The sequence below is a fragment of the Amblyomma maculatum genome, chromosome 11, assembly GCF_055883805.1.
Source record: "Amblyomma maculatum isolate TAMU_Amacu chromosome 11, ASM5588380v1, whole genome shotgun sequence".
Taxonomy (NCBI): Eukaryota; Metazoa; Arthropoda; class Arachnida; order Ixodida; family Ixodidae; genus Amblyomma; species Amblyomma maculatum.
Window position 1 is genome coordinate 156,566,361 of NC_139354.1, and position 71,486 is coordinate 156,637,846.

The 71,486-nt window shown below is 46.1% G+C and overlaps 2 protein-coding genes and 2 long non-coding RNA genes across 5 annotated transcripts; 1 reads left to right on the top strand and 3 right to left on the bottom strand.

Annotated features, from left to right (window-relative positions):
• Positions 1 to 15,830: 15,830 nt before the first annotated feature.
• Positions 15,831 to 40,882, bottom strand: LOC146175239 (uncharacterized). Its single transcript, XR_014701908.1, has 3 exons — positions 40,655 to 40,882; positions 16,040 to 16,255; positions 15,831 to 15,946 (listed from the first exon to the last, which is right to left on the bottom strand). It is a non-coding gene; the product is annotated as an uncharacterized LOC146175239 (long non-coding RNA).
• Positions 27,928 to 29,070, bottom strand: LOC146175240 (uncharacterized). Of its 2 annotated transcripts, XR_014702170.1 has the most exons (3): positions 28,894 to 29,070; positions 28,638 to 28,810; positions 27,928 to 28,539 (listed from the first exon to the last, which is right to left on the bottom strand). It is a non-coding gene; the product is annotated as an uncharacterized LOC146175240 (long non-coding RNA). The 2 variants fall into 2 exon arrangements; XR_014702169.1 differs by lacking the exon at positions 28,638 to 28,810 and having other exon boundaries at positions 27,930 to 28,539.
• LOC146175241 (uncharacterized) lies at positions 31,245 to 36,556 on the top strand. The gene is made up of 4 exons (XM_084584682.1): positions 31,245 to 31,621; positions 33,793 to 34,483; positions 35,250 to 35,452; positions 36,056 to 36,556. The coding sequence occupies exons 1-4, from the start codon at positions 31,425 to 31,427 to the stop codon at positions 36,543 to 36,545; spliced, it is 1,581 nt and encodes a 526-aa protein (XP_084440808.1). The 5' UTR covers positions 31,245 to 31,424; the 3' UTR covers positions 36,546 to 36,556.
• Positions 37,045 to 40,132, bottom strand: LOC146175242 (uncharacterized). The gene is made up of 2 exons (XM_084584681.1): positions 39,897 to 40,132; positions 37,045 to 38,733 (listed from the first exon to the last, which is right to left on the bottom strand). Exons 1-2 carry the CDS (start codon positions 39,960 to 39,962, stop codon positions 37,045 to 37,047), a joined length of 1,755 nt encoding a protein of 584 aa, XP_084440807.1. The 5' UTR covers positions 39,963 to 40,132.
• Positions 40,883 to 71,486: the final 30,604 nt, after the last annotated feature.

Sequence of the window (71,486 nt, forward strand, 5' to 3'; positions counted from 1 at the left end):
CATGTTATCTTGCCCTTCATACGCGACTTTGTGAAGCGCAAACCGCCGTGCTGAGCTAAACTGCCCGAAACGCCTCGAAATTTGACACGAATGAAACATTCCTCATCTTGCGGTTGCCGCCACGCAAAACCGCCTCACGCCATGTCACGTCACCGCGGCCTTCTCATGCCCGTTAGCTTGCCCTTCACGCGCGACTTTGTGAAGCGCAGTCCCGACCTCACTCAACTAAACTGCCTGAAATATTGCGCAGTTTGACAAGAAAGTCAAGCATGCAACATTTCTCACCTTAACGTCGCCCTTTTAAACGCGACAGTAAGGAAAACTAGCCGTTCGACACAACGCGTCAGGCCTGGCCGCACCGGCCGGCTAATTGGCCATGTTGGCGCAACGGCGTGCCTTGGTGCTTTCACATGTCACTTTGTCCAGCGTGCTGAGATAAACGGTTCGAAATGCAGCTGTTTCGCAGAAACACAACACATTAAACTTCGCCGCGGTTGGAAACTGCTGGAGCGTCACGAACTGCGCCCGAACTTCTCTATGCCTGAACAGCCGGCGCGCCTGTTCACGATCTGCGAAACTTAATTGGCACCGGCCGACGTGGTCATGGTAAACTGCTTCAAATGCAGTGTAGTTCAGCAAAAAACGTTGCTCACCTTGACGTCGTTCCACACCGCAGTAGTTCCGCGTAGCAGCCCACGAGAGGTAAAAATATATGGTCCGTGCCGCAGATGCGCAGCGAGGCACGAACAGACAACCGCTCGCTCCCTTCGACAACTTTCTGTCGTCTACTCCGGCGGACTACCGCTGCAGCGAGTGCCGTCGCGCGCGCGTCCGCGCATCTCCGCGCTGTTGGCGCCATCTATCAATCGGCGGCAGCGCAACAAGTCGCGCGTCATTTCCTGGAGCCAGCTGCCATGGTACCTGCGCCCAGGCAGGTATCATGGCAGCTGACAATCGACCCAAAACCGCTTTTGTGACACCTGACGGCCTGTATGAATTTAACGTTAAGCCGTTTGAATTGTGGAACGCGTCGGCCACCATCGAGTGCATGATCGACACAATTTTGTGCAGACTCAAGTGGCATGACGGTCTTTTTACCTGGACGATGTTGATGTGTTTTCAAAAGGTTTTACGTCACATTTGGAACGTCTCGAGCGTGTGCTTAAGTGCTTGACTGACGCCGGCCTGCAACCAGTTTTCTATATAGGGACACGTTGTTTCGAAAGACGGTGCTCGTCCCGATCCTGCGAAACGCCGTGCATTAGCTGCGTTTCCACGACCAACTTTTCTAAAGGAGCTGCGTAGTTTTATCGGCCTGTGTTGACTGAGCTCCTTGCCGGTGACGCCATTCTTTCGTCTTAGACGTCCGACTGTGATGAGGTCTTTTCGACGCTTCGGCGCCTTCTAGTATCGCCTCCGAGTTTCCGCCATTTTGACCCTGGGGCGCCTTTTGAACTTAACACGGATGTCAGCGATGTAGGTATCGGCGCTGTTCTTGCACAACGAAAGCCCGGCTGCCCAGAGTACATTGTTGCTTATGCCAGCCGCACCCTAACAAAGGCTGAAAAACAGTTATTCCCTAACCGAAAAGGAGTGCTTGGCTATCATTTGGGTCATTGGCAATTTCCGCCCATATCTCTACGGTCATCCCTTCTCTGTTGTCACGGACCATCACGCACTCTGCTGGTTGTCCACCCGTAAAGATCCATCCGGCCGCCTTGCTTGTTGGGTGCTCGGCTTACAAAAGTATGCCATTCAGGCCACCTACCGGCCTAGCCGTAAGCATTCTGATGCTGACACCGTGTCTAGGTCACCTCTTCAATCAGGCTCTGACTCGACAGCCATTAACTTAGGTCACTCATCGTCATTAGAAATTGCCAACATGCCAAATGAACAAAAGCAAGACCCCTTGAATCGCTTCTCCTCTCACGCTTCTATAAGCATCTTCTCCGCGCCCAGCTTCTCGAACGCTTCGCCGCCAAGCTCGTCATTTTGCCATCCGTGGCAGCATGCTTTATCGCCGAAATTACTTTTCTGGCGGACGCAAGTGGCTCCTTGTCATCCTTCTGCACCTCCGTTCGGGAATATGCGCCTCTTATCACGCCGATCCTCAGTGTGCCCACACCCGAGTGTTGAAAATTTACACTCGTCTTCACCTCCGCTAATACTGGCGGGGTATATACCGCTTCGTGCGTCATTACGTCCGCGCATGCGCGGAATGTCAACGTTCAAAAAACCCTCCAAGCCACTCCACCGCTTCGATCCAGCCCTTCCTGCCCCAGCCGGTCATTCGACCGTGTGGGTATTGATATTTACTGGCCACTGCCAGTCAGCCTAGCTGGTAGCCGTTGGGTCATCGTGGCTGTCGACCACCTTACCCGCTACACAGAAACTTCTTCGTAACCTTCTGTGTCGACGCCAGACGTTGCGTCTTTCGTCCTGCACCATCTCGATCTGCGCCACGGTTCACCCAAAGAATTTCTCAGTGACCGTGGCCATATTTTTCTTTCCGAGATCATTAAAGCCCTTCTTCAGCAGTGCCGCATTGTCCACCGTTCTACCTAGGCCCACCATCTGCGACAAATGGCATGAAAGAACGTTTTAACCGTACCTTGAGTGACATGCTGGCCATGTATGTCGCGTCCGACCGCTCAAACTGGGAGCAGCTTCTCCCCCTCGTCACGTACGCTTATAATCAGTTCAGTTCAGTCGTTCAGTCGTGTCTGACTCTTCGTGACCCTATGAACCATGTCACGCCGCGCTTTCCGGTCTCTCACTATCTTCCTAACATCACATAATTTCATCGGCAGTGCCTCGAGGATGCCATCTAACCATCGCGTTCGCTGCCTACCCCTCCTCCGGCGACCCTCAACCTTTCCCAACATCAAATCTTTCTCCAGCGACTCCTCTCTTCTCATCAGATGACCAAAGTGGCTGAGCTTTAACTTTAGAATTTGACCCTCCAAAGAGCAGTCAGGGTTTATGGTCGACAATATCGACTGATTTGATCTTCTGGCAGTCCAAGGAACTCTCAAGAGTCTTCGCCAGCACCACAATTCAAACGCGTCAATTCTTCGGTGGTCAGCCTTTTTCACAGTCCAACTCTCGCATCAATACATCACAACTGGAAAGACCATAGCACGAATTATATGGATCTTGGTTGGCAGACTAATGTCTCCGCTCTTTACTAGGCGGTCAAGGCTAACCATTGCTCTCTTTCACAGAAGAAGGCGTCTCCTAATTTCATGGCTGCAGTCTCTTTCCGAGGTAATCTTGGAGCCCAAGAAGAGGAAATCTGTCACAGCTTCCATTCCTTGTCCATTGATGCTCCAGGACTTGATAGGGCAAAACGCCATGATCTTTGTCTTTTTAATGTACAGTTTAAGCCCAAACTTCTCACTCTCTTCTTGTACGCACATCAGAAGTCTCTTGAGTTCCACTTCACTTTCTGCCATTAAAGTGGCATCACCCGCATATCTAAGGTTGTTGATACGTTTTCCAGCAATCTTCACTCCAGCTGAAGACTCGTCCAGACCGGCCTTCCTCATGATGCACTCTGCATATAGGTTAAATAGGCAGGGCGACAGTATGCAGCCTTGCCTCACTCCTTTCTCAATCGGAAACCAATCAGTCAGACTATGCCCTGTGGCCTCTTGCCCTTCATACAGGGTCCTGAGGAGACAGATGAGGTGAATTGGAACTCCCATCTCTTGGAGAGCTTGCCAGAATCTGCTGTGATCTACGCAGTTAAACGCTTTCGCTTAATCAATAAAGCAAAGTAGATGGGTTTCTGGAACACTCTTGCTTTTTGCATGATCCAGCGCAGGTTGGCAATTTGGTCTCTATTTCCTCTGCCCTTGCAAAACCCAGCTTGCACGTCCGGAAGCTCCCGATCCACATACTGATGCAGCCTACCTTGGAGGATTTTCAACACCACCTTGCTAGCATGCGAAATAAGCGCGATCGTGCGGTACTTGGAGCAATCTTTGGCACTGCCTTTCTTTGGAATGGGGATGTAAAGTGACCTCCTCCAATCCTGTGGCCACTGCAGGGTTGTCCAAATCTTCTGACATAATGTATGCAGAATGTTAACAGCGTCATAGTTGAGGTTTTGAAGCAACTCAGCTGGAATGCCATGAATTCCGCTAGCTTTGTTCTTAGCAAGGCTGGCTAAGGCCCATTCATCTTCACTCTTCAGGATGCCCGGCTCGAGATCAGTAATCACAACCGTCTTATGTTGGGTTTGCACATTCGGATCCTTCTTGTACAGTTCTTCTGTGTATTCCTGCCACCACTTCTTTATCTGTGAGGCTTCAGTGAGGTCCTTGCCTCGTTTGTCCTTTATCACGCTCAGCTTAGCACAGAAGCTTCCTTTGATATCTTTGATTGCCTTATACAGAGCTCTTGTGTTCCTTAATTGGCTGTTGTCCTCAAGTGCTTAGCAATGTATGTTCAGGAAGGCATTCTTATCTCTCCTTGCTATTTTCTGAAAATCCGCATTGAGATCCTTGTATCTTTCTCTTTCCCCCATAACTTTTGCCATCCTCATTTCCTCAGCTATTTGCAAAGCCTCTTCAGATAACCAGTTTGCTTTCTTGCATTTCTTTTGCTTTGGAACTACCTTAGTAGCAACTTCTTGTATTATATCACAAACATCAGTCCACATCTCTTCGGGCTCTCTGTCTTCTAGATCTAATTCTTGAAATCGATTCCTCACTTCCACAGCATATTCTAATGGAATTTGATCCAGATCATACCTGAAAGGCCTTCTAGTTTTCTGCGTTTTCCTCAATCGAAGCTTAATTTTGGCAACAAGAAGCTAATGATCGGTGCCACAATCGGCCCCTCCATCTCCAGCGCTTCTCCATCTCTGCCGGCAAAGAATATAATCGATCTGATTCCTGTACAGACCGTCCGGTGGAGTCCATGTGTACAGGCGCCTCTTGTGCAGTTGAAAATGAGTATTCGCTATGGTCAGGTTGTTTTCTTGACAAAACTCTACTAGCCTCTGCCCAGCTTGATTTGGCTCGCTAAGACCGAACTTGCCTATACTTCCGGATATTTCTTCACTCCCGACCTTATCATTCCAGTCTCCTATGAGAAAAACGACGTCTGATGATGGGGTGCGGTCTAAAAGGCATTGTAGGTCCGCATAAAATCTCTCAACGTCAGCTTCTTCAGCAGTAGTGATCGGTGCATAGACTTGGATAACTGTTATGTTGAACATGACAGTTATCCAAGTTTATGCACCGACCACTACTGCTGAAGAAGCTGACGTTGAAAAATTTTATGAGGGTGACCTTGGATCCAAGTTCAATCATTCGGTCGTATTTGGGGTTGTACCCTAGCACTGCTTTGCCCATTCTTTTGTTTACTATGAGAGCGACCCCATTCCTTCTCTTGGATTCGTGCCCACAATAAAAGACATAATGGTCGCCGGAGTTAAATTTTCCCATTCCGGTCCACTTGAGCTCACTGATACCCAAGATATCAATGTTCAATCTGTCCATTTCTCGCTTGACGACATCCAGTTTACCTTGCGTCATAAACGCTTACAATACTGCCATACAAAACACGACCGGCTTCTCCCCTTTTTTCTTTCCCTACGGCGGTGAACAAATCTTAACTATGGCCACGGTTCTCCCTTACCAACCTGACACCTTCGAATGGACCACAGTCTCTCAAGAGGCAGCATTGCAGAAGAATGTCGCCGGTTGTCCCGGTCATTTACAACACAGAACCAGGGTCACCAGCAGTTCCTTCGTGCACCGACTTTCCAGCTCTTTCATACCCCACAGATTCCCTCGTGTGGCTTTCGGTTCCTGCCAGCATTCTGGCCTACCAATCTTGCTTCGGAATACCACGCTCCATATCGGCTTATTTGGCAGACCTTTCCGGTAAACTACGTTATGGAACCGCTTGCACCGACACCGGGACACCGGATATGCGTCGCCGCGGGCGCGAAACAGTGCAAGTTGACCGCCTCAAGCCCTGTTATGACCCGGCTGTTGTGTCGACGCATGAGTCGGCAGGATGCCTCCTTTTTTTCTCCCGGGTATAAGTGTAGTGTCGCACCAATGCTCGGTGGCTGTGGTAAAGAAGACGAGGGTATGTGGACGTCAGACAAAGAAGACGATGCAAGAGAATGGTTTGCTAGTTGAAAGCTTGACCGGAACACCGACCTGAGATTGAACGTACCCTTGCAATATGTTTTATCGGTGTTGTAGAAGTTCCCGGATAATAAGAAAAGACGTTTCAGCCTTGATGATTTACGTCGATCTGCTAAGTAAGGTAACTGTAGAAAATTGTTAAGTAAGGTAACTTTCTAAGTAAGGTAACTTTCAACAACCTGGTTGTTGAAAGTCAGCGCTCGTGTCGTCTTCTAATCTTGTGCTCCCGTCCACGTTCCGCGCTGTTACCTCAAGATGCATAACCGACATGACCAAGCTGCTATTCTAGCTCACGTAGTAGGCTTTCACTTTAGCAGCTTGCGGTCCAAGTTTTATTTGCGACGTAAGAACGATAGTTTCTTTTCGGCAGTTGAAAAAATCTGGTCAATGGGCATATACAACTTAAGTCACTTGCTATTGTTGTTCCTAATTCTTTGGCTGCAGAAATTGTTTTTAATTCGGGAAAGTCCAGCATGGTACCTATAATCAAGTGCATGCTTAGTCTTGTTAGTAATTCCTCATTTATTTTCATTTTAGACTGGTCCCATCAGTTTTTATTTTTTTTTATTTTATTGGTACCCTCAAGGTAAAACATTACAGAGGGGAGTGGGGATTACAACAAAACATTTGGCACATATAAAAACGTACTAGCATGTAATGAAATAGTGAGAAAAACAAACAAACAAACAAATAAGCAGATCATGGTCATACATAACCATCAGTACATTATAGCTATACGTAAAACACTTTTGTGCTAGGCATCATTGCGCAACATTGGACACAGATAACTGGAACAATGGTAACCGCTCAATTGTGGCCACTGACGAATGAAGGTGGTTCCAGTCAACAGATGTGCGAGGTATAAACGTATCAGAAAATGCTTTGGTGTTACATGAAAGTAGGCCGACTTTATGTGCATGATCAAGGCGTGAAGATATGTATGTGGGTGGTACGAGCAATTCATGTAGTATGTCGTGATAAAATATTTTGTGAAAGAGGTACAGTCGCGCAAGTCTTTAACCTTAATCAGCGCGTCACGTAAGAAGTCTTGATCTGCCTTGTTTTTGTTGCGCGATAAAGTAATCACCGGCGAAACGATGTACAGTAATATTGTTATCAATGTCAGCACCTATATCGTTAATATATATTAAAAATAAAACAGACCACAAGACAACTTGCCGGAAGTTACGCTTAAGCATTCTGACTAATGATCATTAATATTTGCATACTGGACTCTCATAAGTATGCAGCTATCCAGCCTATCATGTTAGAATAGATTCCTATTAGTTTTAGTTTTACTATAAGGTCCGGCTGAGACACTGCCGAAGGCCTTGGACAAGTCGAGACAAATTGCGTCAATCTGCCCTGGCAAATTCGTCCGTTATTTCTAAAAGTTGTGTTATCGTGGAAGCATTTTCTTAGAAACGTGCTTGTTAGGATAAAGGGCATTTATTTTATCCATATACGCGCAAATTGATTTAGAAATAACATGTTCTAGAAGCTTGCAAATGACGCATGGTAATGAGACTGGCCTATAATTTTTTGTTTAGTCAACTTCCCGATCTGTCTATCGGCACTACGTTAGCTAATCACGAATCACGTGGGATCTGTTGTTGTTGAAGCGAAGTGGTAAAAAATCAGCAGATAGTGAGCAATCCATTCCACGTACCTCCTTAAAAATGTCTCTGTTATCTCGTCTCGACCAACCGATTTCTTTTCGTTAACTCTCAGCATTTTTTCTATCACCTGGTTTATGGTACAAATGGGATTGATGGTAAAGTGCCCTTTCCGAAAACCTGCTTGATTTTCTGCTTGATTGAAGTCTAAGATATTCCTGATTCTGTTATCGATTACCTTAGTAAAGAGGTTATATGTAACCGGTAGTAAGTAGATTGGGCTGTAGGATAGATGGATGGAATGGATGGAATATAGGAGCGTCCCCTTTGAAACGGGGCGGTAGCAGTACCGATCAGGCTCATTTTTCTCCCTATATCTTAATTATTGATTTAGATTGGTTAACTAAATCATCATTCTATCTATTACATTTTTTTTTCTACATTAATAACATTATGTCACTTATCTGCCTTTAAGCCACTAATCTTCCAGTCGTTTTTTGCTAGTTTCCACCGCCTTTTTGTTCACCCGGCCACTGGTATCTCTAAACCCCAGAGCTTTACGAACAGTGACTGCGCCTGCATCAACTTCCGGATGGATACCATTACATTCGAGTATTATATGGTCAATAGTTTCACTGGAGTTACCACATACAGCACATGCGTCATCTTAATTGTTAAATTTCGTTTTATAGCTGCGTGTTCTAAGGAACCCTGATCTAGCCTAAAACAATAGGGCACTGATTCTGGAGTTATCAAAGAAAGCTTCCTTCCTGGTCTGCCTTTTCCACTTTCGGTATAATTCACACTCTGTATCTTTTCCATCGAATTTATCCAATTTTTACCTTCTGTGTTTTTCACCTGTTGCTTAATGCTCTTTATTTCTCCGTCCTTATGACTAGCATACTTACTAGTTAGTTTCCTAGTTCTTTTCCTGAATTGTGAGTCAACGCTTTTTAAGTACAGTTATTTAAATACTTTAGCTGCCCATCTGTTACTGTCCAATTCCCTCAGGCGTTTGTCATACAATATTTTAATCTGAACTTCCCGTACTTCGAAAGATGCCAAGCCCATATCTCCATGTACAGCCCCATTTGTGGTTTTGCCGTGCGCACCGAGTGCTAATCGTTGAACGGCTCTCTGATTTATTTCTAATGTCGACTGTGCCTCTTAGTTTAGGCCCAAAACTGCATTTCCGAAAGTACGTCCGGGCACCATAATTCCTTTCCAAATACCCCTCAAAACCTCATACCTGTTGTATCCCCGCAATGCCCTATGCTTCATTATCCGGGCATCCCTTCGCCCTTTGGCCTTAAGTGATTGCTCATGCTTTCCAATGTATGCCAATATTTCGTTTACCCATACCCCCAGATATTTATATTCTGCTACTCTGGGTACTTCACGGTCTTGTATTTTAAAACCCTGATCAGTTGAGCCGTTGAAAATCATCAGACCCGACTTAACTGCGCTAAAACTGACGCCCAGAGCGTCCCCTTCGTCTCCGCAATACTTAACTAGAGTTTGCAATTCTTCCAGACTCTCAGCTAACTGCATAATATCGCCTGCATACATCACACCGGGGAGGCGCAGATCTACCGCCTTTCCACCTATTCTATATGACGGGTAAAAACCTGGAAAACCTAGGTTACTCTCTTGTATCCTCCGTTCCAGGTTTATCATATGAAGCATGAACAGCAGCGGGGATAGAGCACAGCCTTGTCTTAATCCTTTGCATACTTTGACATCCTCCGTACTTCTTATCCCTTCCCACGTAATTTCTACTTTGTTATCCCGGTGTATTTCCCGTAGTAACTCAATTATCTCATATCCGATACCTTTTAAAATGTTCCACAGGAGTTCCCTCTCTACGTTGTCGTACGCCCCGTTTATGTCCAGGAAGGCCAAATACAAAGGTCTATTCTCCACTCTAGATATTTCGATGCATTGGATAAGCACGAACAGGCTATCATCTAAGCGCCTACCATTTCTAAAGGCGTTCTGGATTTCTCCGAGTATCTTGTTACTTTCTACCCATGCTTGCACCTTTAATTTCACCGCCTGCATGGCCAACCTGTACATAACAGATGTTATGGTAATCGGCCTGTAGGATTTTATGTGCATTCTTTCACCTTTCGCTTTATAAATCAAATTCATTTTACTCTGCCGCAAGCTGTCTGGAATTTGCTTATTTGTTATGACTGTTTCCAGAGCTTTTGACAACGTTTCCTTTTTGGACCAAGTTCATTATTCAGCTTGATCGAAATTCCATCTATTCCTGTATATGTGTTTTTAGGAATAATTTTTTCTGGCATTTTCCAATTTAGATTGGTCAGATCTAAGCTGCTTTGTATTCTGCTACCATGTGTTGCTTCCTGATTAGCGGAGATTACCCTATCGTCGCTCTTAAAGACTCGGCTATAAATGATGTAATGTAGTTCGCTGCGTTGTCTCCCTTTAAACAATTTTGCTCGTTATCTTGAATCCGATCTTGCTTTCTTTGATTCTTCTTCCCTAGCAAGCTTATATGGTTCCAGAATTTTCTTGCTCCGCCTGTAGAGGCATCGTGTATATCAGACATTCAGCGATCGGTGGACTGTCTTATTTTACTTTGGACGAGGGCCTACACTTGAAGTTTCTTTTGTCAATATGATTCCCATTTTTGGTCGATTTCCTCCTGAGATACCTGTGCTTTCTTTGCCATTCGGTGTTTCCTTGAAGCAGCCCGTCGTTGTTCATTAGCTTCCCTGTTTTCCCTATTCAACCAGCTCCGTGGCTTCCTCTCTCCATTCCAGCGGTTTGCTACTTTAACCTCCTTAATATTCCCCCTTATGAGCAGTTCTACCTGTTCATAATCCCAGTCTTCCATGGGGCTTTTCTCTATATCTTCCTCTATGTCTGCTGCTATCTGCGCTATTTGATCGTAGTTGAGGTTTGCGTTTACGTTTTGTCTAAGTTCCATTTCTCTTTTCATCAAGGGCCCCATCTGCAGACTAATGCGTTTATGATCACTTCCCAGGCTACACTCCACTTCTTCGTCTATTTTCATTTTTGTGACCTTGCTATAACTTTCCTGCGACATTAGACAGTAGTCAATGGTCGTCTGCTTATTGCGGAATTCCCACGTGATTTGGCCTTCCCATTTTATTTCTCTATCTATTATAAGTAAATCTTGTCGCTCACTGAAATCTAGCATTAGCTTCCCGTTACAATTCGTGTATCCATCCAGATCGTTGATGTGGCCGTTCATGTCCCCCAGCAGAAAATATTGGCCCGTCTCCAAACTGGCTTATATCGTCACTGAGACATTCAACAAGATCCTTGTGTTCTTGCCTGCATTGGTATCCTGTTCCTAAATAAACTACCCCTAGCCATGTCCTTATGCCAGCAATTGTTCCTGATATCCAGATATGTTCTTTACAAAATGATATAATTCTTTGCCAGTTTGTTCTCTGGTGTATCAACATACCTACCCCTCCTCCCTTTTTTTCTGTTCTCGTTCTGTTGCACCCTTTCCAGATGTAGCCTTTATAAATGGGGATCTTCTAGATCCCTGAGATGAGTTTCGCAAACTGCGTACACACCTATTTTGTGATCCTTCAACTGCAGTTCTATCTCTAGCCCTTTCGCTCTGTCTACATCCTTGCATGTTTATGTAGCTGATCGTAGTGTTAAATTTCTTTTTTTTACTTTTCTTTCTCGACCTACTCTTTGCCATTTTTGGGGGCTCAGCCTCCGTTATTACACTTTCTTCTGCTTCACTTCTAACTACCTCTGTGCACGGAGTTTTCGCGGACCCCCTAAAAAAGCTACAGCCCTGCCTGACAGGCGCCAGCCGATCTCTGCTCCCACCCTTCTGTTAAAATGATAGCCATCTCGCTGAAAAGCCCTACCAAAACCTGCTTTATACACCTCCCTGTTTACCTCAACCACTTCGAAACGCTTCTCCAAGCTTAACATTCTTATGTCCTGAATAACTGTCATCATGTCATTTTCCAGCTTTCCGTTCAAATATAGCACATCAGGTACTGTGCATACAACTATCGGCGCTTGCTGTGCTATCTCCCTGATATCGTCAAATCTCTCAGCTAAACGCTCCACCACTCCTGGACATCGTTTAGCCCCGCGGCTACTATATCGCACTACTGCGCTCTGCGGAATTTTTCAACAGCCTATTTTTACTGTCTTTCAGCACTGCTCTCATTGCGCTCGCTCGGTTAAAGCTCCAGCTAACACTCGCTTATCACCATTTACACGTTCCAAGATATCTCGCTTGCACCTGCTCATGTTAGAATCTCCGGCGATAAGCACCTGGGCCTTCTCGCTCACTCTCCCAACTGTTGGCTCCTGCTTTCGGTTATCTGTGTCCTTCTCTCTGGTATTTTCATTCTTCCTTACTTCTTCCTTTTTTTCCGGCTTTTTGGTAGCTGCTTTTAAATCCCTTTGTCGGTTCGGATCCACCTGACCTACTTTGCTTATGCCTTCCATGCCAGTGCTCGTCCCAGCCACGTGGCCCGCACTTGAATGTTCGTCCTCGTTGGTTCCAAAGATAAAGTCGGCCATTGTTTTTTCCATTTGAGGAAGCTGTCCAAGCAGTTACTGATTTTCTGCCCTTAACAAACGTACTTAATTTTCTAAATCATCCACACAAGACACTAAACTGCCCCTTTCTTTCCTTTCTTTCTTGCCCCCTTTCTTCAGGTTTTCAAGTACCTAGCGCCCTCTTTCTTATGAATTAAGATACTTGCAGCGTGTTTTTCATGACTCCGGTACCGCCGGTGACACCAGGTATTACGAATACAGAGTGGCCAATGTTTCTAGCGCGATATCCTCCATCCTTCAAGACAGCTGTAGTTACCTTATCGTCCCCACCTGTTTTCCCCTTTTTGCAGTTTCTAAAGCTTCCTTAACCTCGTATTTCGTCACTTGCAGAACGTCTGACTGCTTTTCATTTCTGCCTGTGTTGTTACTGTCCTGACTGCTTCGGCTACTATATAGATCAGTATACAACTCCTCGTGCACTTGGACAATACTGTCAATTTTTGTAATGAAATTACCCGCCTTGTTCAATAGCGCATACATCTGAGTTTTTTCTATGGCCAATTTTCTCTTCACCGCTTTAAGACTGCTTCTTTCTTTAGGGCATGCTTAATTTTCCCCCCGTTATACTTCAAAGTGGCCAAGTCGGCCACTTTGCGCTTTATGATTAGCTTTTATATCTCTGCCAAATCTATCATGTCTGTTAGTTTGAAAATTTTCGGATTTTGACGTTTCTTAATCAAACCTTTCGCCTCATTAGATAGTTTCCGGTATCCTCTCTAATTATCCTATCGCCTAATTCTACCGCGCTCAGTGAAGATATCTCGGAAAGCATTGTTAATTGCTTTTACGCTAAGGTCGTCAACCTCTGGTAAAGCTGAATACCTATTCTGTAGCGAGATCCTGGATTTTCTGCCCTCCCTCTCCTCCTCTCTTGCTATTTCGTCGCCGCTCCTGCCCCGTTCAAGATCTGACACTGTACAGGCTACGTCGTCGCCTTCCGTTTGCTTCTTTTATATGCCGCTGCTTCTGCCTTATGCCTGTAAAGCACGTTTTCGTTTTGCCCTTCGTCCAACTGCCAACTGATGCACCTGGGGCAACTCCTCAGCGACTTGTCCCTTGCGCTTGCAGTGCACTCCGCAGCAACAAATAAGTTTCGGTTTTGTGCAGCGATCAGGTACTCTGCCCTGGTTGAAATCTCGACCCTAGTGTCGTCTCCTCAGCCTATCTTTGGTCGATGCGGATGGCTTTCCGTTTGCGCAAGCTTGGGGGTCTCGCTCAGTTTTTTCGATTAGAGCTTGCCTCTCTAGAATGATCTGCCCTGGTCTTTCGTGCTCCGCGTTCGCATTCGCTTCGATCTCTGCCGATAGCGGCTCGTCAACTGCTATGGCGACTTGCGGTTGGGCCTCCCTTCGCACTTCGAGATGGAATCGCAATTTGATGATTTCATCAACTCGGCATGCTTTCTCGTGGCATTTGTTGCCCCTCCGACATCCTCGCTTAGCTACTGCTGCAAAATTTCAAATTCAGTTTGCTCACTGCGCCCGTTTGCTGCGCTTTTGCCTCTTTGGCAGTGCTCGCAAGCACTGCTTAGAGGCTTTCTCAGTATTATAGTATTATATTGTATTCTATTGTTGTCAGCATTATATTATGGCGTTCCGTCTTGAAGTGCTTTGCACGCTTTCAAGGGCCTGTCCTAGGTGACCTGTATTAGGTTGATAAGCCGGGGTAGGGGACTCGATTGTTTGTCGTGGCAGAGACACCTTCCTGGACGGTGGAGACCAACTGGTCCAGATTATTATTCCAGGCAGGGAGTGTTCTCAAAACGCAGCTCAAAAACCGAATTCCAATCCGTGATTAGAATCTGGCGCCTTTTTCAATGGAACGAGAAAGTGCTAAGCCTGGCAGCGAGCATATAGTGGTCGCTGCAGACGGTAACAGCTGTGTCGAATCACTGATCAACCCGCACGTTTTTCCTCAGTGCTATATCAGGGTGCTAAGAATCTCTGGCTATGGACAGGCCGCCATTGAAAACTAACCCTGGCAAAGCAGTACAAGTACTTTTAGAGGAATTAGGAGTGTATGAAATGGGATGTGATATTGCATATTGAGGTTAGGAGGCCAAATGTGGTATATATTATATTAAAGTGGGGATATGTGTTATCGACATTTGCCGGAGAGACTAGAACTAGGAGTGGGCTTCCTTGACAATTAGGATGTAGCCAGTAATATAGAGAAATTCTATAGGATTAGTGGGAGGGGGCCAGAATCATAATAAAGATTGATAAGCAGTATAAACTGAAGGTTGCACAGGCCTACGCGCATACATGTAGTCACGATGATGAGGCAGTAGAAAGCTTCTACGACAATGCATTATTGGCAATGGAGAAAATAAAGGCGCAATATACTGTACTAATGGGCGATTCCAATTCCAAGAGGGAAAAAGCAGGCTGTAGACAAGGCAGTGGGCGACTGTGCCATTGGTTCTGGGAATAGCAGGGCGCATTTACTATAGTTGAGCTTTCAGAGCGGCATAACTTAAGAATCCCGGATTCTTTTTCAGCAAACGGAATAACCGGAAGTGGACATGGAAAACCCTAACGGGAGACTTGAAATGAAATTGAATTCATATAGAGCTCTCAAACCTCGGCTTTTGCAGAAGAAATCGGAAAGGTGCTATGCAGTAATCACAGGATGGTAAGATCTCGAATTAGCCTAGATCTGAAGATGGAACGAAACAGATTGATAAGAAAGAAGTCCATCATACCAATGACCGGGTGAATAAACCTGCGGTGGAAGCTAGTAAAAAACGATTGGAAGATTGGTGGCTTAAAGCAGAAAAGTGACGTAATGTTAGTAATGTAGAAACAAAAATTGAAGAAATAGAATTATGGTATAACCAATCTAAAACAGTAATTAAGATATGGGGGGAAAATGAGCATAATAGCAACTGCTACCACCCCGTTTCAAAGGGGACGCTCCTAGATTCCATTCAACCATCCGCAGGGGCCCTATGGGAGTGCCCAACCTTTACCAACATCTTTCTCTATGATTTTACGGCCTTCGAAGCGGAACAACTGCTGCAGTTTGCCAGAATGCCAAGGTGAGAAACGTATATTTTGCCATAAAGCTTTGCATTTCGAGCAGTTTAGGCTGATCGCACCGGCTAGTTCCTTGAATTGCGCAGCTGGTTTTCAAAAAAGCTTAATGAGTTTCTGATTAAATGATGATTACATTTCTCATCATGCACATTAACATTTCAATACATTTTCTTGATGCATTCTTGATGAGTTTCATAATAAAGTTGGCCACCGTGTTTCTGATGCACTCTTTGCGCATGAATTTTTTTGAACTCTTAATGCATGAGTGGCTATTGTCATCATAATGTGTATTGTTTGATGTGTTTCTAATGTCCCTAGAGATTCCAGTGCGCACCCTAGTGTAGTGGACTGTTATGGCCACTGACACTGCAATTACCCCAGAAGGCTTTGAAGTAATTCGATTTTCAGATCGTCACTTGGAGATGAAGTCAAAACTTCACATTTTATTTAATTTTGCATGCAACCATTGATGACAGGCTCCTCATCTTTAGCACCACAGTGGTGTTAAAATTGCCACAAGTGTAACCTTGAAAATAGAGAAGAGGCATTTAATTAAATTAGTGTGACAGAGATGGCATTTACTGCTCACATGCTCAATTTGCTACAGTGCCGTGCTTACCGGTGATATCATTTACCCGAACAGGGTCCAGAACTTCCTTGCACGTTGCATGTTTATTCAGGTTGCTTCACTTGTCGTAGAGGGACTTTCCTCTCAGTTGTTCGGTGAACATTGCCCGCATCATGCCTTTGAAAATTTTGCCGCTGTTGTTTTTCAGTCCGTACGTAGCCAATATAGTGTGGTCTTTTCCACCAGGACACCATCACCAAGAGGGATCTGCACAGGAATTTACCAACCAACCAAGGAAACGATATAACACACATATATAAGTCTCAATATATTTAGCCGAAGCAGTGTCACGTGAGATGACTCAAACCTTGTACAAGTATGGCGTTTCATTCAATCAATAGAAATTTTTAATAACAATAAGTCGCAAATGTGCCTGTAATATATGCGCACTGTAATGACTAAAGCAGGTAAAAATGTGGCTAAGGCTATGATAACCGCTTCATATGCACTTTTAAGCAAAAAAAAAGGTAAACATCTGGTCACAACCAAACTCTGTAATAGCAACATCCGGTACAATGTTTGGCCACAGAATTCAAGCTGTCGACCTCTACTTGAATGCTCAGGCATCAGTAGCAAATATTCATTTATTCTAGTCGTTTCTACTAAAGACAGTACAAAAATCAAGTAATGTGGTCAGAGTTATGTTGAAATATGACAAAAAATAATGAAAACTGGATAATTTCAACCACATCAGCTCACTTAGCACATATACAAGGGCCTTATTGGAAGTCTTGTTGAAAATAAAATACACAGCTGACCGATTCTTCGAGAGCAAAAGTAAATGCCATAACAAACGCAGCACAATAAAAATGCAACTTCGCACTCCACGCAACCGCGAAATACGATCCCGGTAAAATGAAAAATGCTCCCATTGTGATTAAAAACGCAAATCTTGAAACCGGGAATGTCACAGGTTGATGATAGTGGCATATAGTTTACGCAGTTTGGAATAAACTATTAAGCAACCAAGCCGGCCGACCGCTCCCTTCGAGGCCGAGAGAGCGAGCACAGAGGCATGCCGCGCGGACTAAAAGTGTAAACAGAACGGCTGCGGGGACGCTCCCGAACAGCAGGACGGGAGGCGGCGCGCGCGCGCCTATGCTACGAGTAAAAAGAAAAGAAAAAAAAGGCGGGGGGGAGGGGCCACAGCGCGCGCCGAGTGAAAGGAGTTGAGGAAGAGAAAAGAGAAAGGAAGAAGGAGATTTCAGGTGAGCGAGCGCGAAGTGTAAGAGATGAAAGAGAAGCCGAGGGAGCGAGGAGAATGAAAGTACGCCAACATGGACCTTACGGCACGAACGGAAACGGTAGAACAAACCGAGAGGTTGCAAACTGTGCGAAGTATCAAACTGTCGAACTAAAATCGTTTCATGAACCTCCTGCGCGTACTAAATGCAAGGAAAACGTATCACACACAGTAGTTCTGTTAAAGAAAGTTGAGACTGATGTTGCACGAAATCAGCCTAACTCGCCGCGACATCTAACCGCATGTGCGATGTCATTTTGGCAGCCCGGTGGAAACAAGCGCATTTCCCACTTTTTCATTACAGCACATTCCGGAGCGTTCCGGCGCAAAAAGACACAGAATGCAGCAATCCGTTAGGACACTGTTCCCACAAAGCGCAATGTGCGTAAGAATACCTTTAAGCCGCGTTCAGACTACGTGCGCATCCGTCGTAAGTATCGTATTTATCGCAGTGCGCATAGCGGCTGGAACTCCCGTTTACGTAGCTTGCGACCGCGCATGTTCACACTGGGCCGTTCGGTAAGATGCGTTCTTTACGACCGGCCAATCAGCGCTCTCAACATGGCGCTGGTTAGCAAGCGGCTGATAGCGGAGGTCTGGGCTCTTCAAGCTCAAAATGAGATGTGAAAGAAAAGACTGGACACACAAATAAAATACGAAAAAGAACAATGGGTATATTAACAATTAACAACTCGATTATAAATACCACTTCGTTTCACACACGCACGTTCGCACACAGTTTTCAAACGTCCGCTCACCGTGTTGACGCACCGCTCACTCCTTCGCACATTTCACGCGCCCGCTCTCACTGTCGACGTACTGCGCACTCCTGCTCGGTGTCCCGTGATCGCACTCTCTCGCACCAAAACAGGCGTACGGTCCGCCTGCATCCCTGCTTGCGATTTTACCAGTGCCCCGGAGCGATCTTGGAGACGGGCCGGGGCGGTGACGGCCGTACTACTGACTCCAAACAATGAGCCGGGGCGCGCGGCAGACTCGGAAACGTCCGCGGAACCTCGTCCCCCCTCAGAAAATGCTGTTTTCTTTTTCTCTTTTACGGTGAGCTTCTTTCAAACTTCGACGAGTCCGCACCAGCTCCGTTCTGCGGCCCGACCGCAACGTCTCCCCGCATCGGCCTTTCGCTGCAGGCCAACTGTTTCCTCACTTGTCAACGGAGCCGATGGGCTGCGAGAATGCACGGGGATGAAGGGGATGAAGCGGGCATCCCCCGCCTCCATAACCTCACTTTTCTAAACTAGAGGAAACATTTGCTTGTTGAGAGCTTGTTCGCGCATGAAAAAACGGATTGATAAACCACTTACTACTTTGACTCAGCGCACTGGCAATTTGCAGCCAGGCATCGTTTTGCACTTCTCTCTGTGCGATTTCAGCTACTCGTAGTAGAGACAGTAGAGAGCCGGCCTCTGCCGAACTTTTTTTATGAGAGGCTGATAATTCCACAGCGAAGATTCCGCACTGCACATGATCAAGCTGCGGACAGACACAATCACCGACACAGACACAATCACCGACAAAACACCAATAACACCGGCGAGCCGAGACACTGCAGCAGAGTAGGAGCGTTGGATGATGTCGCCTACTAGTGGTTTGCGCGCGAAATCTGAAAGGACCGGAAGCCCCGTGACCGGAAAGGGAAAACCGAAACGGCTGTGCGCATTGGTCGCGCGTAACAGACGTATCTGTAATAGTCGTAAAAGTCGCGGGTCCTCCGACATTTACGCCCACGCTTGCTGCGTACGTTGCGCATTTTACGCTCAATACGACAGCAGTCTGAACAGACACGTTACGTTTTTTGCGCTTACGCTTACGATCCTTACGAACGATACGTGCGTTGCGCACGTAGTCTGAACGCGGCTTTACAGGCGAACGCGTCAGCCGTGCATTGCGCTGTCCGCCTTCGTATCACCGAACCAACCAGTGCGATTTCAGCGCGAGGGCAATGTAGTCGGCGCATATAGGCTTTCAAAGCACAAGCGTTTAGGGGTAGATCGGCTGGAAACGCTGATTGGCCCAAAATGTATGACGTCATATATGACGTCACAAACAACGTCATGGGTCACGTGATATTTTATGATGTCATGTCCGGATGTAGGGCGCACGTGTTTTCCCTAGACTGTCCCTGGATTCCCCATGCTTTTCAGAGCGCCCGGGCGCGGCAGCATGGCCGACGGTGACACGGTGTCGGCCGTCGGCGGAGAGGCACGAGGCCTAGCTTGCATGCAGTGCGGACACTGTGGAAACGGCAGCGACGTCAAATAACATATGCACGCTTCGAGCCGCGAAGAGGTTTCCGAACCAGCTTGTCGCACCACACGAATTGCCGGGGAAATCACAGTTTAATTGGTTTTCCTTTATCTAGATCTGTGTGAGACCTTTCGGCGACAAAAACAATCGAGGTTCGCCAACGCAGTGTGACCTGTTCGTAGGCCGGCCGGGCGAATTTTCCAGTGACAACTGCACACCATGTTTGCGGTGATTCCGCTCTTCTGCACATTTCGTATATTTGCAACACGTTTCCTTGCAAAATAGCTTTCTCGGTGCGATGTCTTTCAGGCGCGCAGGCTGTCGGCAACGGTCGTCCGTCCCGTTGCCACGCGTCCCGATATAATTCGGTCTTTTTCTAAGCGAAATAGTTCATTATGAATTGTTTTAACCAGAAATGCGCTCGGTGACCGCTCTTATTGGCTAAAAAGGGCCTAATTTCCTCACTCCAAACTAATGCGCCGGCGAATGCAAATGATGCGGGCCGGCAACACCGCGGCGCCGGCGCTATTGTAAGCACATCCTAGCTGCAATAACTAGCTAGTCGATGACTGTAGGGGGCAAAAAAAAAGAAAAAGCTTTGAGGACAAAGGGAATAGAGATGCGTACTAGGTCATTCGACTCTACAAATTTTTTAGGTCAGAATTGTGGTGCTGGGAGTGATATGTTGATTAGGAAAAAAAAAAAAAACTAAATAAGCTGTAGTATTAAAGGATGACCTCTCACTGTTTTGGTTACCCTGTTGTTAAAAACAATTAGGCGCCTAATGAATACCCTATTCTCATTTGGGCTATGATTATTATAAAACTATGTAAGTCATTTCACATTGATCAGGGCTTGTTTTAGATTAAGTTTAATAAAGCAAATCCCCATCTTGCACTTGGAGCATAATGCCTTCATACCTCAAATAAAGTTGATGGAGCATATCATAAAGTCGCAATTATTACAACCGGATTTCAGATCATTCAGCCTCAGGATTTCAGGCCAACAAGAAGAAATGTTGTACTACATTGTTACTAAGGAGGTCATGTTATATATGGGTAACTATAGGAGCATTATAAGATGTGTTTTTTTAAGTAGTACAGAACTGTGCGTAGCCTTTAGAAAACATGAAAATATTGCAGCGTATATATCACATGAAGAGTAATGGCATTGTATGTTTTCTAAGTGTCAGCATATGTTTGCTGTCAAATTGAGATCCATGTGATGCATGCATCTTTTAATGACTTAGTGCTTGTTCTAATGCAACGCATGGACCATTTCAGCTTGTCATGCCTTCGCATGTCTAATATGTAATAAGCAGCATCTTACGTCTTCTGCATTTCTTTCACAGCAACAAGTTTTGCATCCGTCATATGTGTCAATTGTGATTTTTAACTGGACCTGTAGCCTGAAACAGACTGCTGACTGCCATCACAAATTTGTTTGTTATATATTCAAACACTACATTTATTTTTGTTCATGAAAACATTGAAATGCTTTAATAACTTTCATTGCCTTGAGTAAATGTTTGTCATTCGTTACATTGATTGCTTGCAGTCCAGAAATTCTTTACATTCTTATTTGGCTATACCTTACACTTATAAACACATTTAAAGTTATATATGTGCTACACTATTTTTCCTTCCATTTAGTATCTCTTTCACACAACCTCAGAGTTTAAAGACAATTATTTATCAAACAGCACTTGTGAATATATCTAAGTGGACACTTTTTAATTGCACAATGATGGCATAATGCAATGAAGAATAAGTTAATGTGGTCCACCACTTCAGTTTGCAAAAAACTTATGAAAGAGAAAGGTAGCATGCACTATAGCCAATTTTTAAAAAAATTTTCTGGGCATATGCCACCTTTTATGCATCTAATATGTCAACAGCAAAAAAAAAAAAAAAAACCTTTCTTATACATTACTAAGGTGCAAAGATGAGTAAAACGAGTATTTGCTGAATTTCGGGCTGTCCAGACATTGTGGGATTGCTTTTCAGGATATAAAAAGGCATTTTTTTAGCATAAAGGAGGGGTTAGAAACCTTGCGGGCCCTATAGGGGTGTGAGGACTGCACTGGGTGCAGTGCTCAGGAAAGTGTGGCTGGGAATGGGGGGGGGGGGGGGAGAGGGTGGTAATGCAAAGAGTGCAGTTAGAGAAATATATGCAAGGCAATTCACATGCTGCAATACTGTGGGCCTTAAGTTCTTTTCCTCAAGAGAATGCTTTCTCTCTTTTGTTGCTGTAAGAGAAGGTTATTGTTAAAATGAGAGATACACGTCAGTCCATCATGAAATCAAACCTGACGACCCCCACTAACACTCTGCTGCTGAAGACCACTTTGAGACTAAATGTATTCTGTTAGCAAGGCATCACTGCTCATTGGTACCTTTTTTATTTGCAAGGAGGCTACGGTAGTCTGTGCCATTGCTTTTTTATGTTGCTTGCACCTATAGCATGCAGTACCTGAAGTAGTAAATGCTGCACAATTTCATTTGCAGACAAAGCACCTATACCTTGACAAAGTAGTGGCAAAGATGGATGATTTAAAGCTCTTTCTCAAAGATGATGTGTGGCCACAGTGTGCAAGGCTATTGAGCAGAAATTCATAAAATCAAATGAGCTCAGAATATCAGTAGACAGGCACCAGAAGTTCAAAAAGAGTATGGTAGGAGAATGTGTCTGAGGTTGAGGGTTTTCATTGCAGGAAGAAAATAAAAGGGGCGATGCTTGACTGCACTGGTAGATTTTATGCCGAGCTCTGCATTAAATCAAAAGCGATTTTAGAAGCCGCAGAACATATCTGGTCCTGAAGTGAAGAGATTTCTTTATTCTACTGAGGGACCTCTCAAGCCTTAAAGTATGTATTCCGAAGCTTACATCCTTCTACAACAAGCTGTCTGATAGAACACATTTCATCAAAATGCCTTGGCTGAGGAGACACCTCAAATTAAAGTGGCAAGCATTGGACTCGAAGAGGCCAACGGTTGGGCAGCATTGGAGTTCCCCAGATTGAGATTTTCTAGAGCCTCTCCCAGCCTGCAACTATTCCTAATATATGAGTGTCTGTTGTATCCTGTGAGAGGAGGAGGTTGTGTCCTGTGAGGAAGAGGACCTATGATGGGTCAGTGGATGCTTTCAGATCTGGCATTATCATCTCTCGTAGGTGAGCTGGCAAAAAACATTGATTTTGACAAATCGAGTAGCAGCTTTGAAGCCTTAAAGACCGGAAAATGAAAATGTTGGCATGTCGGTTTTTTTTTTTTTTTTGCTTTATGCTCTTTAGATCAATACCAGCTTTCAAAACAAGATTTATAATATCTGAAATTAGTTGCTCAAAGCAAGATGACTTCAGTGTTTCCCACTTTTTGTACACAAGCGATTTCTATAATTGATCGAGGGGTATGCTTATTTCATTTGTGCGGCAGGATTAATTATGCACTTGTCCCTCTGCAAAATTTGTCTTTTACAGCGCAGTTGTTGAAGGCCTCAATTATGACTGCTTGTTTGTTTTTGTAACTTCAGTTCTCTTCTGTGTGTTCGAGTTGTCCTTTCACTATTAGCATGCTTACTTCTCAAATGACATTTCTACGCCCATATTTGCATGTGAACGCTCAGTCTAACATTCTAGCTGGTTCGTATTTACTTTATTCTTTGTCACTGTGGCCGATGTAATTGCAGTTGTCTTGTGCATGTTCAAAGCTTTCAACAGTCCTTATGGAGAGTTTGTGGAAGCATAAAAAATATGAACTACAATACAGCACATTGGCCAGTTCTCAAGGCTTTTGCTGGCACTGCGCTATGCCTGATGTAAACGAAATTGTTCACAATGGCACCGTGTTATAATCCTGGTCGCATCTGCCAGTTTGCCACTTTTTAGTTACTGTACGTGTTACCAAGTATTTCTACATGCCCAAAGTTTGCAATTCTTGTGGTTTTTATATGCCCTTTTATTTGAGTGGTCCCAATCTAGAAATTCATCTGTCAAAAACCTCTACTTAATTCTTCACAAATGCACCTTTCTTAAGAAAAGAAAAAATATGACATATGCCCCTCGTAATATAGCTATTATCAGTTGTGGGGTATGCTTGTTACGTTGAAGTCTTAAGAAATGAAGGAAAAAAAATGCCTCGGCTTGCACAATGTTGTGCGATACAAAAAACGAACTTCCCCAATCGAAGAAAGCCTTGACGACAAAGTAGTTGATGGTATTGCGCTCAGGTGTGTTCATGAAGAAGGGGGGGGGGGGGGGGCGGTTGCCCCGCATTATTGCACCGTATGTCGCAGACCTACGCCATTGGGGGTTAGAAATGGAGTGCTTTCATGGGATACAGAGGAACGAATACAACCGGTCATGGAGACTGCAAACATGCGCCTTATCTGCACTTGTGCCCTCGTTTTTGTGTTCTTTCGGAGTTGTAAACCATCAACAGGTAGCAAGGCTCGCATGCAACGGGTACCTTATACGCATGAATGTTGATCCCAGTTGAATTCCAGTTAGGGATCCATTGTTATCCAACTGGTATGAACTGGAAGTTTGTTCCTTAAACCATTTACATCAGTTAGGATTTTTGCCTGGGTTGTTTCAAAGTAATGTAGAAATGTTGTCAGTGTTGTTCAAGTTACTGCCTATGAAGCAACACAATTTTACAAAAAAACAATGGTTGTGAGCCACCTCATGCATTTATTTTTCCGTTTTGAAAATGTTTCAAGCTACAATACTTGCCATGTCACTTTGCGTAAAAGAAGCTCTAGCTTTTTACAGGAATGGTTTTAGAGTGTGCTAAAGAAAGAAAGTGTAAAGAAAGATGGAATAGTGACATGTGGCCTGTTTTATGCATAATGTTTGTGTGCCGCACATGAAGTGAAAAGATATCTCTGTTGGTTAACGGCTTTGCACTCAGTGGATTAGTCATGCAGTGTTGCATGACAGACCACTGAAGGCCCAATACATCCTACAAAAGACTAAAAACGAGGAAACATGACAATGAAGTTGAAGGCCCATGATCTGCCAGGAAACAATGGGGTGGCTCTGAGAAGGACTTTTATATTGGCAGTAGTAAGGATGGCAGTCCTCTGCTTTGTGGCTCTTCACTTCGCAGTGACAACACTGGTGTATACTGCACTAACACCTACTGTAGTTTTTCCCATGCTGTCAGTTATTCTGAGAGCTGCGGCGGTGAGCATCAGCCAGTGCTCTAAGTTTCAAGTGTTCATTTGTAAAAGATGTGTTCTAGATCCTGCTAAAGAGTCTTGTATTATCCAATTGAGTTTCCAGAATTTACACTTTCTCTAGAAGCCCTCATTCCATTTAGGCATCTTTTCATTCTTTCCAATTAGAATTTTTAGTCCTAATTGAATTTCCATAATCAAATGTCTTCCAGTTTCCAGATGACCTCCCAGCTGGAATAAGTACTTAGTCCCAACTGCATAGTTTTAACTCTCTATAAAGAAGCCATTTATTTTTATTATGGGCTGCTAAGTTATGGTCATCTTACGGATTAGAATTGATATTCCTAATGAACATCCAAACTGAATGGACAATTGTTATGCATGGTGAAACTGGAATTCAAACTACATTTCAATGATGCATTGTGTGTGCGCTGGCTAAGATGTTAAAGGAAGCTGGTGCATTTTGCTCCCTAGTAAAAATACACCCAAACATATTAGATTTCAATAGGCTTTGCAGTTAAAAATTTTGCAACTAATTTCAATGTCCAATCTGGAGTCAATGATTTCAATTCGAGCATATTAGATAGTCTCGAGAGCTAAATTAAATGTTTCAGAGAGCAACTCATGCACTTAGGTCCTGGACCCATTTACAAAGGAGTAGCTGCAGAGTAGGATAAAAAAATTTACACATTATTTAAAAAAAAGTGCAAGAATTAGACCCTATGTCTAGAAGATGTATTAATGCGAAAGTATTACTTCGCTATGTTTATTTATTGTAAGTACCTACAGCGCCCATGAGGCATTATTGTAGGGAGGATACAACTACATACAATAACACATGCAAAGAAGATATAAGGAAACTTGTTAGCAAGGTAACACAACACACTGATAGAACACTAAATGAATTCTCAAGTAGTATAAGTGATAACATAAAATACATTAACACAGCGCTGGCAAACGCACAGATTTCACAGATTTCTGTCCGCAGACCACGTCCGCAGAACGTGTCTGCAAAATCATGTCCGCAGCAGTTGTGAGTAATTGAGAAGTGGTGGAGGTTAATGATGGTTGGTTGGTTTGTGGGGTTTAACGTCCCAAAGCAACTCAGGCTATGAGAGACGCCGTAATGGAGGACTCCGGAAATTTCGACCACCTGGGGTTCTTTAACCCCAGGTGGTTTTGGGGGGAGGTTAACCCCAGGTTTTGGGGGGAGGTTAATGAGTGGTGTCAATCGACGGAGGGTGATGTAATGTTGCAGTAGCATCCATTCTTTTGCATTGCTCCAATGCAGATTCTGCAGTGCTCTTTAACTTTGCAACATTTCTGATTTTACAACCCTAAAAAGTGTATTCATAGCTGTTTTCACAATTTCAGCAATACCTGTTTAAGTTCATTCAGTGAGACCATTAGATTGTGTTTTATTGATTGCAGGTTGCACCAAGTGTGAAAGTGCGGGAGAAACCAGAGGTTGGAGTTTTGAGTTAAAAACGGAGTGGCTCTAAATTGCAGCAGTGCCATCGAGAAAAGAAAGCTTTTATTGTCCCGCCAAGAAAAATAGGAAACATGCAACAAGTGGCATTCATAGTTAAAGATAATTATACTGTATTCTGCACGGAGGTGTCATGTCGTAAACCAGCAGTCAATATCTGTTATGTAAGAAACACACATTTAATTTACTGAGAATTATCATTTTATTGATATATGCTCTTGTGGTGCTTGCCCACATAAAACTGCAATACCTTATCTGTGGGGACTTGCATAATTAAAGGCAAGGACAGTACCACATCAAGGTAAAGCTCACTCATTGAAGAAATCTTTTTTTTTTTTTGCAGTGTTGTTTATATGAATTTCCTATCTCAAATGAAAAAAAAATCACACAAGACTTATGCGAGTTTCTACAAGGTCAATATTTTTATTATAGATCGGTAGCCATCTCTTACATCATTTTCTTATTTCATACTCAAAATAAAATAGTTTTTCTGTGTTTATTTCTTCATGAAATTGGACCAGGCAAACGATTTTTCAAGTAAATAATTTCAATGTAAAACAGTCTCATTGAGATCAAAGCCAGTAATAAACACACTATTATCAGCATACATGATGAGCTGAGCACTGTTGTCAATATGAATTATGTCATTTATGTACAAATTCAGCAAAAGTGTGCCTAATACTCTTCATTGAGGTACTAAACAAAATATATAAAGGATGATTTGTTACTGTTCATCTGATTCCTTGAATGGGACTTGATTCAATTATTTCCAATACCTTTGCGAGTGCTGGTAATTAAAAAAAATATCTCTACGAACGTGTGCTCCATGCTCTAGCAGATTTCATAGAGTTCCCCGATAGAATATTGAGCTTTTATATTAGCATTGCATGACATGTTAATTGGATGTGAAGCATGTTTGATGTTCACAAATGCATGCCATTTCCATAATTTCGACTCCCTTAATTGTACGAAATGTTGGCACAGAGCTGAACTGTTGCCATTGAATTGGACTCCAAATTGTTGACTGGGGGCCAATATCCAGTTGGAAATGGTCATTTCCGATTTTGATTTGGCCTCAACTGTTTTGTTAAACTTGGAACAAAGCCATACTGCCGCGGTGCAATCCATCGCTACGTACGTGGTTCGGCTAGAGCAGCTCTTTAGACACAGTGACAGACACAGAGACCATTTTTATTTAAGAAACAGCCAACAAAAGTGAACTGAAAACATGGCAACTGCTCACCCCATACATGGTTACTATACAAAGGCACACTGCACTTGAACCTTGTCTAGGACGCCTAGCGCATAGGATGCTTTCGTGAAAAAAAAAAAAAAAAAAAAAAACGGCGTTGTACATGGCATCGAATCCAGGTGCGTACACTTCTGCCTTTTCCCGTGCTCTCGAGTTAAGTGATCCTTGGATGGCGACTATAACCTTCGAAATGTGATGCATTTATAAAAAAAAAAGATACACAGCGGCACAAAGCCGCGGTGTATATTGTAGCCTATCGCGAGGCCTAGTTTGTCGTCTCTGCAGCACTGGAGAGAACGACGCTGGCCAAGTGCTAGCTGCAGCAGCTGTGGAATGCACGAGGTAAGTGAGAATTAAGCAGTACAGTACTTTATGAAGCAATATTCAAGACGATTATGCAGTTGTTATATAAAATGTCGATACTTCCATTAACATCGCTGAACAAAGGCGCAGAATACTCTAGCTGTTAAGCCTGTTGTGTGGGCTTAGTTAGCGTTCGTCGCGGCAGTAGAGTGACGCTTGCCACGTGTTCTGCAGCTGCTGCACGAAGACTCGGAAGAATGCGTGAGGGAAGCAGGTAATAAGCACTGTAGCACTTTATTAAATCAAATTTGACACGATTAAGCATGCGTGTATTTACGTATAGCCAGGTAAAGAGGCCTAGCGCGCAAGTTATTTTGGTGGCCGCGACGATTGATACGAAGCCACGTGCAACGTAGAGAGGGAAGAGGAGTACGGGAGGTGCAGGTCTGCGGTCTGCCAGGAAACATTGGGGCGGCCCTGAAAAGGGCCGTTTGGATGCGCAGCGACGTGACGGCGTGGCGAACACAACGCCCTGCACTCGTCCGTGGCCCTTTGCTGTGCACCGTCAACAGCGGTGCACTACGTCGTACACAGTGCCATGGTTATATGCTGCCCTGGATGCTGTCGCGATGCTTCTACTGTAGACATTTACGAGGGTTGCGGCGATGATCTTGGAGAGCTGATCGATGCCGCGATCCCTGACATGGGCTGCTGCGTACAAAGAAAATCCTCGGCCTCTTCGCAGCATACAGGAAACGGTGCTGTAAAAGAGTAGAAAAAGTTGCATTATAAACATAGCGATTTGATGAATGCGCAACATATTACAAAACCTTCGACAAAGAAATCTGCGATCTTGTACCTCAATCAGGGTTGAGAATGCGCACGGCAGACGTGCGCCTCAGCATAGCAGTCAGGAAGCGCTTAGTTGCCGACGGCGGATGTTTTCGTGGAGGTCTCCATAGCCGTGGCAGATTTTTTTTTTTTTTTGAACACGAGGAGCGTCCATGCCACGAGCTGCTGCTGCACGAGGTCCTGGAAGCACGTGGGGAGAGACAAGTGACACAGCACTTATAAATAAGCAAAATGAGAGACAATTTTGCGCAATTTATACTTACCTTGACGGTGGTTGCGATCTCCCGCAGGTCATCGCCATTATCAACGTCATTCCGCCCAACGTACAGCACGGATCGGCGTGCCGAAAGCGCATTGACGTAAACGCGCAGGCCCGCCATCGTCGAGCACCTCGGTGACCGAACGCGCCGGTGTCATGCAGCAGCGAGATCCACGAACCGAATGCCGGAATCGTGCGCGTTGCCAGAGCGGGGGCTCCTAGCGATTCCCTAGAGCGTCTAGGGACGAAAAAAAACAAGCAAACCCAGTTTTTGACTACGTCACGTCCGGTTAAGCATTGAGCCCGACGCAAAAAACGTCACGCCAGGCCGCGGCGTGTCCACCAATCAGCGTTTCCAGCCGATCTACCCCTAAACGCTTCGTTCAAAGCACCGTCGAGCGGCGCTGCTGCTCCTAGGGGTTCTCGATGTAGCGCGCCGCCTTCGACGGCGCCATGTTGAGGCAAGACCAGATACGGCGGGCTATGGAGCCGCGGCCCGATTTCTTATTCAGCACGCGCTTGCGCTAGCAGGCTCGGCTGTGTACCGTTTTTACACACATACTCGCAATCCTGAGCGCTTTTCTGCTCGAAAAAAAAAAATGTGAAAGCAACTACTGCTTGCTAGCATGCGTAGTTTAGGAGGAAATGATCAAATTGCAGATGGTAAGCATTTACTCTTTCGCCGTCTCGGATGTTCAAATGCGGCTATTTTGACGACTGGCTGTTTTATAAAGCAACGCATTTTGCACTGCCGGACATGAATGAGTTTATTAGTTGCATAACATTCAGTTGCGTCTATTGCTATAGATCAACAACCATGTGTACGTTTCGGGAAGCCGTATATCGAAAATAATTTGTATCGCAATGGCCCATCGTAAACCGTAGAAAAGAGACGGCAAAAAAAAAAAAAACGATGCGTAAATCAACCTTTGACACGTGTCGCATGCTGATGCACAAGGCATTTTATTCCAAAACAATCCTCTTTACGACTTTGAAGCAGATTTTGGATGCATGCCTAGGAGACAAGTTTTTAATAAAAGTCGGCGCCAGCTACAGTTTTGCTGCCGTACCCATCATTCCATTTTTCTGGCTGACTTAGCCAACTGAAGTAAATGCTCAAGCGCATCGTTCCAAACCGCTCTAACAGTCTGTCCATAAGCTTGGGGTATTCCGCGTAATCAACCACTGGAATCGGAACGGCTTGTTCGATAAGGCATTATAGGATTTTACTCGACTCTTCAAATGGAAGATGTCGTTTCGTTCCGATAAATTTTTACACGCAATCAAACAATGTCGGGACAGCTGTTGACTTGAGGAGCCACCATCCATACACTGTGTTTGCCCTCGAACTGGCGCTGAAATGAGACAGGCGGCGAAACAGTCATTTTGCGTATTTTTTAGTGTGCGCGCGCAAATGAATGAAATAATAAAAACATTATGGAAGCAATGCGATATTTACATGTACGATCGCAAAACGTTTCCATGGATGCCAAACAAGCGACAGCACTAATTCGGGTGTCAGGCGGTCAAATTTAGCTTCACCTAAATTTGGCTTAACCTCAGACGAGTACTTGCGGGGAGAACAGGGTGTGAACATCGCTTCGCAATGCGTAATTATTATACAGGGAAGGAAAAGCTGCATTCGGGATGAACTTTTGTACTGCGCAAGTACCTTGCTTCCTCACAACCGCTTTCACAAGATGATGATGCCGCTACACTTTCTAGCTCACGAGAACAGCTCCTTTGAGGCTTGTCGAGCTGCCAATCATATGCTTAAAACGAATTAACTTTCATGAGAACCCAACTTTTTATATTATTGCGAACATCAAAAGCCTCACGTAAAACTGCTCCTGTGTATAATTAAAAAAGAACAGCTTCAGAGAACCTGTTATCTGTTTCGCGAAATGTACTAGCGATAAGCCCACTTGCCAAATTCCAGCGCGGCCAACTCACGGGTGCTTTTTTTTTGCGACCAAAATAATTGTTACAAACTGCGTTTCACTTCCTACTCTGTCGCGAGATGACACGTCATCCGTCACTCTCCATTGTATTATTTCCCGAGAAGGACAGAGGGAATGTAATCTGTGTGAATCTGTAGCCTGGGCGGTTGCCACCAGCTTTCAAGATCGAGTGTAAAGGGGAGCGATCGAAAGGGAACAATGGTGCATTCCTTTGACAAATACCAGACTCGACCTTCTCCACATGTTCTTGGTGCGGCTATGAACACAGAAAGGCAGATCCTCAACAACAGATATTATTGTGTGACACTACGCGAATGATACTAAAGTCGAGTGTCACTCACTGAAAGTTACACTAAATTTCCCCGAGTGACTACAACATAGCAGACGCAATAGACCCTTTACAAAAGTAAGTCTGGCAACCGTGAGCGGCACGCTGATTCCGCGCTGGCGGCCATATTTTGCTCTCTCCGTCCGCGCGCTGCTTCTCCGTCCGTCAGTGCCCGCCGTTCTCTCCGAGCTTGTCACGTCGTAACTATATTGTAACCTAGTGTGTTGCGTTGGGACCGGACCTTCGATGTCAAGAGAAGACACAGCCTGGTCTAGGGACCTTTCTTCTATCCCTGGTGGTTTCTCTCAGCGACGCCTGGATGCCTATTTTGATAGCCGAGGCGTTGCGGGGCTCACCGGGCGCGCTGCCGAGCGCAGTTACAAACTACTCTGCGAGTCGTACGGGGACCCCTCATCGATCCGCGTAGCGTCATGCCTATTCAGGTACAGTATCCAAAGTTTTGTAATGTGGATATTTTTTTTTCTGTGTGTCTGTGCTGTTTAAGAGACGATCACGAGTTTGCTTGGTTTGCGTATCACCGTCGCTCATCTCACTTAGTTGGCGAAATGAGCGAGGATGCATTCTATTTGGTGATGAAAAAATCGTGCATCTGACGCAAGTTTGAATGGCGCTTAGCACTTTCCTTATGGTAAAAGTATTTTTTTGGTGGTGCATCTTTCTTTTTTTTTTTTTTTTTTTTGCAGTTACAAGAACATGCTTTATACTGAATGAAGTGTTTAGTATTAAATTTTAGAGGAGGAAATTCTGTTTCTAATGGTATTGGTCTCAACCAACATATTTACCCACGAAGCTGTAAGAACATTCTATTCATAAAAATATGCAAATGTAAAAACATGTTACAAAAATATTTTTTTACGCACGTCACACACACAATTTTTTTTTTTCATTTTTCATCAAGGACCTCTGCTTGGTATCAGTAAATATTAACATGTTACGTATAGAATATTTCAAGTTGGTCGAAAAAATTCGATCGCTAGTGAAAATCGCGCCAGCTGGCAAAGCAATGTTGATCGTTGACACCCAATGGTCGCGTAGCACTATATAGACACGACTCTGCGCGGCTATCGGCAAGTGATGGCTCCTTAAAGACGTTGACACTTTGGAAATAAGAGCTGCGAGCTTTAGAACACGCGGGATATCTTTAGATCAGCGCGCCGCAGCCGAGAAATCATTCGGAGAAGAAAGCGAAACTATCAGCGAATGCCTGTTGCCTTTCCGGGTCAGTCTGACGCTATTTGACTGTCCGTGCTAAACTGCGACGAACCGAAGTTCTCTTCTGTGTCGCTGCTCCTATCATCGCCCAAAAACTTATCCATAGATGCATGAGACTCTGGAGAAACACGCCGTTTCCGCGGGGCAGCGGCGCGCGGAGCCGCGACGAAAAAAAAAAAAAAAAAAAAAACGATACCGAGAGATTTGTTCCTTTGCCACACACTGAACGACTCTAGCTATCCAGGAGCGCTTTGAAAGCGAGTATTTCTTTTTTGTTGTTGTTGTTTACCGTCGTCAGCGGGCTTTCGAAGGGAATAGGCTTGGGCAGTAAACTGTTAGGCTCGAAAATCATGTGTAAAATCATGCATTTTCGTACGCAGGAGTGCACGCAGGCGATACTTAGCCGAACTACTAGTGGCGGTGGAATGGAGCGGCAGTCTCTGGAGGCATTAAATCGTGTGCAGACATCTGCTTGTCAAACCATGCGCTTTACGATGTGGTACTCTAGTGGGAATCGGCGAATAAATGTGAAAAAAAAAGCGCCTACTGCATACTCGTGCTCTACTAAAACTGTGTAGTTTCCACAGCTCCTTCTTAGTGCTGTGACTGGTAGACAGGCAGAATAGCTATCCTTAACTGCCTAACTTGAACATTATGACTATATTCCACCCAGAAAACACTGGAGAGTACAAAAAACATTAGCCACCAACAGTGGCACAACCGTAGTGCCAGTACCTCTTAGCTGTTTTTATGCGAATCGATTTTTAGCACTCGAAAGTTTGAAGATGGTAATAAGACTCTGACAAGCAATGAACTTGCGATATGTGTTGAACAAGTTGCTCGTCTAAAAGAAAAAAAAAAGAAGTTGCTCGTCTCCTGCCAGAGTTCACCTGTGAAGGGTGCATAACAGCCACACAGTATAATGGAGGCTAACATTAATTTGTTTTTAGTCATTATTAGTTTTCTGAATGCCAGCTATGGCTTTATTATATCCTTGCAGTTCATGCAGTTGTTGACATTATCCTAGGCAACTTTGTTATTTTTGGATTCCTGAATTGTTTATTTTGCTTATACATATATGACCACTTTTTACTATATGTAGTGGTTTACATGTGACACTGAGATCTGTATTGTTATTTTTGGATTCCTGAATTGTTTATTTTGCTTATACATATATGACCACTTTTTACTATATGTAGTGGTTTACATGTGACACTGAGATCTGTATTTAGTGTTCAGAAGTCATGCACACAAAATGATGTGAAAGGAAGTGCCATAGATTCTTCCAAGTGTTTTATGGTGAGATGCTACCTGAAATGTTTTAATACTTGTGAAGCTTCAGGGCAGCATGTGTGACATAACAGAATTTGATTCATTGCAGACCTGGGAATGTTCGTGTTAAATGCCTGTGCTACCGGAGCCAAAAGAAGTCTTCTCGGCCATATGAGGTTGAACTGACTTTAGAAGCCTGTGGATCCATTACATCATCGAAGTGCCAGTGTGCTGCTGGCATAAGTGGTGTCTGCAGTCACAGCATGGCAGCTCTCAAACTCTTGGTCCTTCTGAAGAGTAATGGGTACCAGGAGCCACCCCCTGAACTTTCTTGTACGGAGCTCCCTCAGCAGTGGCGGCGTCCGCGTAGTACTCCACTCGCACCACTGCCACTTGAATTCATTGACTGGAGGCGTGTTCGGGAAGGAGGACTTTGCGAGCCCCTCAGGACTCGATTTTATGACGCAGCCAGAGAAGATTCCTCTTTCACAGATGTGGCTTCAAGAATGCGCATTCTAGGTGCCCAGCTGTCTGCGATAGCACCATCTACATTAAGTAGGCACCTCCAGAATGGTGAAATCATTGCAGAAAACTCAATGCTTGGTCCTACCCCTTTGGGGAGCCCCCTGCACTACTTAAAGCCCCTTGTTCCCCATGGCTTTCAAGTCGTGTTGTCCCCTGATATACCATGTGGGCACGGCAGAAGTGAAGAGCCAACTCGACCGGACTTGTTCAAGGACCCCATTGCATGGGTGCACAGCTCTGTTAACTGCCCTCCTGAACAGTTGTCTATACTCAAGGTGGGTACATTTTTGCAGTACAGGCTCAATCCATGCAGCAACTCACAGTAAACCATAGTAAGCTTCATCTGTTGCAAATTTTATTTTGCTTGAGCCTAGTGATATTGTCGACATTGTCGACCATAAATCCTGACTGCTCATTGGAGGATCAAATTCTAAAGTTAAAGCTCAGCTACCTTGGTAATCTTATGAGAAGAGAGGAGTCGCTGGAGAAAGATTTGATGTTGGGAAAGGTTGAGGGTCACCGAAGAAGGGGTAGGCAGCGAACGCAATGGTTATATGACATCCTGGAGGCACTGCAGATGACGTTATGTGATGTTAGGAAGATAGAGACTGGAAAGCGTGGAGTGATATGGTCCATATAGGGTCACGAAGAGTCGGACACGACTGAACTGAACTGAACTGAAGTGACTTTGTTTAGTGCTGAAGAAAACGTGTAACCAGAGCTTGTTTGAAAGTGAGTACCTAGTCATTTGTGCATAATTCATTCTTAACACTTGATAGTTTGCAATTAAAGACAAGCTTACTTACTGTGAGAACTAACTTGCAATATGCACATTATTTGCTGGGCAGTTGTGATGATAGTCACAAACATTGTAAATATAATATTCATGTAGTTATGCTAAGGTAACTTGCTTTTATAGCTTTCATTTGAAGAATCCTCATTGTTTTTCTTTTTCCTTGAATTATATTCAGCTCGTTACACTGTATTATTCTGGTCTATACATTATTTCTGAAGAACCATCACTTTTTTCTTTTTCCTTAGGCTTTGGAGATTTCCTACGAAGGAGCTTTGGCTTTGGAGCAAAACACAAGACAACAGGCTGGTAGCAATGTGTGGAAGGCAGCGCGTCGTCACCGTGTGACAGCTTCATCATTTGGAGTTGTTGTACAACGTACAAACTGGACAGAAAAAGGCTTGCACAACTTCACGTCTCAAAAAGACTTATCACGAGTGCGAGCAGTTCAGTAAGCATGCTTGAATTTTTTTTTTGTCTTAACGATAACCTTAATGGCAGTCACAAGTGTCATGGATTCATTTTATTGTTATGCGTATGTGTACTTGGGTTGCAGTGGTCATTGTCTAGCAAATGTTCAAATGTATGTCGTCACAGTCCATGCCCCGTAGATGTAGAAATGACAAAAGAGTGTTAGTAGCTGCCATTATTTGTAAATATAATCTACTGTCTCGCCTCCTATGCCCTTTCCTAGCATTATCTTTATGACAGTACTTGCTTACACTCACGTTCAGCCTAATCACAAGGGGAAATTTCATAGACGCAGCAGGAGCTTAGGTGCAGGACAACATATTTGGATGCAGCAGCACTAACCAAATCTCCTAACCGGAAATAAAATGAATAAGATTCCACATGAGGTCAAGACTCATATTTCTTAGCAGCTGTTCTGCATTACACTTTTAGAGAACATTGTGAAAGTACCCGAGCACTGTTAGTTTCAGAGGATTCCTGTGCACCGAGCTTCTTTTGACTCAATTTTTTCCAGTACACTATGAGTACCCCCCCCCCCCCCCCTATGTTACTTCAAGTTGTCTCTTTTTTTTTTTTATCACAGGTATGGTATTGCCAATGAGCAGCCAGCAGTGCACAGATACACCTGCACCATGAGAACAAGAAGCCGTGACGTGGAGGCTTTTAGGTGTGGACTGCTGGTGGACCCATCTTGTCCATGGTTGGGAGCGTCACCTGACCGGGTCATCTTTGACCCCTGTGAAGAACCAAAGCATGGCCTTTTAGAAGTGAAGTGCCCATACAGCTTAAAGGGCAAGGCCCTAGAAGAAATAGGAGACTCACACTATATGAAACAGGATGAGGAGGGTATCTTCAGGCTAGACCGCAGCCACCAGTACTACTACCAAGTACTTGGGCAAATGGCTGTTTCAGGACTCCGCTGGACTGATTTTGTTGTGTTTTCAGAGAAGTTTATGATTGTGGAGCGTATCAGATTTTCTGAAGAAGACTGGGCGGATGCTATGCCTAAGCTTAATACTTTCTTTTTTTCTGTACTGTTACCATATCTGGCTTCAAAACAGCCAGCTTTCTGAGTATTTATTTTCTTCTTTACACCCTGTAAGCTATGATACTAAAGCTAGCAGCTAGATGTATGCATTTTTTGTTCAGGAGAAAGTGGTACTATCAGTGAAAAGTAGTGTAATGAAACATGCAAGGCTAACCAGTGTTAATTTTGTGTTCCTTACAGTGAATGGCATACAATGTTAGGGAAAACATTGCTAAGGTTCAGAGCTTTCTTACATTTTTTGTTCCTCACAATGCGTGCAATATTAAATGAAACAGTATTAAGGCTGGCAATTTACAATTTTTGTTGTTGAAAAGTTGCATAATAAGTAATCATGTGCAGTATAAATGAAATACTGTTTATACATGCTTGCTAATAAAACTAAACTGATTTTCATGTTCACCATAAACCAAATGGAAAACGTTTTGCTTTGTGTGTTGATAAATAATACATTAAATACCAATGATTCCACAAAATACAATTTTCCTTTAATAAATCCTATGAATGCTGTCGGCCATGTTCATTAATTAAGCATCTGCCTGAGAACACATGACTGGGTGGCCATTTTCAGGTTCATCAGCATCACGCACAAGGGGAGACTGAAAATTGGTCAGAAGTGTACACACTACCCACATTTCATTTATGACTGGTCCCAAAGAGAGTGGGATTGGCCTGTCAAATATATGAAAGTTTTTTATGCGCTGAATGCGCCTTTCTACGTGTATGCGCAGAGATGCAATTTCCTGGGTTTCTTGTACCTCCTCTTCGTTGAATTGGTTCCTTGTAAGAAAAGGCGGAGTGTTCAGTCCTACTCCAATGTCTGCAAGCAAATCGTTGATCCTAAATCCTTTGTCCGCCATGACAACGTCACCTTGGTCAAAAGGAAGGGTTAAGAATCCACTCTGTCGAACGCATTCCTTGTCAGAAATCGATCCTGGAAAAAGGTTGGACACAAAGGTGACTGTGCCATCAGGTGAAATTCCTATAAGGCCTTTGAATGTATTCGTCGATTTGTATGTGGAAAATGTTGCCGATTGTAGGGCTAGTGAACTAGCTGACTGACACCTGATTTCTGTAGCATCCAGAATGATTCTTGTGGAACCATGCTTTGCTCTGAAAACTGAAGGCATCTCCTCTTGGACTTCTCTTTTCGACAGCCACAGAGGCATGCGAGTTAGGTGTAAGAAACTGTAACTTGTCCACGTGATGCAAATTCTTGACACTGTGGCGATTGAAATGCAGAACCTGTCAGCTAAGTCCTTCTCAAAAAGTCCTAGGCGCAGCCTCACAAGGAATAAAAAAAATTCATTTTCCACTGTGAGGCTCTTAGGCCTGCCCATTCTGGATGGTGTTGATTGCTGTGCAGGCTGTGACTGTTGTGCAGACCACATCCTTATGTTCTCTCCGTTATCACCAGGGTTCAAGAATTCCAAAATTGTTTTAAACATAGCGTATGATGGCAAGCCTGTATAGAAGCGCATGTCATCGTCGTTGTGCATGAACCGCTGGACGGAAAATTGCTTCCCAATTTTTTTCTCTAACTCCTGCAATCTTTCTTTAGCCAGCTCAAGCTCCCTACTGACTCGAAACAATGTTTCTTTGACGAGCTTCAGTTCTTTTTCTTGTTCCTTAGCCTGCTGCAGCTGCACTTCAACACTAGCATTTTTTTCTTTTGATGACCTCAGCTCTCCCTTCACTGAAGAGAGCTGTAGTTCAAGCTCCTTTATTGTCTTTTCATACACCTCAGCTTTTCTTTGGCCAAGGCAGTCGAAGTTGCAGACAGTCGACCTGTGCTGCAGCATGCAGTTTTCTGTATTAGAAGCACTAAGTGTGTCGGTGCTATGAGCCCCACTAGATTCAAGTGCTTCATCAGGGTCATTCTGCGATGCTGTATCACACTGAAATATATGGTCTGGCACATCCTGTTCCTCTTGCTCATCTAAGTGGGTTGCTGAGGTCACGGTATGGCGCTCTTTTGGTGGGTTTCTCTGTTTCTTGGCGGCATTGGTTGGAAAGCTAAATAAACTTGGCACAGCATTCTCCTTCAGTCGTTTCATCCCTGACGCATACCTCGGGTAGAAATCATCATCTGTGAAGTGTTTGGAACACACTTTGGTGTGATGTAATATTGTGAAGTCTTTCCCCACATCTCTGCGTATTGCAACGATCCACTTCTTTCTCAAAGCAGGGTTGCTTGGGAAGCTTAGGAAGGACACCTGCATGAATAAGAAACGGGTGTGTCAACAAGCACATTATAGCTGTGGATGCCAATGTTTGCTGATGCTGTGTATTGGTGTATAAAATATAAAATAAAAAAGAACAAAAACAGAAATGATAGAAGAAACAAAGAAATAAATGAATAAAAATTAAAACAAGAAAGAAAACATCGTCCGTGAGTGTGTGAAAGAGAAACGCTATCTTGTCATACCCTTAACGGCGGAGCTTAAGTGCCCCCCTATTTTTTTTTTTTATAACCATATGATACATGTGATTTATGAACACAGCCAGTTGCACCAAGCACGAGCACTGCGCAGTAATGGGAGTTGACTTTTCAAATTACTTTTTGTTGTAGTCGAGTTCCTCTTTACCGAAGCTTCCCATATGTCAGCGCTTGCATATGAGGTTAAGGCTTCAAATATGTCTACTATCTGGCAGAGGGAATAAACAAGAAATCGGCATACTTACACTACTGAATTTCAGGTGGCTGTAAATTAGCAAAGTATCGGGCGACTCGACAAAGCACACAAAAGTGAAACGCAAGCTTCGTTAGTTTATCGGCCGCGCTGGCAGGTATTTTTGGCACAGAATGCAAACCGAGCTGCGCGCTCTGGACGCGGACCGGACTTCGGACGCATCGTCACTCGATAACATCTTTCAAAACGGGCTAGACGTGAGCATATTACGGCACACTAGTAGGATGTCATCTTTTCCTGCTTTACAAGACGCCGCGGGTTTGGCGGCCGCTTTTGCAGCATGAAACATGCAGCTCGGTAGCACTAGACAACCGCTTTGCTCTCTGCACCAAGCACTACCATTTCGTACGACGGTGAAAAGTAGTTTCGGTGATCGTGCCCTTGTCGTAAGTGAAATACAGATTGGTGAATGCAGTCTACGTACAAAACGTTTCAACGAACCTATTTGAACTATAGCGTTCCTTACACATGCATTGCTCATTCTCCCCTAGCATAAGCTTATATATATATATCCTTCAAGTTCACAAGGCTCCATAGCATGCAAAGCAACCTTCTTAGGTGATATCACGTTTTGTGATCTAGCTCCCAGTCAGAGGGGTGTGCAGTAATGCTTGATAGGATGGAAGTGACACTTGTAAAGGCGATTAGGATTGCTAACGAGCGGTCGCATACACACGTATACATACCTTGTTTCCGTGCGCGTCTACGACGGTGCGCTGGCTGCAGAAGGGCACGCAGCAACATGTTGGCATTTCGAACAGAGCTTGGTGCTAGCAGCGACTGCTGGGATGTTAAAAAAATGAAGCAATCGCCTGTGAGCCTTACAACGCAGCTTGCGGTGATGCACGGGTTCCACGAAGGCGCACGCTGACAGCGTACTCAATGAGAGGCGCAGACGGACTGAGCAAACCATGGCCGCCGCGCACAGTTTGTATTTCTTTCACTAGATGGCGCTAACTTTTGTAAAGGGTCTATTGTTCATATATTTAGTTTTAAAGCCCTCACATATGCTGAAAATTCAAAATTGACACTTAAAAAACACAGTGCGCTACTCCCGATGCCAGGAAATGCGATGCTTTGACCCGCTTCAACGTTGAAGAAGGCAGACCAAAATCTGTTGCGCGCAATGCAAGATGGGGAAGCCAAAAACCGCACAAAGTTCGTGATTACAAGCAGATGGGTGAAGCGGCGTGAGATAATGTCATTCCAAACAGAAGTGCGTAACTGTGTTAGACGAGTACAAAAATATATTTTAAAACGCTTTCGTATAAACAGATACAGACCGCAAGAAAGACGACACGCGCACATACTCAAGCGCTTGGTGTGTTTGTCATCTTTCTAGTGGTCTGTGTCTGTGCTAGACCTTTTTACACGATTGAAATGCACCTATTCACTCAAAAAAAATTTATGAATGCATAAAAGAAGCACAGATATTATGGCTTACTTCGCAGTCTTCACGCTCCACTTTCGCGTCCCATACATTTTTCAGTCTCTTATCCCACGGAGAACGAAAACATCTGGCTCCCTTTTTTTTTTTCCTGAGCCAGCACACAATGAAACACAACGGCCTGGCATGCTAATTTTCGCAACTGAACACAGTCCAATCACCCAGCACCCAGCGCACAGCGCAACCGCTCCGGACACTGTGCAGCAACGGCCCGAAGCGACTTGCCCCAAGATGGCGAGCGCGGAGAAGCGGCGGCGCGAGGCATGCCAAAGGGTGTCACCACCCTGTACGGCGGCGCTGGTATCGAGGTTATGGTGGCTAGAAGAGAGAGATGGTGCGACCGCGCATTCCGCCGCATGGAGAAAACGCGCCTTCGATTGATGCCGCCGCCACTGGTCGCCGCTGTGGCGCTGCTGTCAGCTCTTCGATGCATTCTCTCCGGCGCATGCCGGCGCGTTCGTTCTTGTTTTCCTGTAGATGCTGCCTGAGCTGTGGTGCTATTTTTCAACCGGCTTTGCCCTAGCTCAGGTTATCCTGTTTTGTTTGGTGCCTATGAAGTTTTTCTTGCCGAGGTGCTAGTGCGAGTATGTAGTACATGTGCGTACTTTTCTGTTTCTCTTGCGTTTAGAAACCCCCCGCTAAAAAAAAAGAAAGAAAAAAGTGAAAGAATCGTTGTTAGGCAAAATTACCTTCAATTGCTAAACAAAAAAAAATTAATGAAAGCATCGTTGTCAGGCAAAAGGCAAGTCAATTGCTAAAAAAACTAATGAAAGCATTGTTGTCAGGCAAAGGCCAGTCAATTGCTAAAAAAACTAATGAAAGCATCGTTGTCAGGCAAAGGCCAGTCAATTGCTAAAAAAACTAATGAAAGCATCGTTGTCAGGCAAACGGCCAGTCAATTGTTAAAAAAATAAATGAAAGCATTGTTGTCAGGCAAAAGGCCAGTCAACTGTTAAAAAAAAATATTAATGAGAGCATCGTTGTCATGCAAAATGCCAGTGAATTGCTAAAACAATTAATGAAAGCATTGTTGTCAGGCAAAAGGCAAGTCAATTGTTAAAAAAAAAATTAATGAGAGCATTGTTGTCAGGCGAAAGGCCAGACAATTGTTAAAAAAAATAATGAGAGCATCGTTGTCAGGCAAAAGGCCAGTGAATTGCTAAAAAAAATTAATGAAAGCATTGTTGTCAGGCAAAAGGCCAGTCAATTGCTAAAAAAATTAATGAAAGCATTGTTGTCAGGCAAAAGGCCAGTCAATTACTAAAACAAATTAATGAAAGCACGGTTGTCAGGCAAAATGCCAATCAATTACTAAAAAAATGAAAGCATCATTGTCAGGCAAAAGGCCAGTCAATTGCTAAAAAAAATTAGTGACAGCATCATCCATGGCCAGCTTCTTATGTGGGAGACCTGAGTGAGGCAAATGAAGTTTTCAAAGACTGTGGCATCGAACACACATCTGTCATCACTCAGGCCAGTGATCTAAGGCTGAATTTTTATATCGCTGGATATGTGGCGAAGAAATGCATTGCTGGCACAAAATGTGAAGACTGATGCAGACAACTCCTCAGTCTCAAGAACGGAATTGCTCCAGACGCAGACTGTCTTAATTACCAGTTGAAAGTCAGCGCTCGTTGTGTCGTCTTCTAACCTTGTACTCCCGTCCAGTTCCGCGCTGTTACCTCAAGATGCGTAACCAACATGCCAAAGCTGCTATTGTAGTTAATTACCAGTGCAGTTGACAGAGGCGGTCTTGTGTTTCCATCAACCAATCTAAACGCCCCTGTGACATCCCTTGAAAACACCTTTACGCGCTGTTTTAGTGCGCGTGAAATCCGAAGAGACAGCCTTATTGACTTGGTATCCATTCTCCAAATGACCAAACTGCAGCTGGTTGGTTGTCACGGACATATTAAATTTGTGACAAAGTGATCAAGTTCTATGTTCTTAGCAGACTACACCTGAAGACGCAGAATTCATTTTCAAAAGAAAGACAAGGAAGAATGAAACTGTTGAAACTGAGGTGGGTTGTTTAATTTGCTATTTGGTTGTGAGCAGTTATGTCTGGAAATTGTGTTTATTCTACCTGTATTACATGTATATTTGAGGCCTTCAACAGCAACCTCAACATTGTGAAATTTCACTTTTATTTCCAGCATTCTTGCCCTTAAGTGCAATAAACAAAACTGTGCTTATCCATGAGAGTTTTTTGTGAATAAAACTGCAATTTGTTCCTTCTGTACTTAAATACCGTTTCACATCGCGTGTTGCACGTTCTGGCTATCATCTGGCTAAAAATTGCACTTTCTCACTTTAGACGCACCGGAAATTCGCAGACAACAAAGAATACAAATTAGCCTGGTGCCTGCGTACTGTGCGACGTAACCGCACGTTAAATAATCGCATGACATCTGCATTCTCTGTAATCTTCGACTGCAACGCCCCTCAGCCCGAGTCGCTTTGGCTTTTTTAAAGCTCACAGTACCAAACCAAAATAATTAGCTTTATAACTTCGACCACTGTGCACATCGGGAAATGGTATGTAATGCATCTTAAGACCAAAACTTCGTCATTTAAGCAGCATTTAGTAGCGCGACAAGCAAAACAACCGGCACAGCCGCATCGCCCGCTTTCACGGTGCCAAACAGCCAATGTCACTCCTGACTTGCTTATTTTGCTTACCTGGTTAAAATATTTCAAGTGGTAACAATAATTTTAACATTTTGTTGGTATGACTGCGCTGCAACCGCAGCAAAGTTTACCCAAGCCACGGCCGGTCTCGAGGGAGAGCGACCGGCCGTGCCCCAGCGCGAGCCGAGCACGCATCGAAGTGCTGAGAGCAGCGCCACCTACGAGAGGCATGAAATGTAGGAGCGGCGCTCGCGGCCCGCTCGCGTCACCTAACCTTCTAGCCACCATATCGAGACACCCTAGCTGCTCCTGACAGGGAGCGCCATCTCTGACAGAAAAATAGAAACGGGATACATGCGGCGGCACCACCTAGGCATCCCGTGCAAGTTTTCTCCTTTCGTTCTCTCGCTTCCGCGCACGTGCAGACGTCTCGCGCTGCTTTGTCGCGCGGACAGAAAAGCACACTGGACGCCGCCTGCTCAGCTCGCTGCCTTCACGGCGTGCGCCATGCGTGCGCTTTCTCTCGCACGAGCACGCGACGCGCCCCCGCAGGCGCACCGCGACATGCCACCTGTATTCCGTCTTGATTGGGCAACCTGACGCGTATTTTCATGAAGGATACTTAATTATAGGCGGGAAACGTTTTATTCACGTCTGCACTGTAGAGCAGACAACAGACGGGGATGAGTAAATATTGATTGTGAATGCCTCCCATGTTAGCAAAAACGTAGGAAGTGCATCTCGAGGTAAGTGACCCGCTATGTAATTATATTGTCGTATATAATATGTTTAAAAACTGCTAGAGTATCATCAGTACTGTGAAATAAAGTGGCCCGCTCGTTGGCCATCGTTCTGGCCTGGAGCATGCGATCTATATACGGATTTGTTTTTTATTATTATGGCGTTACCAAAGGAAATCTTACTGTAGAAGAATAAGTATGTAGTCCGAAGGAGGTGTTTCTTCAAAGACAAGGATGCTAGCAATCTCATAAGCACGTGCGTGGTCCGTGCGCTGCAAGCGACATAACCGGCTCGCTGGCTCGGAAGGCAGGTGAAATCCAAGCTTGTACTTCATTGTGTTTTATTTCGGTTTTTATTGAATGGTTGTGCTTCATTTGTGATAATGTTTGGTTTGCACTCACGAACACTGTGACGCGAATGGGGTGCTCCGTGCGAGTAGTGTCAGTCGAGCCATAGCTAGGATCACTTTTGTACTGCACTTCCAACATATCTTCGTTATTGATAATAATAATAATAAAAGTAACAATAATAATTGTGCAGTAACAATAATAATTGTGCAATTTCTGTGCAGAGGCACAGAAAATCGGCAAAACTTGACACGCGGGGAGCGAAGAGCAGGATAATCGTCCATCCTCTTTACTTTTTATGCATGGTGTTAAACCACTGTACGTTTTTTAATGCCTCTCCAAGCCGTCTTTGTCAACTGTCAACGTTTTTGAGTTTACAAAGAAAGGGGAAATTGGCTTTTTTCGTTTCCACAAAGAACGCGAGACTTCTCAGAACGCTGTCATGCGGTTGGAAAACAGGTCTTGCGGACACGCTTCCAAAGGAAGCTGCAAAGTTTCACACGTGAGCCTCGTCTTTTGGTGCTTCGCCTACTATTGTGCTTCCCATGACACAATGCTACTTAGTACATCCGTTTCGCATCAGCGGAAGCGTTCTTGTATCGCCAAATAACCGCCAGGCACAACGCGATCGCCGCGCGTGCACAGGAAGCTATCGGAGCGTCTGCTCCGGCGAAGCCCCATCGTTTCACATTTCGCCACCACGCCAGGAATGCGGCGCTGCCGTCGCGCGGCGAAACTTGAGCATGGTTTCCCTATACCTCTTAGTCACGCAGAAAAAAATATCCTCCATGCCTTCTTTTGAACATCGCAAACATGACCCGGTGCAGCAGTCCTTCCGCTTGAGCAATGCACAAAGAAACACGGACACTTCCCGACACGATAAATGCCCGTTTGCGTTAAACATCACATCTAGAAGGCACTTCACAAGCGTACTTACTTCTGTAACAGATATGCACGCGAAACGCAACATATTTCCTGACGGTAAACAATCGAAGAAGCACATTCATCATTCGCCGAAACGTGGTCGAAACGGACCCCACGATGCTAACGGCCATACTGTGAAATTTGAAAAGTAAGAGCGTTGGTAGTAGGTAGCTGCCGGCGGCGTCCTGGCGGAGAAATTCTGTTTCAGTTTCGGTTTCATTTTTAGAAAACATTTGTGTGTAGTTTTAATTTTAGCGTTATTTGTGGTGCTTTATTAAGGTGTTGGGTTATATCAGCAGGGCCACTTGTGTATGAAAGGCTACGAAGTTACGCAGCCCCACTCCAAGCATGTTAAGTGATATCTGTTATGTTCAAGGCGTCGGAGTCCCGTGAGCGACGAACCTCTCGATTCGGTTGCTGGGTAAAGACTACTTCATTGTGCTTTGGGAGAGAGGGAAGAGAAGGAAAGAGAGAAGTGCGAGCGCCTGTAAAGAAGGCATCGCTTCTCGTACCCTGGTCGCGCGCATGGTCCCATGACGGTCCAGTTCCGAGGCAACGCACGGCTCGGGTTACGTCCGCGCGTCGTCGTCGGCGCAGGCAGGGTACCCCTGCTGGTCTCTCCGAAGCGGCCTGCTCGCAGGTGCAAGGAGGCATTGGAAATGGAGCGGCCGTGCGTCCGTTTGCTTGGAGGCGGTGTGGCAGTGCGTCGGTTCGCGTACACAGCAATATCCTTGCCCGTAACACCCTAAAGCATATGTCCAACCATAGCACCCCTTCGCTTCGCAAGAAGAACACCCAAGACTCAGGTTGTAAGCGTGTTTTGAATGAAACAGATGTCCAAAAAGTTGTTTTTGTTTTTACAGTGCATGCTAAACAGAAATGAAAACATAGTAAATAATATACATTCGCTTAGTGATGTATACTTTCTCTCATTTGAGAAAGTCAATGTATTTCCACATTAGCTCCTATACAAAAATACGGTTGTGTTTTCCAAGCACAAAACTTCTTGCGTGATCTCAAATGAAAGTCTGCTGCGGATCTCATGTTAAAACACATAAAAGTTGTTTCTTAGGCAACATCCTACATATTCTAAACAGAAATGAAAACATAGGCATCTGAAAGTGTGCAGTTAACAAGGAAAGAATATATGAACTTGAGCAAAGTAGAGTTCTGGGCTAGTTGGTAAGTGGGAGGCTTAGCGTGGAACAGACAAGGACAGGAGAGGCACACAGGACGAGCGCTAACTTACAACTGAAAATTGGAAGAAAAAAAGTACGAACTTGAGGAAGAACATGTGCGCATGCTCTATAAAACCCTGAATTTGCATGACTGGAAAGATAATTCAAGATAGTCTAGGGCCACCCAAAGGCAGATAAAACAGAAGAAATAGAGACGAAATACCGGAAGCATAGAAAAAACTTACACAGCATTTAAAAACGATGCTTTCTTTTTCAACAGAACAACCGACGTTTCACTTACGCACTTATCGGTTCATAATCTATGGATGAATGACGCCTCAAGAAGCTCTCTTGCTAATTGCACCTTAGACCGACCGGGAACTTTTGTTTGCCCGAAAAGTGGATGGCATTTGCAACTTAAACAATGCCTAGGCAGGTTATTAGATTGGGACGATTTAAACGATGCAGCATGTTCCCTTAAGCGCTCATTTACACATCGGCCAGTCTGGCCTATATAGGCACGGCCACAGCTTAGAGGGACTTCATACACAACACCCACTTTACAGGCAACGAACATAGTTACATGCTTTACACTACATGCCGGTTTCTGGTGGCTAGGCTCGTCAGAGCGCACAGACTAGACAGTTTTCGAGGTGCCGTGGAAACAACGTCTACATCTAACTTCCCGCTATTCTCTTTAGGTTGAGCGTTACGCGGTGAACGTAAGGCACCACCACGTATTTCTTTTTCTGTCTAATATCAGAGGCAGTGCTGAGTGCAGGTTCGCTCTTTTCATACTTCCGTAGCGGCTTAAGTAAGCTTTCCGCGACTGCCGTCAGCAGAGAAACAGGATAGCCAGCATCCTTGAGGCATTCGGCCTGAAGCGCGAAACTTGGTTCCACTTGGTGAACACAGGACTTAGACAGCGTGGATTTAAAAGACAATGAGACAATACCACGTTTAACGAGCTTAGAACGTGAGGAACGATAAGGTAGAGGGGTCTTCTTTCTGCGTGGCATATAGGCCCAACAAATGTGGCTTGTCATGTTAAAACACAGTCTTAGATCTAAAAACTGGAGTGAATTTTTTTGTGCTAATTCAAAAGTAAAATTCAGGGAACTGGTAACGGCAAAAAACCGCCCCAGGACCGAGTCAGCAACAAAGTCAATGTTATCATCCCTTAGTTGTAAAAGGGCCAAGAAGTCGTCAACAAATCTAAAGACATGCGCCACACAATCATTACTCACATTCTGGCTTAACTCACGGTCAAATTTTGCTAGAAAAATTTCGCACAAAACAGGAGCTACGCAAGAGCCGATACAAATTCCGCGTTTTTGGACATAACATTTTTTCTCATAGCTAACAATAGTAGAATTGAGGTAAAACGTCAGTAATTCTAAAAACGCCTCCACGGTGAGGCCGCACTCGTTCTGAAAGGCGACACTACTAGACATATCAATTCTCTCCCGGACTGCAAGAAGGAGTTCGTCGTGCGGCACCGAGTAGAACAGTTCCTCAATGTCCACCGAGAAGCCATTGTTCGCTCCACGCGTGTCTTCCCGCAGCACTTCCACCACTTGGACCGCACTGCTCACTTTGTACGGATCTTCAATTTGAAGCGTACTGAGGTGAGGATGCAGAAATTTGCTGACTTCACCTTGCCAGGAATTTCGTTCAGTAACTATAGCTCTTAGGGGGCATTGTGGCTTATGCGTCTTAGCACTGAAGAACACAGTCAGTACTGGGCCCTCGCTCTTCTGGACACTCTTCCTCAGTCGGTCCAAATTTAGTTCATTCAGGAAAGCGACGGCCTTGGTCTTGACCTTTCTTGGTTTTAATGTCGTAACTTTAAAGTTTTTTTGAATGGCAAACTGGGCCTTTTCTTCAAACAAGTCTTAGGCAGAGCGACAAACCCGCCTTCTTTATCCGTGAGCAAAAGGGAAAGGTTTAACTCACGGAAGTACTTTGCGACGTTGCGAAGCAGGTGCTTGCTGTCCTTCTGGGGGCCGACGCTCTTGAGTAGCGTGCCGACGCCTTCGGTATGGCACCAACCTTTGTCTTCGTCCTTAGTCTTTGCAGCAATACCTCGAACAGAAGCCAACCATTCGTGCTTGACAACAGATGTCTCCAAGGCAAACTTTGGTCCTCGTTCCAAAACTCGCTGAATTGAGGGAGGGACCGAAGCCGACCCTAGAAAGGTGACAGGAACCCGACTAGCTTTGCTTACCGCCCGTTTAGGTAGGCTGGGGATGGTTCTCGCCCAAAGGAAATCCACACCAATCCGCACTGACTTCTGAAAGCTGGTCAGCTTCTTCAATCCGGAAGGTCCGTAACCTCCCAAGTGGAAGCAAAGCACTCTCAACCAGTCGTTCAAGAGTCTAACCTGCCTCCAACATTCTGCCTTAAGTATCTTAGTAACCCTTTTCCAATGGCCGACTGAAGGGCCAACGCACCCAAAAATGGAAGCAATCTGAGGTGGGCAGGAGTTCTTCTTAAGGCAACAGGCATCTTGCTCTACATGTAGTGGCGATGATGAAGCTGGAACACTGCACACACTGTTCCTCGAGGGGGAGAGCACAAAGAAAAGAGCCCAATGTAAAAGAAATGAACTTGAGCAAAGTACAGTTCTGGGCTAGTTGGTAATACATGATAAGTGGGAGGCTTAGCGCGGAACAGACAAGGACAGGAGAGGCACACAGGACGAGCGCAAACTTACAACTGAAAATTGGAAGGGAAAAAGTACGAACTCGAGGGAAAATATGTGCGCATGCTCTATAAAGCTCTGAATTTGCATGACTGGAACGATAATTCAAGATAATCTAGGGCCACCCAAAGGCAGATAAAACAGAAGAAATAGAGACGAAATACCGGAAGCATACAACAAACTTTCACTGCATTTAAAAACGATGCTTCCTTTTTCAACAAAACAACCGACGTTTCACTTACGCACTTATCGGTTCCTAATCTATGGATGAATGACGCCTCAAGACGCTCTCTTGCTAATTCGACCTTAGACCGACCAAGAACTTTTGTTTGCCCGAAAAGTGGATGGCATTTGCAACTTAAACAATGCCTAGGTAGGTTATTAGATTGGGACGATTTAAACGATGCAGCATGTTCCCTTAAGCGCTCATTTAGACATCGGCCAGTCTGGCCCATATAGGCGCGGCCACAGCTTAGAGGGACTTCATACACAACACCCACTTTACAGGCAACGAACTTAGTTACATGCTTTACACTACATGCCGGTTTCTGGTGGCTTAGGCTCGTCAGAGCGCACAGACTAGACAGTTTTCGAGGTGCCGTGGAAACAACGTCTACATCGAACTTTCCCGCTATTCTCTTTAGGTTGTGCGTTACGCGGTGAACGTAAGGCACCACCACGTATTTCTTTTTCTGTCTAATATCAGAGGCAGTGCTGAGTGCAGGTTCGCTCTTTTCATACTTCCGTAGCGGCTTAAGTAAGCTTTCCGCGACTGCCGTCAGCAGAGAAACAGGATAGCGCAGTTGTAAGTTAGCTCTCGACCTGTGTGCCTCTCCTGTCCTTGTCTGTTCCGCGCTAAGCCTCCCACTTATCAAAGAATATATTGCCAGGGGCCGCTCGCAGCGAAAGACGTTGAAGTGGCGCTCGGAGAAAAAGGACGAAGTGAATCGGATCCGGACTAGAAGGACGTACCCAAAGCTTGGACCTTATAATTCCACCTGCACCGGCTCTGATAGCCTAGCCCTAGTCGCCAATATCGTGACAAATCTGGTGGAGGTGCGGGGTAGCAGCGTGACACTCTCCGCATAAACTCGAAGCACATTGAGTGGTCGCTGTGTACTGCTGAGGGCCACTGCTTTCTCAGTAGAAAACGAGACCTTAAAATCCCGGAGGTCAATAATTGCGCCATATTCACGAAGAAAATCTACGCCCAGAATTAGGTCACGTGAGCAGCTTTTCAGAACGAGGCAGCTTACTACAAATGTCGACTCTTGAATTTGAACCCTGGCCGTGCACATGCCTAGAGGAGTGACCAGATGACCACCCGCAGTGCGAACGTGTGTGCCAGCCCACGGAGTCAAAACCTTCTTGAGAATCGCGGCAAACTGGCTGCTCAAAATAGAATAATCAGCGCCAGTATCCAACAAAGCTCGAACATGGCGACCATCCAGTATTACTGGTATGTCCAACGACAGCTTCTCGCGAATATCAGGCTTCTGAGTGTTTGAGTGCTCTGCGTCGGTGTACGCGGTATGCTTCACCTGCAGTTCGTCGTTGTTGCAGGCGCGTTGTTGCGGTGTCCGTTCCACCGGCAATTCTTCGTCGTTGCGGGTGCGTTGTCGTGTCATCTGTTCCATCGGCAATTCGTCGTTGTTGCGGGTGCGTTGTTGCGTCGTCTGTTTCACCGGCAATTCGTCGTTGTTGCGGGTGCATTGTTGCGTTGTCTGTTTCACCGGCAATTCGTCGTTGTTGCAGGTGCGTTGGTGCGTCGTCGGTTCCACCGGCAATTCGTCGTCGTTGCCGGTGCGTCGTGGTGGCGTCGAGGTAGCGTTATAATCGACAACCGCGGACTTTTCCAATGTCGATTCGTAGAGTTTCCGTGTCCGCGTCGATGGGGGGTCTCCCGCGCAGCGATGTCCAGCGAGCCTACCCCCGAAGGTCGCTGGTTTCAGTTTTCCCGCTGGGGGCTGGGCAATCGGCCCTGCGCTGCCCATGAGGACCTCGCAGCAGATGGCGAAGGGCAAGCCGTGGGCGACGGTGATCGAGATCGCCGCAGACGAGACGGAAAACCACGGCGCTGGTCATTGAGGAAATCTTCAACTGCTCGGGGCCGTTCGCCGTAGCGAGGCCGCGGAGAATCGGCGGAAAAACCTTCGAGGCCCAGTCGACGGTAGGGACAGCGCCGATAGACATGTCCCGGTTCGCCGCAGTGAAAGCATAAAGGCCGTCGGTCGGGGGTACGCCACTCGTCTGCTTTCCGTCTAGACTGCCGGGAATCCGTTACGTACTGGATCACGGGGGCCGGTGTTGTTGGTGCAGCTACGTTAGCAGGAATGAGGGTCGGCGTCTGGGGTGGCGAGTATTGTAGCACCTCGGCGTATGTGGGACGCTGGCACTCAGGTGGCGTAAGAGGAGGAGCAGGGTGAGGTTCACCGCTTGGAAACGGAGGCCGGAGCGCTTGCTGCACTTCGTCGCGGACAACGCTCGCAATGGAGGTAGAAGCTGGTTGATGTGCGCCATACAGCAGTCTGAGTTCGTCGCGCACAATCGAACGTACGAGCTCACGTGGAATCGGAAATTTCGCAACAGCAGTAAGCTTGTCAGGGTCGGGCTTCACGCCGGCAGCGCTTACGACATGACCGAGGAATTTAAGCTCTTGGTAGCCAAAGTGACATTTCTGTGGCTTAAGCGTCAAGTTAGCGGATCGAAGGGCTTCGAGTACTGACCGCAGGCGCTTAAGATGTTGTGAAAACGATTCTGCGAAGACCACCACGTCATCTAGGTAGACTAGGCAACACTGCCATTTAAGCCTGGCGAGGACAGTGTCCATCATCCGCTGAAATGTGGCCGGCGCGGAACAAAGTCCGAAAGGTAGAACATTAAATTCGTAAAGTCCGTCGGGTGTGACAAAGGCCGTTTTTTCACGATCTCGCTCATCTACCTCAATCTGCCAGTAGCCACTTTTTAGATCGATTGACGAAAAGTACTTCGCACGCCGAAGGCGGTCGAGAGAGTCGTCAATCCGCGGCAAGGGGTATACATCCTTCTTGATTACAGCGTTCAGCTTGCGGTAATCGACGCAAAAACGTAACGTGCCGTCTTTCTTTTTAACTAGAACGACTGGGGAGGACCATGGGCTATTTGAAGGCTGGATAACATCATCTTCGAGCATTTGTTTAACTTGTGACTTAACTTCGTGCTCGGTCGAACAGACGCGGTAGGGGTGGTGGTGAATTGGGCGCACATCATCGAACGTCGCGATCTGGGGCTTGGCAATGGGAGTCTGATGCACTTTTGACGATGATGCAAAACACTCTCTGAATTCAAGTAACAATGAAAACAGCTGTTCACGCTGGCTCACCGATAGCTCTGAGCTAATATGGAGGTTGTCGAGGGATGTGGGCGGTGGCACGGTTTCTGTGGACAAGCACTCGGAGACTTCAGATATGCGTTCCGCGAAAGCTACGGAAGTATTCCGAAAAAGGTGTCGATACTCGTGCGAAAAATTGATAACAAGTACCTTGGACTGGCCACAGTTAAGATGGATCAAACTGCGAGCCACGCAGACTCCCCGCGTCAGCAGTAACGAGAGGTTAATTTCGGCTATTGCATCACCATCGTGAAGTGCATTGCATTTGACATTAACGAAGGTGCTGGTTCACTTAGTGATGTATACTTTTCCTCATTTGAGAAAGTCAATGTATTTCCACGTTAGCTCCTACCCAAAAATACTGTTGCGTTTTCCAAGCACAAAACTTCTTGTGTGATCTCAAAGGAAAGTCTGCTGCGGATCTGATGTTATAACACACCTAATCTTGAATCTCCTATGAGTGGTTGATGACTTATCAAAAACACATTCCGTGCGTAACAGAAATTCAATATCTATTTTTGTAAGGGGAACAGGCGCCGGTGAGCACGTCATGGGCCATTCAGTTTGTAACATCCCGGCAGCCTCCAGTAAATGGAAGGGGACGAATTTTTCTGCTTGCAAACTACGCTGCACTTCAAGCAGTTCAGCTCAGCTCTCTGACTTGCACGGTTGTGAAGGGAAAGACTGTGCTGAGCTATGGCGTAACAAGGGCTCAGCGGTGGATGCGCGGTTAGATAATAGCGAACCCACGCCTGACGTTCTTAGCTTGGATTGCCTAGCGGCTAGTTTTGCGTGGTTTCGCGTTGAGTTTGGCTAGCTGGGGTGCTTTTATGGCCTTCACCAGTGCACAATCTTTTTTATGTGATATGTGTTGGTCAGGGGAAATTTGAACATCGAAAGAGTAGGCTAATGTGGTAAAGACGAGTATAATCGTGTAGTACGTACGGGAACGTTATTGTTACGACGACAGGAAAAAAAGGTAGCGTACAAAGAGCTGGTAAAACAGAAACTTGCGTGCCGAAGGCGGTCATCTGCGACAAAAAATCTACATTGCACACGCGCAGCAAGGGTATGCGCTTTAAAAAAAGGCCATACAAAAGGAAACGCCGAGATGTTTCTGAACGGACTCATACTAAAGAATTGGCGCGCCGAAAATTCCGTCTTCTCCGTTTCTGAAATCATGCATTTCACCCACGCATTTATTTTCATTGCTCCTAACACACATTATGAGCGTTTGGTTTCTAGTCCCTGTGTTGTTGCCGCTCGTGTTTCAGACATGTTTATAGAATGAAACGCATAGTCGGCTGTCATCGCAGCTTTTAAAACCAAAGAAAGAGGAAATGAAGCAATGCTTGAAAATTACTGGTAGGGAGCTTCGCCCTGTAGCTTGATATGTGTATTTTACGTGAGTATGCACGCGAGGTTCAATAACTCATATTGACCATTTCTGTAATTTTATTCCTTTGCAGCTTTCTCACGTTTAATGTTCACACAGTTTCGTTAAGAGGTGTATCCCGATGACAAATACCCCTACTATATATAAATTTCCCAGCTGACGCCAGGATGCGGCAGTATCTGCTGTGTGCCCTCTTTAAACAATTGCAGCATACGTACAAGAGACATGATAGTTTGCAAGGGTGGAAGAACGGGCTAGTTGGTAAATCATCTTGGAAATCAAACTAGCGCACTTCAAAACAAAGACACAGGAAGAGAACGACAACACAGCGCTGTTTGATTTACAAGAGACATGATGCACCACGCAGCAGAGTAGGTGACGACAAATAGGAGAGGCACTCAACCACACCCACACACATATAAACAAGGGCAATGCTGCACTGACAACTGAGTAATTGAACAACAACATCCTCTTCCTTCTCCATTTCTAAGCAAACACACCACTTCTTTGACGGTCCTCTCAGTGATCTAAAACGTCTCTTTTTTTTTTTCGATAGGATAACAGAAGGCACGCTGACGCATTATCATCTGCTAAAGATATCTCCCAGGCTTCCAAAATCTCCCTCGTTAATCTGTCTGTTTTTCCTCAAAACTGGTACTTTATTAAGTTGTGCTGGAGACATTTTTTTCACATAAAGTGCAGTCATTGCAGTGTAACGCAAGGTTATAGTCTCGGACTTATCCAAAATCGTAGAGGCATGTTCAAATCCTATCGTTTATGCATCCTCCGGTCTGGCCGATGTAATTCTTGCCACAAGAAAAGAGAATGCAATAAACAATCCATTGGATGCACTCAGAATATCTTGTTCGAGGCGCTCTTTTGCATCTTGATCTATTGCCATTCCTACCCACAACGTGGTGAATACTGGGAAGAAGTACGGCTTTCATATAATTCCTACGGCTTCCAACAAACCTAGAAGTATGTGTGCGGGTGTAAATGGGAATGACAATGTGTGTGTGTGTGTGTGTGTGTGTGTGTGTGTGTGTGTGTGTGTGTGTGTGTGTGTGTGTGTGTGTGTGTGTGTGTGTGTGTGTGTGTGTGTGTGTGTGTGTGTGTGTGTGTGTGTGTGTGTGTGTGTGTGTGTGTGTGTGTGTGTGTGTGTGTGTGTGTGTGTGTGTGTGTGTGTGTGTGTGTGTGTGTGTGTGTGTGTGTGTGTGTGTGTGTGTGTGTGTGTGTGTGTGTGTGTGTGTGTGTGTGTGTGTGTGTGTGTGTGTGTGTGTGTGTGTGTGTGTGTGTGTGTGTGTGTGTGTGTGTGTGTGTGTGTGTGTGTGTGTGTGTGTGTGTGTGTGTGTGTGTGTGTGTGTGTCCCATTTGTCACCGCCTACTCTGCTGCATGGTGCATCTTGTCGTCCGACCAACTAGCTCGACTTGCTACTGTATTATCGTGCAAGAAGTCCGGACTAATCTTTCGAATCCCACGAGTCAAGATTGAGCTTTCACTTTCAGGCTTGCTATTACACATGACTTAATGTTCACATCAGGTAATTCTACAACCATTAATTGGTAATAAACATAAAAAATGTGTTACTAGGCAAGAAAGAAATATCCCTATGTTTCCTGAAATTATTATATCAGTGCATATTTTCACATTCCAACAAATTGTCCGTATGATAACATTACAAGCTAAGCTTGCTTGGTTAATATTTTTTTACCGTCTCAAAGAGACCCAGGTTAAAACGACACACATAATCGGAGAACAGTTTTCATATTGAGACTGTTGTGAATCCTGGCTATGAATATAACGAGTGCTAGATACATTTTCACCGTAAAATAAATGCAAGAAACTTTGTAACACGAGTATGAATGTTTTGCAGCTTATTGCGGGCTTACAGCATATTAGTGTTTAGAAACCCTTCAAACTTTCTGAAAACGGTTATGCTGAGGATGAAAGACGGTGACCATCTGCTGGAAGTTTTCTTTCAAGGTCGTACCCAAAAGCACATGAAGGTGTCAGGAAAGGATGCGCATTTAGGCTGAAAGCAATGCTGTCCCTGTGGCATAATACCCAAGACGATATGAAGTGTATTTGCTGGAAATCTGTGTTTACAATAAAATAGAGGATACCCTGAGGGACCCGCAAGCGTATTCTGAGCATAGTGTATGTCTATGTTCTTATGTATCATTTTCCATATTTTGCATATCTGCATGGCAAACTACATTTGCCTACCTATGCAGCTATGTGCAATATTTTTTTCCACGTTTTTTAAGTACACGTTGGCTGTTGTTTGTACGTTTTGTCCGTCTTCCTGGTTGCTTTTATGCACCAAATTGTGATATAATTGTATCGGTGTTATGTATGAAGCAAAATTAACGTTCACTTCACAGAACGCCTGGCATCTTTCCTGCAATACTGCTTTAACGTTCACTTCACAGAACGCCTGGCATCTTTCCTGCAATACGGCTTTGACATAGCTGCGTTGATGGCCAGTCCGCAGTAATTTTCACCTAATTTTATATTTCAATGCTTAAAATAAACAGAAAATAATACCACACCGTACAGAACCGAAATATTGTGCCAAAAGGGCGCGGCAGTATGGCAGCGCTTGCTAGATTAAAACCGCGCGCCTTAAACAGAATGCGGATGTCCGCCAAGCCCCGGCCGCTTGGTGTGCTACAGTAAGTTGGGCTGCCGGGCCCTATGGAAGTGTCCGCTCTTTACCCAATCCTATGCGGTGAGCCCGATGAGGGTCAGTTAAGCGGGCAGCGAGAGCCACGGTTCAGCGGGATGGGCATGAACTATGGAACAGAAAAACTGTCTGGACGAAGACGTAATCGATGACGGCAGAGATGACACAGGCGTATTTCTGCGAGCTACCCCATGAGGAGCAATGCTTTTTGTACCGCCGTTAAAGTTTCGAGGGGGGGGGGGGGGGGGAGGGGCTATCGTATCGGCCTTAGAACCGCAGTGTGTATTTTCTGCCCGCGTTGATACGTGACGTGGATTGTGTTTAAATCGCATTGCATTGTCGCGAATCTTCCCTGCATGTTTACAGTGCAGTGGTGCCCGGTGTTATTTATTTGCTTGGTGTTTTCTGCCTTTACCTGGATGAACCGGTGTTTTTAGGACAAAACTGGATGAGTCAGTCGTGGCGCGAGACCATGACTCGCGCATCCGCTCTTCAGAAGACGAGGTCTGCACGTAACAGAGTTATCGGCTCTACAAGAAGACAAGATACTTTGTGTTGTGCTTGCTGACTGAGCGTTTCTGTCTTCGGTGTAGTTCGGAACGAACAAAAACACTTGCGCATCCACTTCATTCGCAGTGTCAGCATAGAGAAATTGGTAAAGAGCGGACACTCGGCAATGATGATGATGATAAACTCTTTATTTACTCCCAAAGAAGGGGAACCAGACGAAACACTGGTTGCAATGCTTAGAGAAGGTCAGCAGGGATCCCTTGGGACTCTGCGGCCTCCAATGCGCGCAAAATGAGCTGGCGCTGTTGGGCGAGCTCGGTGGTACGCAGGAGGGACTCCCACGCATCCACTGTAGCTGTATTGTCTGCGTTGGGTCGTATACATGTCCACACTATGTGAATGAATGTGGCCGGTTGGGAGCAGTGTTTGCAGCTAGGTGCAATAAGACTTGGGAAAATTTTGCTATATAGCCATGGGTTAGGAAAGGTTCCTGTTTGTATTTTGCGCTAATGAACGGCCTCGCGCCGGGATAGTTCCCGGTGTGCAGGGGGGTATAGACACCGTTCGAGCCGATAATGCTGGATGATGTCCGTGTTAGTAACAAGGCGTGAATGAGTGCCTTGGGGAGTGTCAGAGGAAGCGGCAGGCTGAGGAGGGTGCTCCGCCCGGTAGCTGAGCTCTCGGGCTAGAGCATGCGCCTGTGCGTTCCAGCTGAGTGCCTCATGAGCTGGAGTCCATATGAGAAGACGAGGTGTAGACGGTAAGGGGAGAGATCTGAGGATAGTGTGTGCCTGCCGGGATATGCGACCTGCATCGAAGTTACAAATTGCCTGTTGGGAATCGCTAACGACTACTTTGGTGGAGGGGTCGGTCAGAGCTAACGCGATGACAACCTCTTCCGCTGTGGTAACAGTTGCGGCGTTGAGGACGCTGCAGGCGTTGTGCCAATTTCGGTGCGGTGCCAATGCAACCGCAACCGTAGCGGGGCGACGGGGGTGGTGGGAGGCATCTGTGTACGTAACGTCGGGGCGACCGGTAAAACGTTTGTGGAGTTGCCGGGCTCGGTCGGCTCTGCGCTCTGTATGATACTCTGGATGCATACGTTTGGGATGCGGAGGTATACGAAGACTGAGGCTCTGCTCAGGCGTGAGGTCCGTATACGTAGAAGTCGCCCTCAGAGGAGTGATTCCTACCTGGCTCAGTACTGCACGGCCCGCCTGTGTCAGCGAGAGGCACTCATATTGGGAAGTTAGAGTCGCTTCTAACAGCTCGTCGACTGTGTTGGAGATCCCGAGGGTCATCAGTTTGGTGGTGGAAGTGGACATGGGTAGACCCAATGCTGTCTTGTATGCCTTGCGCAATGATGCACCCAGTCGGTCCCGATCTGTTCGCGTGAGGCGAAGGTAAGGGACAACATAGGCAATGCACGTACAAACGAAGGCTTGTACGAGGCGCAAAAGGTTGGATTCGCGCATGCTCTTATGCTTGTTGGCGACTCTCTTGAGCAGACGGCTGATCTGGATTACAGATTGATCTATTTGCTGAAGAGTAGTGGCGTTTCCTCCATTATCTCGTAGATGAAGGCCCAGGATACGGATTCGGTCGGTACGGGGTATGGGAGTGCCCTGTACTTGCCAATTGAAGGATGCCGGAGGCGATCTGGGGCGTCTTCCCTGGGTTGGGACAATGATGTATTGAGACTTGGTGGCCGAGCAGGATAGGCCGACTGTGGCCAGGTAGGTACCAACGCGATCGATGGCTGTCTGCAGAGTCTCCTCGATCTGGCCGTCACTGCCGTGTGTAATCCACAGAGTGAGGTCGTCGGCGTATAGGCTGTGGTGCAAGTGGGGGATATCTGCCAAAAGATTGGGCAGGCCAAGCAGCGCAATATTGAACAGGAGTGGGGAAAGCACTGAGCCTTGGGGTGTACCCCAGCTTCCAGAAGAGATGGTGGAAGGATCTCCTGAGCCGGTGTCAAGCTAAACTTTGCGATTCGTTAGAAAGTAGCGTATATATGCATACGTTCGTTGTCCCACCTCTAGGGTCTGGAGGTTCTTCAGAATAGCTTCGTGCCGGACATTGTCAAATGCCTTCGCGACATCTAGACCAACTATGACTTTGGTGTCCAGAGTGCTATGTGTCAGCACCTAATGCTTGAGCAAGAGCATGATGTCTGGGGCCGCAAGCAGTGGTCGAAAACCAAACATCATGTCTGGAAGTAGGTGATGTTCCTCTAGGTAACGAAAATTATATGCCCGATAGTTTTCCCACGCAGGACGTGAGAGAAATGGGGCGGAGGTTCGAGAGAGTAGGTGGTTTGCCCGGCTTGGGGATGAGCACGCGGTTGGCGCACTTCCACTCTTGCGGGATGGCTCCCCGCTCCCAGCATTTTTGCAGAAAGTCTGTGAGAGCATGAATCGAGGCATCGTCGAGGTTCCGAAGCATACGGTTAGATATCCGGTCCGGGCCTGCAGCTGAGTTTGTCTTGAGACGATTGAGCTCAGCTCGTTCCTCCGGTAAAGTGATGGGAGCATCTAAACGGACGTTTTTCTTCACCTGATAAGGAGGGAAAGATTTCACCGGTCCTGGGTGGATGTAGGTGTCTACTAGCTCCTGTTTGAGGGTGTTTGAGGTGCCCGGAAATTGGTGGAAGATACGCTGGAGCTGCTGGCGAGCTTGGAACTTGCTCCCTTCAGGGTCGAGGAAGTGACGGAGTAGTTTCCAGGTGCTTCTGGTGTTAGGAGCCTTATCCATCTGGTCACATATATTGTGCCAGTTTTGGCGTGCAAGCTCTACGGCAATAGTTTTCGATGTTTGTATGGACTCGGGCGAGCCGTCGTCGAAAATTCCGATCCCACTTGCGAGTTTGCATCAGGGCCTCCAGCTTGCGCTTGCGGTCCCACAGTTGGGCACAATATCTGTCGCAGTTTGGTACGGAGTCTCCCATAGCAACTTCAGCAGTGACATCTGCAACTTGTTTGAGGATGTCGGCTGACCAAGCGGCGATGTCTGTAATAGGTTGGGAAGAGCCTTGCTCTTTTAACTTGGCGCGAAAGCAGTCCCAGTTGACCACTTTAGCTGGTCGCGTACGTTGTCGAGTAGGCTCCTGAATGACAATCTCAAGAGCATAGTGGTCGCTTCCGAATGTTTCCTGAGTATTGCACCAGGTAGCTGCAATCCCCGGTCCCGTAAAGGCGAGATCCGGGGTTGTGTCCCGCGAGACGCCCGTTCCTCTCCGAGTGGGTTGGGTGATATCCGTTAAGAGGTTCATATGGAGTGTGTGCCAATCGTCCCTCGCTCTAGCTGCTGTACTCGGAGGAAAAGTGGCCCGAAAACGGCCTTGCGTGATTGGGGTGGGCTATAGACGTTGAGCACGAAAATGCATTGCCTGGTCGCACGAGAGGGCCGGGGGAGAATTTCGAGAAGGATATGGTCTGGGAAAGTGGAGTCTAGCTCAGGGAAAATAACCGTAAGGTATCGCCTAACTAGAGCAGCCACCTGGGAGTTTGCTCTTCCCGATGTGTATGTCCGATATCCAGCCAATCTCACATGTTTCCCTGCTTCTTGAAGGGCAAAGATTTCTGGGGGGTCACTCGCGGTAAGGAACTGCTGAAGGACCACGCTCTTGCGCGCGAACCCTCTGCAGTTACATTGCCAGATGGTAGTGTTACCCGAGCGAGCCGCCATGATTAGGTTGGGAGAAGTTGGGTGATTTGGCGTCTGAACCGGGAGCGGGCTCATGCCTTCATGTTTGCAGAGGGAGTCGATTGCCTTACCAAGAGATTCTAGCTGTAGAGCAAACTGAGAGCTGAGGGTGTGACATATATGCCCTGCATCGCTGGACGCAAAAGAAGACAACGATCAGAAGGAGCGACACAGAAGACGACAAAGTGGCAGCAACGTTCAGCGCTAGAAGAAGGTTAATGCTGCTGTGATTCTGTGCTTTGTGTACTGCGTCATCCTCGACTAACCTTCGTGCAATAACCTTGCCACGTAACAATATGTTCCTCCAGCGATTGAATACGGCCTTGAAAGAAGACGCCCTGTGCTTCTAGGTGCGCTATCTGTGCGTGTTTGCGTATCACTTGCGGCAAGAGCCTTACGTTTGTGGGCAGTGCCAGCTGGTGCGGGGGAAGTAGGAGGAGGAGCGTATAAGCGTTTTTCGTTAGTTTTGACTCTATAAACAAGTTGTGTTACGACGGCCGTGAGGTGTGCAATGGCTTGTTCGAGTGCGTGAGAAGTGGGAGTCCCTCCCAGCGTACTCACCGATTGAGGTGGAGGCAGTGGCGGTTTTGACGGAGCCCCGGTGGAGCAGGTTGCTGCTGCTGCTGCTGCTGGACGACTGAAGGCGCACCTGGCCGCGTTCTGGACGGCGTCCGAGATGATAGCCTTGAGGCATTTGGCCCGAGGGGTGGAAAGGAGTCCGAGCGGTCCCTGAGACTGCGTTGATTGCTGCCGGAACGTTGGCGGTCCCAGCGGCTGGCGTGTTGTAAAATTACCCGGCGTGAGGAGGCTTGTTCTTGTTGCTTAGCAGCTTCTGCCAGTCTGCGATTTTCCCACTGACGCCACTTGACGGCGTATGGAGTGCGAAATATTTCTTTGCATCGGCTGTTGCCCTTGAGGTGTTCTTTCCCGCAGAGATGGCAGGTCGGCGTACAGGAGTGGTCGCTGGCCGGGTTGGGAAGCCCACAGTCTCGGCATTTGGTGACTGTGCTCACGCATACGTCGGATCGGTGGCCGAGCTCGGCGCAGCGGTAGCATACCTCATATTTCTTTTTGAAGATGGTACAGCGGTGTCTGCTGTTACAAAATTGATCCATACAGGGACTTCAGGTTGGGCGAAGGTGATCAGCACGGCAGTAGTGTTGCCGAGTCTTCTGAAGTTCCCGATAGGAGCGTTTCGGTTGTCCTGGAGGTCTTCTTGAATAGTTGCATGATCGAGACGGAGATCAACCCCTCTGATCACTCCTCTTCCTGAACAGTCGTCTGGTGCACAGCACACTGATATTCCGTACAATCGTTGGTCGATGACGAGCTCTAAGATGTATGAGGCGCTCAGCGCGTTCGACATTTGGTGTGCAGTAGGCAAATGTGTTTTGTAGGTAGTTGGCTTGTATAAGGTCCTCATGCCGGATGGAATCGCGGTTGAAGTTTGCTGCCGTGCAGACCGCTTCGAGCTGTTAAAATGTAATTGTCTTGGAGAATAATAATCCTCCTCTGGGGCAGACGATGAGCTTGAGCGTGTTGCTAGGCAGGCGGGGCTGCTTGGAAGCTACCGAGCGTCTAGCGATTTGACGCCCATGTTGGCGAGGCGTAAGCGCGTCTGCAACCTTTTCACAATCGGCCGGAGCATCGGGGGTCGTTTGGGACGCTGGTGTTCCATCCTGAGCGCCGGGAACTTCGGGTGCGGGTGTCCCCTTCACTGTTCTAGCTTCCCGTAGCTTGTTCACATTAGTCAGCCATTCACTTACTGCAAATTTTTCGGGCGTTAGTTCTACGCCCTCCACAGTCACCTTCATGGCGACAGGCGGCACGTGGGCTCGTTCGGCACCCGATGCAGCTGGCGGCGCAGCCGCGTCGAGGGGCGGTAGACCTAGCAGAGCATACGGCGTGGTCGCGGAACAAATCGACCGTATATGGTCAAAAATCGTTGTACGTACTTCGCAAAGGTGTCCGTAGGATCCTACCGACGTTAGGAATTCAGCAGCATTGACGATAGTACGCTGGAGTCGCACTGTCCGGGGTTACGATAAGAAACTTGCGGAGCCCAAGTGAAGTGCGTCCGTCGCCGCTGCCGCTCCTGCGTTCTCTGGGCATGATAGAAAAACAGCGCAAAAGACGTGCACGGAGGAGAAGAACGGACAGGACAAGCGCTGACTCACAACTGAAGTTTATTGAAAAAAAAACAGATACATAACCCAGCCAAGCAGCACCAAACCGCACATTAAACAAGAGAATCATGATAACCCCCCACACACACCATGTTCAAGAAACTCAACCTCATTATCTGTCAAAGCGATTGACGGTTCACTAACGCAATTTGCACCCAATCGAATAATATGCCTGGCCTCAATGATTTCCCGGTTAATCTGTGCCGGATGGGAATCCAAAATAACTGTATGTGTTAGATAAGGTTGGCAGCCGTCACATCTCTTACAATGTACAACCAGATTAGATCCTCTACCAATCTCTAATGATCTCTCGTGCTCTCGTAACCGGACATTGATACATCTGCCTGCTTGACCCACATACACTTCATCACAAGATAACGGAATCTTATATATCACTCCTACTTTGCATGGAACATAGGAAAAGGTATGCTTCACCCGACACATGTTTCTTTCCCGGACTTTTTTCGCTGCTTTATTCTTAACAATGCTACATATTTTTGACAGTTTATTTGGTGCCGAAAAAACCACACTAACATTAAACCTTCTGGCTACGTTTTTCAAATTATGTGAAAGACCATGCACGTATGGCAGGGCCACAAATCTTTTTGTATCCCTCTGTCCAGCCCCTACCTGCTCCTGTCAACCCGCGCACGACTGTTTTACTTTTGTGATTAATTTATCACAAACTCTTAATATGACGTGAACAGGAAATCCTGCATTCGCTAGCCTAGACAGTTGTTCATTAAAGCTAATTCGCATATTATGAAAACATGACTTAGACAAGACCGCCCCCAGGCTGGACAGAGCGATGCCATCTTTTACTAGCTTAGAATGTTGCGATCCATAATCTAGCAGAGGCTTAGCGCTCCTAGGCGAATACCGCCAACAAACATGATGGGCACAAAACTTCAAAGTGAGGTCTAGAAAACGCAATTCGTTCTCTTGTGACATTCGTTCAAAAGTAAATCTCAGTCCCAGCCCTTGCTCTTGAAAAACTTTAAGAATATTCATTGGTGACGAGCCACTATTGCAACCTTTGTAAAAGACCAGGAAATCATCAACATAACGAAAGATTCTTATTCCCAGCCCTTGCAAGTTATTGGCAATCAATTCGTCTACTCTACTTAGGAAAATGTCACTTAGAACAGGAGCGACCTTTGAACCGATACAGATGCCTGATTTCTGGGTGTACACGGCACTGCCAAATTCAACAAACATACTTTTTAAGTAAAAAGAAGTCAATTCCAAAAAAGACCCAGTTGATATACCACAGCTGTTACCAAAAGCTATTTCATCATTTTGTTCCGAAATGCACCTTCGCAGACTAGTCATGAGAACTTCATGAGGGATCGAATAAAATAGATCCTCAACATCGATGCTAACTGCCGAGCACTCCCCTGGATTTTCCAATTTCAAGTACTCAACCACTTTCTCAGAGTTTTTTACGAGATACGGATCTTCAAAAATCAAAGTAGACAAGTGTTTCTGCAAATAGTTTGAAACGACACACTGCCAGGAGCCTTTCTCAGAAATTATTGCCCTAAAAGGTTCCCCGGTTTTATGAGTTTTCACAGAAAAGAATATGTCCAGACACCCTGATTTAGCGTCTCTTACATCAGTAGCCAATCTGCCTAAATTCATTTCTCCTAACAGGCGCAAAGCCTCTCTCTTGACCTTCTTAGTGTCCGTTGACACCACCCTAAAATTTCTCTCAACAGCCTCTAGCGCCTTCTGGTTGTACACATGCCCAGACATTATAACAAAACGACCGTCTTTATCTGAGAGAGCCACCTTAAGATTCCTATTAACCATGTAATCAACCACATGCCCTATAACTAAAGACTCACGTTGGCCCCTTTCTGTCCTCGAAGCAACATTCACGCATTCCGAAATGAAGCAAGTGCGCGAACTGTCTTTCACCTGCGTGGCCAAACGACTAACCAATGCCACCTTGTCAATTGGGGAGAGGCGAGGCTCCGTAGCAAACTTGGGGCCCTTGCGAAGCACAGCAAGGTGTCTTTCTGGCACACAGGCATCTCCAAGCACCACCACTCCACCAGACGTAGCCCTGGTCCTTTTCCTCAACGGGAGTCGGAGACGAACACTTGCCCACAGGAATTCCGCGCTATTGTCCGCAATCCTGCTCCACTCCTGGTAGGAACGTACCCCGTGACCTTGTTCACGGGGTACGCGCGAGTCGCCACTTGGTATAAGAAGTTAGGACGCAGCCCTCCCGAGGTTCAGGCTCTTTTTGGGCCTCTACACCCATCGCGGGGACACAGCCGTAGGATGTGCAGCATAGTTTGCTCCGAGATGTGGCGGCAGGTGCGTTACTACAGGGACAATCTGCGCGTCGTCTGTGGCGTCGAGGAACAAGGTCACGGGGTACGTTCCTACCAGGAGTGGAGCAGGATTGCGGACAATAGCGCGGAATTCCTCTGGGCAAGTGTTCGTCTCCGACTCCCGTTGAGGAAAAGGACCAGGGCTACGTCTGGTGGAGTGGTGGTGCTTGGAGATGCCTGTGTGCCAGAAAGACACCTTGCTGCGCTTCGCAAGGGCCCCAAGTTTGCTACGGAGCCTCGCCTCTCCCCAATTGACAAGGTGGCATTGGTTAGGCGTTTGGCCACGCAGGTGAAAGACAGTTCGCGCACTTGCTTCATTTCGGAATGCGTGAATGTTGCTTCGAGGACAGAAAGGGGCCAACGTGAGTCTTTAGGTATAGGGCATGTGGTTGATTACATGGTTAATAGGAATCTTAAGGTGGCTCTCTCAGATAAAGACGGTCGTTTTGTTACACTGTCTGGGCATGTGTACAACCAGAAGGCGCTAGAGGCTGTTGAGAGAAATTTTAGGGTGGTGTCAACGGACACTAAGAAGGTCAAGAGAGAGGCTTTGCGCCTGTTAGGAGAAATGAATTTAGGCAGATTGGCTACTGATGTAAGAGACGCTAAATCAGGGTGTCTGGACATATTCTTTTCTGTGAAAACTCATAAAACCGGGGAACCTTTTAGGGCAATAATTTCTGAGAAAAGCTCCTGGCAGTGTGTCGTTTCAAACTATTTGCAGAAACACTTGTCTACTTTGATTTTTGAAGATCCGTATCTCGTAATAAACTCTGAGAAAGTGGTTGAGTACTTGAAAATGGAAAATCCAGGGGAGTGCTCGGCAGTTAGCATCGATGTTGAGGATCTATTTTATTCGATCCCTCATGAAGTTCTCATGACTAGTCTGCGAAGGTGCATTTCGGAACAAAATGATGAAATAGCTTTTGGTAACAGCTGTGGTATATCAACTGGGTCTTTTTTGGAATTGACTTCTTTTTACTTAAAAAGTATGTTTGTTGAATTTGGCAGTGCCGTGTACACCCAGAAATCAGGCATCTGTATCGGTTCAAAGGTCGCTCCTGTTCTAAGTGACATTTTCCTAAGTAGAGTAGACGAATTGATTGCCAATAACTTGCAAGGGCTGGGAATAAGAATGTTTCGTTATGTTGATGATTTCCTGGTATTTTACAAAGGTTGCAATAGTGGCTCATCACCAATGAATATTCTTAAAGTTTTTCAAGAGCAAGGGCTGGGACTGAGATTTACTTTTGAACGAATGTCACAAGAGAACGAATTGCGTTTTCTAGACCTCACTTTGAAGTTTTGTGCCCATCATGTTTGTTGGCGGTATTCGCCTAGGAGCGCTAAGCCTCTGCTAGATTATGGATCGCAACATTCTAAGCTAGTAAAAGATGGCATCGCTCTGTCCAGCCTGGGGGCGGTCTTGTCTAAGTCATGTTTTGATAATATGCGAATTAGCTTTAATGAACAACTGTCTAGGCTAGCGAATGCAAGATTTCCTGTTCACGTCATATTAAGAGTTTGTGATAAATTAATCACAAAAGTAAAACAGTCGTGCGCGGGTTCGCATGAGCAGGTAGGGGCTGGACAGAGGGATACAAAAAGATTTGTGGCCCTGCCATACGTGCATGGTCTTTCACATAATTTGAAAAATGTAGCCAGAAGGTTTAATGTTAGTGTGGTTTTTTCGGCACCAAATAAACTGTCAAAAATATGTAGCATTGGTAAGAATAAAGCAGCGAAAAAAGTCCGGGAAAGAAACATGTGTCGGGTGAAGCATAACTTTTCCTATGTTCCATGCAAAGTAGGAGTGGTATATAAGATTCCGTTATCTTGTGATAAAGTGTATGTGGGTCAAACAGGCAGATGTATCAATGTCCGGTAACGAGAGCACGAGAGATCATTAGAGATTGGTAGAGGATCTAATCTGGTTGTACATTGTAAGAGATGTGACGGCTGCCAACCTTATCTAACACATACAGTTATTTTGGATTCCCATCCGGCACAGATTAACCGGGAAATCATTGAGGCCAGGCATATTATTCGATTGGGTGCAAATTGCGTTAGTGAACCGTCAATCGCTTTGACAGATAATGAGGTTGAGTTTCTTGAACATGGAGTGTGTGGGGGGTTATCATGATTCTCTTGTTTAATGTGCGGTTTGGTGCTGCTTGGCTGGGTTATATATCTGTGTTTTTTTCAATAAACTTCAGTTGTGAGTCAGCGCTTGTCCTGTCCGTTCTTCTCCTCCGTGCACGTCTTTTGCGCCGTTTTTCTATCATGTCACCATACCAACTCGCCCAGATGTCTCTTCTTTTACAGTATATATTCTCTGGGCACTCGGCCGAAACTGGCCCCAGGAAATGACGCGCGACTTGTTGCGCTGCCACCGATTGATGGATGGCGGCACCAGCGCGGACATGCGCGAACGCGCGCGCGACGGCACTCGCTGCAGCGGTAGCCCGCCGGAGCAGACGATAAAAAGCTGTCGAAGAGAGCGAGTCGTTGTCTACGCTCGTGCCTCGCCGCGCCTGTTCGGCACAGACCGTATATTTTATCTGTCGTGGGCATAGAGAAAGATATTGGTAAAGAGTGGTCACTCGGCGAAAACTGGCCCCAGGAAATGACGCGCGACTTTTTGCTCTGCCACCGATTGATGGATGGCGGCACCAACGTGCGCATGCGCGGACGCGCACGCGAGGGAACTCGCTGCAGCGGTAGCCCGCCGGAGCATAGAGAAAGAGATTGGTAAAGAGCGGTCACTCGGCGAAAATTGGCCCCAGGAAATGACGCGCGACTTTTTGCGCTGCCGCCGATTGATGGATGGCGGCACCAACGTGCGAATGCGCGGACGCGCGCACGACGGCACTCGCTGCAGTGGTAGCCCGCCGGAGCAGACGACGAAGTTGTAGAAGGGAGCGGTTGTGTGCTCGTGCCTCACCGCGCTTGTGCGGCACAGACCTTTCGTGGGCTGCTGCACGGAACGACAGCGGCTGGAAACGACGGCAAGGTGAGCAACGTTTTTTGCTTAACTACGCTGCATTTCAAGCAGTTTACGCTGACCATGCCGGCCGGTGCCAATAAGTTTCGCAGCTCGTGAACAGGCGCGCCGGCTGTTGAGGCGCAGATCATTACGCCGTAACTCTGGCGGTTCCCAACCACGGCGAGGTGTAATATGTTGTGTTCCCGGGAAGCAGCTCCATTTCGAACAGTTTAGCTCGTCACGCTTGACAAAGTGGCATGTGAAGGCACCAAGGCACGCCGTTGCGCCAAAATGGAGTGTTCGCCAGCCGGTGCGGCCATGCTGACGCAGTTTGCCGGACGGCTATAGTTTTGCTAAGTGTCGCGTTTAGCAGAGCAACGGTAAAGTGAGAAACGTTTCATTCTTGACTTTCTTGCTAAACTACGCAGTATTTCAGGCAGTTTTGCTCAGTACGGCGGTCTGCGCTTCACAAAGTCGCACGTGAAGGGCAGCCAACAGGCATGACAAGACGCTCGCCAATATGGCTCGCCGGCCGCGATGACGTGACATGGCGTGAGGTTTTGCGAACGGCTAGATTTGCGTGGTGTCGCGTTTAACAGGGCAACCGCAAGGTGAAAAATCTTTCATTCTTGTCAAACTGCGAGGCATTTCGGGCAGTTTAGCACAGCGCGGTGGTCTGCGCTTCACAAAGTCGCGTATGAAAGGCAAGCCAACATGGCGGGCTCGCCGGCCGCGGTTTTGCGTGGTGTCGCGTTACATTTAACGAGACATCGTTAAAGAGAAAAATGTTTTATTATGCGGCAAACTTCATTGCTTCAGCTGTTCAGTGCTCTTGAGGAATATTGTTAGATTAGTGGCTGTTATTTCACTCTCTGTAGAAATGCATTTTCAGATAGGTTAGGTTAGCCTGCATTTCCTGACACCTACTTTGCAAGAGTAGCTTTTGTATCAATTTTACGAATGAAAGCTTTTCTGTTCTGGACCATAACTGCTGCTCACCAAGTTTTCAGTACCCACCCACATGCACAGATGTGTACGCGGTGCAGTGGCCTTACATTTAATTGCAACCTTCTGCATCATGTTCATTCCTTTTCCAACAGCACTACATGGGCCCACGGACTGCAGCCGAAGCACGGCAGATGCGACGAGTGAATGGTGTGGCCTTCCCTCAAGCGTCAGTACTCCTCTCTGCCCTGGACAATACAAGTTACCCTTGCTAAGGTAGCCACTACTGAGACTGAGTAGTTTATGTATAATGCCTGTTTTGTTACATATCATTTGCAATAATTCGGAAATCAGTTATGCTATTTTTTGTCTCTACTTAAGTGCTGTTTCTCACCGAGTGTATGTTTATTTTTCTGTATTGCGCACATCGCCTAATGTGTGTCAAGTATTTTCAATGCATCCGTCTACATCTGTTGCATCTCTTGTGTTTTATATGCAGCAAAATAAATGTTCCTTTCACAAAGCACTTGGCGTCTTTTCTGCAATACTGTTTTGCAAAGGCTGTGGCGCAGCTGCGTTGATGGCCAATTTAGAGAACTGTGAATCTATGTTTCCTGTTGTTATGCATGCTGAAAATAAATAGAACCACTAGCAGATTATTTAAAACCAAAATAATGCGCCAAAAGGGCAGGGAAGGGCGCAGCGCATGGCTAGCATTGAAATCGCGCGCCTTTCATCAAGACCGGAAGTAGTTGCCGCCAGCCGCTTGGTGCACTACAGTCAAATGGGCCGTTGGGCCCTATGGGAGTGTCCGCTCTTTACCAATCTCTTTTTCTATGGCCGGAGCACTAGCAGACGACGAGAAGTTGTCGAAGGGAGCGGTTGTGTGCTCGTGCCTCGCCGCGCTTGTGCGGCACAGACCTCTTGTGGGCTGCTGCGCGGAACGACAGCAAGGTGAGCAGCGTTCTTTGCTTAACAACGCTGCATTTCAATCAGTTTGCGCTGACCATGCCGGCTGGTGCCAATAAGTTGCGCAGCTCGTGAACAGGCGCGCCGGCTGTTCAGGCGCAGTTCGTTACGCCGTAACTCTGGCGGTTCCCAGCCACGGCAAGGTGTAATATGTTGTGTTCCCGGGAAACAGCTTTATTTCGAACAGTTTAGCTCGCCACGCTTGACAAAGTGGCATGTGAAGGCACCAAGGCAGGCCGTTGCGCCAAAATGGCGTGTTCGCCGGCCGGTGCGGCCATGCGGACGCAGTTCGCCGAACGGCTAGTTTTGCTAAGTGTCGCGTTTAGAAGAGCAACGGTAAAGTGAGAAACGTTTCATTCTTGACTTTCTTGTCAAACTGTGCAGTATTTCAGGCAGTTTAGCCCAGTACGCCGGCGATTGCGCTTCACAAAGTCGCACGTGAAGGGCAGCCAACAGGCATGACAAGGCGTGCTGGCCGCCGCGGTGACGTGACATGGCGATTTTGGGAACGGCTAGTTTTGCGTGGTGTCGCGTTTAACAGGGCAACCGCAAGGTGTGAAATGTTTCATTCTTGCCAAACTGCGAGGCATTTCGGGCAGTTTAGCTCAGCACGGTGGTCTGCGCTTCACAAAGTCTTGTATGAAGGGCAAGCCAACAGAGCGTGCCCGCCGGCCGCGGTTTTGCGAACGGCTAGTTTTGCGTGGTGTCGCAGTGCATGTAACGGGACAACGTTAAAGTGAGAAATGTTTTATTATGCAGCAAGCTTCATTGCTACATCTGTTCAGTGCTCTTGAGGAATGTTGTTAGTTTAGTGGCTGTTATTTCACTGACTGTAGAAATGCATTTTCAGATAGGGTCGGTTAGCCTGCATTTCCTGACCTCTACGTTGCAACAGTAGCTTTTGTATCAATTTTACGAATCACAGCTTTTCTGTTCTGGACCATAACTGCTGCTCACCAAGTCTTCAGTACGCACCCACATGCACAGTTGTGTGCGCGGTGCAGTGGCCTTACATTTCATTGCAACCTTCTGCATCATGTTCATTCCTTTTCCAACAGCACTGAATGGACCCACGGACTGCAGCCGAAGCCCGGCAGATGCGACGAGTGAATGGAGTGGCCTTCCCCCAAGCGTCAGTACTTCTCTCTGCCCTGAACAATACAAGTTAACTTTGCTTAGGTAGCCGCGACTGACTGTGTAGTTTATGT

Bases quoted from the DNA above. Each gene is read 5' to 3' on its own strand.
- LOC146175241 (XM_084584682.1), top strand. From the start codon at position 31,425: ATGTCAAGAGAAGACACAGCCTGGTCTAGGGACCTTTCTTCTATCCCT. The intron at 31,622-33,792 runs GTACAGTATCCA...GATTCATTGCAG, and splicing joins GTAGCGTCATGCCTATTCAG to ACCTGGGAATGTTCGTGTTA. The intron at 35,453-36,055 runs GTAAGCATGCTT...TTTTTATCACAG, and splicing joins TCACGAGTGCGAGCAGTTCA to GTATGGTATTGCCAATGAGC.
- LOC146175242 (XM_084584681.1), bottom strand. From the start codon at position 39,962: ATGCCAACATGTTGCTGCGTGCCCTTCTGCAGCCAGCGCACCGTCGTA. The intron at 38,734-39,896 runs GTATGTATACGT...TTATTCATGCAG, and splicing joins TAGACGCGCACGGAAACAAG to GTGTCCTTCCTAAGCTTCCC.